The following is a 72,089-nucleotide window of genomic DNA, read 5'->3' as shown; positions in this document are numbered from 1 at the left end:
ATTCCTGACTAAGCTGACTTCAAACAAGAGGACAATAAACTCTTTTGACAATGAAGAAGCTATTAAATGTAATCAGTGCTCTACCAAAATTGTACTGGTTGAGAAGTCCTGACCAACACTGTCATCAAATGCATCCCAATCAGTAACTCAGTAACACTGCTGTACGTGCAGAATGAGAAGTACTGACCATCACAGTACAGGAGCTGTAAACATTAGGCACTCTATTCACAATACCATTATACAGCTGCTTACATAAATTGTATTTATTTTGATGATTTATAATATTCCAAACATCTGTTTTAAAAGTTGGATCTCGGAACATTCATAATAGCACTTTGAAGAATCTAAAGAAACCAGGGATAAAATTTAAGAAATAAGCTAGATAATGTTACAGTTGTATGTACAGGCTACAGCCACCCCCCCAAATAAGCTAGATAATGTTACAGTTGTATGTACGGGTTACAGCCACCCCCAAATAAGCTAGATAATGTTACAGTTGTATGTACGGGCTACAGCCACCCCCCAAATAAGCTAGATAATGTTACAGTTGCATGTACGGGCTACAGCCACCCCCCCAAATAAGCTAGATAATGTTACATTTGTATGTACGGGCTACAGCCACCCCCCCAAATAAGCTAGATAATGTTACAGTTGTATGCTGCTGTATTAAATTATCTACAAGCTAGAGCCAAGCCCTCCACAAAGAAAGAATTACATTTCACAAATTTAAAAAATGTGACACAGTCTTCTGAGCTTCTGACAAAAAAAAATCTTAATGGAGTAGGCAATAAGTATGTAAAACACTTTATAGGTTCATAGGTTCATAGGTAGGTACTAGGCTATCTGCCTGAGGCCATTTATAAACCTAGCCTGAGCGTGTCAGCTTTCGCCACCCCATTGATTAATTAACTGATCCTCTGTCAGGCAGAGCCAATGAAGTGATCCCAGGGGTGTATTTTCTGTTACCCATCTACTCGCCAAGGGTTCTCCTGAAGAGTGTTAGTTAGGGGCTCTGCCTGATGTAATTTGGAATTTTGTTCCAAAGCATGGGGAGTCTCTGTGACAGGAATCTATCCCTCCAGCATGTTCTATTTATTGTTGTGGTGAGGTTTAGCTCAGTAGAGCGTGTGGCTCACAGTGACTTGGATTTCTTTAGGTGGAGCATGTTCATCAATTCTGAGTTGGACATGGCTTTGTAAGTCAGTCAGAGATCATCTCTGAGTAAGCGATATGCCACTGAGTACAGCCGGAGTTTTTTCAGTCAGGCTGCATAGGACATATGTTTTAGACCAGTAATCCTCTTGATGAGGTACTTTTGTGGTCTTTCCAGCTGTTGGAAGTGTCTTGTGAGGTACATCCTAAATGGGGCATTGTACTCTATGATGGGTCTAATGAGTGATGAGTAGAGGGGCACTATAACCTCTTTATTTCTAGATGTGAACCCTTTAGTAATTTTATGGGCCACATAGAAGGATTTCCCAACTACTTTGGAAATATGATTGTCAAAGGAGAGATTACTATCTACCTGGGTCCCCAGATCTCTTATTACCTCATCCAAATGCGATGACTATGCATTTTTTAGCATTTAGCTTGAGGCCATGACTTTGACAACAGGTGTCCATCTCAGTAAGGCCCTTTTGGAGGATGTCCATGTCAGCCGGAGAGTCAATTATGGCTCCCAGTTTGCAGTCATCGGCAAACTTGGTTAGCCATAGTCCTCCTGTGTTTGCCTGTACTTCTGAGAAGTATATGCCAAACAGTAGGGGTCCCAGGACCGAGCCTTGTGTGACACCACTTGTGACTGGTTTAGAGTCAGACCTGGAGCCTGCTATTCTTACCGTGTGAGTTCTGTCTGTAAGCCAGATGGCAACCCATCTCGTGACGTAGGGGTTTATGTTTAGGCTGGTGAGTTTTTCTGTAATACTCGAGTGGGGAATGGTGTCGAAAGCCTTGGCAAGGTCAAGGTAGGCTGTGTGAACCACCTTTCCCTTATCTATGGTCTTAGTGACTGTCTCGATGAAGTCAACCAGGTTTAGTAGGCATGATCTGTCCTTAACAAAGCCAAACTGGGTCGGGTCAAGTGTTTGGAGGTTCCCAATGTCTTTGTTAATGAGTTCCATGATGATGCACTCCATAGCCTTGCAGACCAGGCTAGTCAGGTTTATGGGGTGATAGTTACCAGGGTCAGTTGTGGCTCCTCCTTTGTGGAGAGAAATAACTGTTGCTGTGCATCATTCTATGGGCATATAGCCTGTGGAGAGGCTGAGGTTGAACAGCGTGTTTAGGTGGGGTGTTAGTTCATTCTGTAGTTCGTGCAATATGCAGCCTGGGACACCATCTGGTCCCATTGATGCTGTGTTTTTGGCTTTTGAAAGGGCTGTTTTCACCTGTGCGTCTGTGATTTTTGGGACACTACACTTTTCCGGTATTGTTATGGGCCCTTTTGGAGGTGAGAGGGGGGTGAAGTTTGCACTGAATCTATCTGCCAGGATGTTGGCAATATCAGTAGTTTCAGTATATTTTGTGCTATTTTGCACTAGTTCAGTGCATATCTGCGAGTTGCCACCTAGATTCTTAACATAGCTAAAGAAGGCTTTGTGGTTATCTTTTGAATCCTTGGCTATTTTTCTTTCGCAGTTAGCCTTGGATGATTTCATGATAGACCTCAGTTTCTTACTGATACTGATCAGGGATGTCTTTCCTTCTTGGGATTTGCTTTATTTCTGAACTAGTTTCCTCCTTCTATTGTATAGCCTGTTTATTGCAGGGGTCCACCAAACTGGTTTCCTTCTCTTAGAGGACTGAGCTTTGGTTTTGCTAGGGATGGCACAAACCATGCATCCTTGTAGGTACTCATAGAGTGCATTTGTAAAGGTTTCTGCATCTTGGGCAGCGTTATCCTTTAGCTTGGGGGCTGTGAAACTTACCACCTCTGTCTTAAGTAAGATGAAGTTTGCTTTAGAAAAGCCTTTTACTGTGGTTTCCTTAGTTGGGGGTGGTGGTGGGGTGTGGACATCCACAGGGATTAGTTTATCATCTGATCTAACCAGTGACGGGTTGACTTCCGGTGTGGAACACCTGTCGCCCATGTTGGTGATGACCAGGTCCAATATGTTTTCGCCTCTGGTAGGGGAGTTTACCAGCTGATCCAGGGCATTTGAGTTGATGAATTCCAGGAAGCTCTGGGCCTGGGAATTTTTACTCGAGTAGTTTTCCCAGTGAATGGTAGGGTAATTGAAATCACCCAATATCAGGGTGTTTGGTAGGACCTTCATGTTTTCCAGTGTCTCCAGAAGGGTGGCATGGTGGTCATGGGTCATGGAGGGTGATCTGCAGCAGGCCACAATTTGCATTGCAGATTTGTCCGATGTTAGTTGCACATGGATGATCTCAGAGGTATCATGCTGTGCCACTAACCTGGAGGTGTAGGTATCCTTGATGAATATGGATACATCCCCTCCTTTTGTATTTCAGTCCGTGTTCTGTGGCCGAAACGTGTGGTATGAGTTGTAGCCTGGTAGTGCTGGGGTGCTCTCTGTTGCCTTGAACCAGGTTTCAGTTACTGCACAGATGTTGATGTTCTCCATACTGAGGAGTGCTTCGAGCACGTGCATTTTGAGATTTATATTCAACTTTCTGCCCTACCACACTTCTATCATGTCCAAACTGACATACTGTTAGCTGATAGGCACAACTAATTTCTCACATACTTTTATTCTCCCTATTAATACATGTATCTCTTTACCACTCTACTAAATTACTAATGACAAAATCTCATCTCCTTCCCTCGCTTTACCATTTCAGAATGAATTACAAATATTTCAACCATGGGCATTAATGCCCTTCTAGCCTGCCAATATACTAAAACAGTTGTTTCCATAATAACTGTTCAGGCTGTTCTTAAAAATATCCTCATTAATGCTTGCTTTAACGTAAATTGGTGGTCTATTCCGTGTATCAGCTACTATCTCAGACAGCTAATTAGTAAACTTTTGATAACCCCAAACATTTCCAGAGGTGGTTACCTCTCAATGCCCTAAATACCTGAATAAGGTCATCTTAAATCTCTATATGAGACACTGTACAAGTTCAAATATTTTAGTCTTTCATAAGTGAGAGTGTGAGAATGAAAACAGTTGGAAGCTGTTGTCTAAACAATGACTTAGGGTTACCCTGTCAGCGCTGTAGACTACCACTTTAATCAGCTCTATGAGATATTGACTAGCATCTATTTAGCTGTCTATTACTCTGGTTCCTCATGGAAATAGCTTTTCAGACAGACTATTTTCATTAGAGAATAAACGCTTTCACAAAAATCATGCTGAGCCCAGCTCAGAAGTAAAAGCAGTTGTACATGCTTCAGAGTTCATTTACTTAAAATGTATTGTTATTTCTGTTCTGTGAACCAAAACTAAAACCCGGCCAGCCTCATCTGACTCTCCTCATCTCTTCCCAAACATGGTAAGCTATATCCATACAACTGTGCATTACACAAGGATGGATCAAGGGACTCTGCACTATAAAACGGTGTTTGGTCCAGATAAGAAGCGGTACAGAGTGCCATACGCCTACAAAGCAGAGGTGCCATGAATGTCATCTCTGCTAGTGTTAGTTGGAAAGTTGCATGCAGTGTTGTCAACATGCACCGAAAAGCATCCTACTCAGCATGAATGGCACTTTCAGGTTCTGTCTTCCCCTTACTCATCAGTGTTGACATTACCACCTTTAACATGACCCCTGCTCAGTGACAGTAACAAACTCACTCTACCTTAAGTGCAACACAATGGCCCTAAATCACACATAGTACTAGTATCTGGTTGACCCTGCCAGGAAAAAATTAAAGTACCTGGGTGGCCCTGCCAATCAACAGCCCCAAAAAACATACCACAGGAATAATCTGGTTCTGTTGAGCCTGCCAGTGTATTAAAAAAAGGAAATCAACATTCCCCCAAACACATTGCCTCCCTAGTATCTGGTTCATAGGATATACATAATAACATATAAAAAAAAAGTAAACACCACGGCCCTTAAAAGTTTCACACATAGAGTAGGTTGATCCTGCCAGGTGAAAAATAAAGTGTCTGGTTGGCCCTGCCTATCAACAGCCCCAAAAAACACACAGACAGACCACATGAATCATCTGGACAGTGGTTCCATTGACGGTTTGTTGACCCTGCCCTGCTGCCAGTCAGTGTATTAAAAAAAAAGAAAATCAACAGTCCCCACACACACACACACACACACACACACACACACACACACACATATACACACACACACTGCCTCCCTAGTATCTGGTTAAACCCTGCCAGCTTAAAACAAAAAAGTCAACGCTATGGCCCTTAAGTTTCACAGAGTAGTATTATGCCAGGAATTGGAAAAAATAAAGCATCTGGTTGGCGTGGCCCTCTCAACAGCCCCAAAAAAACAGACAAACCTGATATCACACACTATAGCCTGTCTCTCCTTTCACTCTCTTCTCGCAACTAAAGTGTGGAAAGAGACTGCAAGAGTAACAGGGCTAATCAGTAGCCCATGTCATGATTACACAGTCCCGTCAAGCACTGCAGTCCACAATCATATGATACACGGTGAACGAGTCCACTTGCATGCAGAATTTAAACTTCCAACATGTGTAAATGTAATACACACATCAGAAGTTTAAATTCCGCGAGTAAGTAGACTCGCTCTATCCGGTACTTTTGCAGCAGAGGTCCCGGTATGTCATACCGGCATGTACCGTCTCAAAAAAAGCCCTGGTCTTGGTTGCAAAGTGTTCATAGGTTCATAGGTGTTTACTAGGCGAACGACCACAAGGTCCTTTTTAAGCCTAGCCATGCATCCAAAATCTTTGACAAGTTCTGTTACCCTTGATAAGTGTAAGCATGGGCCTGGGAGATGAACTATTTACAGGTTACCTGTGTCCATTAGAGACATAGGTGTCAAACCAGGGATTAATTTGCTGTTTCCCATTAAATTGTCTAAGTTGTACTTGAATTGGGTTAGGGAGGAACTCTGCTTCACATGGATGGGGAACCTGTTCCATAGATGGGGTAGTCTCTGGGATAGATACCTCTCTATCCAGAAGGTCCTGTTTATATTACAGGCAAGGTTTAAGCCTTTAGGATGGGTAATTCTGGTCCTCTTTGTTTTGTGGATATGCAGGAGGTCAATTAGAGTGGGGTCTGATAATGCCCTATATGCCAGGCATAGATATTCCCTCAAAAGCCTGTAGGAGACGGAATACAGGGATAGGGCCTTTTGGTGGTCTGCATAGGACATTTTACTTATGCCCTGTATTCTTTAGTGAGGAACCTCTGTGGATGTTCTAATTGTTGGATTTGCCTGGTTAGGTACATACCAAAGGGGGAACTGTACTCAATGATAGGTCTGATGAATGCTGAATACAGTGGAACAATGATTTCCTTGGACTTAGATACCATACCTTTGTTTATAAGTTGTGCAACATAGAATAATTTGCTCACCACTGTAGACACATGATGGTCAAAGGCTAGATTACTATCTATATGTGTCTCTAAGTCCCTGACTACTGGGTCAACTTTAAGGGGTGTGTTGTCAATATGATAGCTACCAGGGATGGATGACTTCCTAAATGATACTACTATGCATTTTTTGGCATTTAGTCAATGGCTCTGACACCAGTTGTTTGTCTGTGTTAGCCCCTCCTGGAGAACATTTGTGCCACTGTGAGATTCAATAACCACTCCTAATTTGCAATCATCTGCAAATTTAGTCAGCCAGAGACCATTGACATTGGCCTTGACTTCTGAGAAGTAAATGCCAAAAAGGAGTGGTCCAAGGACTGATCCCTGAGGGGCTCCACTTGTGACTGACCTCTTTGTAGAGATAGACTCCCCAATTCTAACTTCTTAGGTCTTGTTTGAGAGCTGGTTGGCTATCCACTGGGTAACATATGGGTTTGTACCTAACCTCTTGAGTTTGTCAACAGTACCCGAGAGGGGTGTTGTGTCAAATGCCTTGGCCAGGTCAAGGTATACAGTGTGCATGATTTTGCCCTCATCCATTGCTTTGGTGACCTCAAAGAAGTTCACCAGGTTAAGTAGGCATGATCTGCCCTTGATGAAACCAAATTGGGTTGGTTCCAATATCTGGAGGTTTACTATAGCTCTATTGATCATTTCCATGGATAATTCTTTCCATGGCTTTACATATATGACTACTGAGACTTATGGGTCTGTAGTTTTGAGGTCATTCTGACTTATTCAAATTTCCTTTGGTTTGGGGGTTCCTGTTTCTTTTTGGAACCTTGCTGCCACTGTTTTTAAATGTCTTCTTACCAGCATTTTGCTAGGAATGTTTATTTTGTTTTTTTGCTGAAGTTAAACAAGAGAGCAAAAAATCCCTTGCAAAATCTATAGAGAAACAGGACTCTAAAAAAATAAGAAAGATTTCTTGAATCATTTTTCCTCTCTCATCGTACTTTTTGAATACTTCTGCAGTAGAAGGTAAAAAAAATAGATCTCTATCCAAGGGAGAATTCAAAATTTGATTCTTTACATCCTCTGGGAGGTTCTGAAAAGGTAGCAAGGAAAACCTCTTCAAAACAGTTCCAGTGGCAGCAGCCCTGGAAGTAAAATGCACAGTGTCGTAGGAGCATTACAAGCAATGAACAGTGAGTTGGGAAACAGAAGAAACCAAATTACACAAAGCAGGTTTCTCCTCACATAAAGAAATTGATGCCAAAATATTCTTCATACTCTCACAATTAGCCAGGATAAATTTCACCATATTAGCCTGACAACTGAGAATTCTATAAACTAAAGTTGAAGAAGCATGCACTTTTCCCCAACTTGTCAAAAGCCTAGACCTGAGCTAAGCCTAATAAATTACTCCTATTCAGAGTAAATGAAACCAGTGAATACATACATTTAATTTTCTGTTTTGTTTTGACAAGAATTTCTAAAGAAACAGACCTAGATTTGCCAGTAACAACCTACGTAGGGATGGGAACAGCATTATTGCTAAGCAGAAGTACTTTCCCTGCCCCTTCTCCCACGACCAAAATGAGTGGCTCTCCTCTGCCTGCTAAGGGCTCTCCAACAACCACAAAGGATATGTCTAAGCCAAAGTTCATGGTGGTTATAGGCAGTACACCAGATGGCTCCAAAGAAAAATATGAATGGTCCAAGGAATCAACTTTGGCCACAGCAGTCTCACTCACCTGTGGCTGAGGCAAACTACTAGCATGCTGTGGTGGCAAAGGCTGTTTAACAATCTTTTTCTTTTTGTGGCTGGAAGAAGATACATCTGAGGACAGGTACTTTGTTCCATGGTCAAGCTACAAATGGTGCTTGATTCCCAAGGAAACTCAGCAGCAATAATTGGTAAAATGGGTAAGCTTTAAAAATGCAACTTTTCCCCAAAAAACAGTAAAATGCATTTTAAAACACTTACTCCAGCCCCCAAAAGTAAAATAAACAAAAGTTATGCTCTTACCATAATGACACTCCATGTTGCCTTCTTCTGACCTCTTCAACTGATGATTCTTTGGCTCCAGTCAGATCCCACAGAACTCACTCAGGCTCCTCCACTTACCCATAACCACCCCTTCCATCTACTGAATTAACTCAGACTGAGTTTGCCTGCTTACTACAATAAAGGTATTTATACAAAGAGGAAACTCATCATCAGCAAGATCAGTGTGGTCAAACCAAAGCCAAAGGAAATAAAACAAATTTGGCAGGGGGGGTGGAGGGAGGGAAAACTGAGGAGGACGATGACAACACTGACTTTTGTTATGGTAAATACATAACTTTCATATCTGATGTTCTGACTTCTATCCATCCTCAACTGATAAGACAGTCCTCAGCTAATAAGAACTTTGGGTGGTTTCATGGAAAGATATTTTGGACAATGGCTGACTCAAAGGATGCTCTACACCTATAATACAAGTCCAACCAGTAGTGAAATTTCAAAGTATGGACATTGGACCAACTAACTGCTGCACAAATGTCATCAATAGGTACCTTTGAAAAATATGCTGAAGTAGTAGTAATTGCCCTTGAAGAATGAGCCTTGGTATTTGCCAAGCAATGTCAAACTCATCTCCCTATATACATGAGAAATGCAATTAGATAACTATCTCAAGAGAGTCACTTTCAAATACACATTTTCCTTGTCTGACTGAAGAAAAGGATAGAAACAGTTGGTCAGTCGTTCTAATAGATTTAGTGCAGTGCAAGTAGAATTTGAGTTGTCGATGTACGTCCAGTAGGTGCAACATGTATTCCTCCTTTTTTGGAAAAATGTGGGAAAAACAGGAAGATATATGGTCTGATTCAACGCAAGTTCTGAAGCCACTTTGTGTAAAAAAGAGGAGTTAATTCTAAGTGAGACCCAGTCTTTATGGCAGGCTAGAGCTTGACGTTGTGATATCCTTAGAGCTGAGGTAACTGCCATCAAAGAGAGTCCTCCAAGCAAGATATTTTAATTTAACAGTACCTGCAGGGTCTAAAGGGGGTCTTTGTCAATTCCCGGAGGAGAATGATAATGCCGTATGGTGGAACAGGATCTATTAATGAGGATGAAGAAGAAATGTGCCCTTTAAGAAGGCTTTAGATAACATCACAGAAGGAACGGGAGTCTATTTTTCCCCCATGCCGAAATTTGAAATGTTAGCCATATGAACTTTGATGTTGGAATAACTAGCTTCACCACGGAAAAGACAAGCCAGAAATTCTAAAATGGCAGGGAGAGGAGTAGAAATGGGATCTGCTAGTTGCCTCTCTGCCTCTCTTCTAAGTACTTCTTCACAGAAACCTTCTACTAGAAAAAGTATATAAACGTTAGGACATGAACAACTTGCAACAAAAGGCTGGACTGTCTAGTCATCACATGAACTGGAGAAACCATGCAGTCAACGTGAGGGCTGTTATGTCCAGATTGTACATTCCAAATGGGTTAAAGAGAAGGTCTGGAATAGTGTCCAGCACCCATGGTAAGAGTATCAGATGTGGCCAAAGATAGGAAAACCAAACCTGTACATTGCTTTCTGCAGGACACTGTGGACAACAACATCTCTCAGGAACTCCTCCTCCTCCTGGGGGATCAGAGCAAAGGATCTGCTGCACTTTGTATTGGAGGGCATGTCAAATAGCTTGCATCAATGTTGGCCCCACAAACTGAAAATTTGATCTGCCACCGTTTGACTGAGGGACCACTCATGAGGACGAAGGGCCTGTTCAGTTTTTTTGTCCGCACACTGGATTTCTGCAGGATGTGCAGGGAGGTTGGGGGTGTGGCTATGGGGTGGTGTGTTTGTTTGCCTTTACACAAGGTGCAGGGTTTGAGTCTCACAAGGGATAATTGGCTAGGCTTAAAATGGCTTGCAAGGGCAGTTAGCTTAGTACTAATCTATGAACCTATGTGCATTACTATCAGAAAGGAGTGGGAAGAAACTGCACACTGCCAAACCCTCATCACCTCTCAACACAATGCATAAGTGTGTTCCCCACTGCTTGTTAATGAATCAAACCACTGACATATTTTCCATTTGGATGGAGATCACACCCTTGGGAGGGAGTCCTGAAAATCTTACAGTACCAGGATAACTGCCCTCATTTATGGGATGTTAGTGTGTACACTGGCATCTCTGGGGGACCATGTGCTTTGGATCATATTTCCCATGAAATCTTCCCTTTCCACTTTGGAAGGATCTATGGTCACTGTGGGCTTGAGATTGTATAACAAACTGGTGGGAATCTAACCACCACTGAATATGACTTCTGCAAATGTTTTGTGAGGGAAATGGAAAAGTGTATTGACTGAGATCGTATCTACTACTAAACTGTCAAGGTCTACTGTAAAACTCTCATGTAAAATCCGGCCTGAGGAACTACAGATTCATTGCTAAGTACTAGGCTAGTTGCCTTTGTGGACCATTTTAAGCCTAGGCAATTTCCCTTGGTGAGAATCAAACTATGTACCTCTCTGTCTGTGATGCAAGTACTTTTAGCCATTATACCAGCCCCCAACTAGAATGATAGAGGCTGCCATTGACCCTAGTAGATGCAATATGCTCCTGATCATGGGTTTCTGATAGAAGAGAACTGTGAAAGCCTGCTGTTGAAGGGAGAGAATCCTTGATTCTGGCATTCTGGCTATTTGCAATGTGTTATCCAGATGGGCCCCAATGAAATCTACTGTTTGGACAGTCTGTAATTTTGACTTCACCATGTCAATTGTGATCCCTTGATGGAAGCAAGTCTGGAGCAAGGAGTTCCTGGCTTGAAATAGAAGATTCCTGACAACAGCAGTTATGAGCCACTCAACCATATATGGGAAGACCTAGAATCCTTGTAGTCTGAGGTGAGCTGCAACCAGTACCAAACATTTGATGAAAACCCAGGGAACTGTGGAGAAATTAAATGGCAAAGTCCTGAAATGGCCTCCAGCCAAAAGTGGAGGGACCTTCTGGAGTGCCTGTCTATCTTGATGTGCTAGTATGCATTCTAAAGGTGTAATGAGCACATCCAATTATCCTTCATTAACAGCAGTAAGATAGACTGAACCATGACCATCAGGAACTTTGTTTTACATACTATTTTAGGTGACTGCAGTCCAAGATGGGCCAGAGGTCCTCATCCTTTCTGGCACCAAAAAGAATCTTGAATAGACTGCAGAACCTTGCTTCTCTGTTAGGGCTTCCTTGATGATTTGTTTATCTAGCAGCTTTTTTATTTCTTGTGTTGCATCCTTCCTTTGTGGAGGGTGAGACATCAGGAAGTTTTTCCTGAATGGGGGGTGAAAAGGAAATGAGATTGTATAGCTTCTGGTTATGATTGTCTGCACCAACGAATCTCAGGTGATGGCTGTCCAGGATAAGGAGGGCAGTAACATGCTCCAGCTCCCTACCCTACTGCCTCCAGAGTGGAGCAGTAAAGGAAACCCTTCAGGAATTTTGAAAGGGTCTGTTGGAGAAAAGACCCCAAAACCCTTGATCTTGCAGGCCTTCTCTGCAATGGGCTAACATCCATTATGATTATCCCCCCTGTATTTGGGGGTCCTACATCTAAAAGCATAAGGAGGAAAGCCTTAAGAGTTGTGGAACCACAATTTCTTGTCCCCTTTTGGTTCCTGGAGAAGGTCCATTGAGGGTTTGAAAAGCATACTCCAATTGCAGACAAGGTCTTGCCATCCTGTTTGCTTCTATGCAACATCCCTTTCCCCTTTGGTCCAAACAGAGTCTATTTGTCAGAGGGTCTACTCACAAAGGACATTTTAAAGTGCACTACAAAGTCACAGAAACACATCCAGGTATGCTGCCACACAGCTATGCCAGTGCCTGCCACTCTCAATGGACTATCAGCTACACTGGAAATAAGGCACATGGGCATGTTTGATAGGGATTGGAAGGTAGCCACCTGCATATCCACTGATTTTAGGCTTCCAGAGCTATGGACCCTGACAGGGAATTTGATAATTCCTCCAAATCCCCCTGAAGGCAAGTAACATGGACCAAGAAATTCAGCACCCTTAATGCTTTCCAAATTTGTCCAACCCCTGGGCAACTTATCAGGGGATGGTCATTACAGCTCTCCTCAGCAAACTATATCTTGGTGGCTACTGTTCCCACCATGGAATCCACTGCAGGACCCTTGCTCCAGAAGGGCCCATCCTTTGGAGAAACGAATAATTTATCTGGCCTATGGGGATGGGCTCAATCACTTCTGGTCCTTTCCATGCCTGCCTAGAAACCAAGTCTACCACTTTGTCAGCAGGAGGGATCACCCAATTAGTACATGGGTCAACCCCCAAAAGCCTCAAGGAATGCCAATTCTTCCTGGGAGGTGACCATCCCCCCTTCAGTCTTAACTCCAGTACTAACCAAAGGAGATGTTCTCAAGGGGGGATCTGGTGGATCCCTCCTCCTTATTAAAATCAGTATCTTCAGTAAGGAACTCTCGGAGTGGGGGGGTTACAGGCCTCCTTTTTCATGTATCCCTATGGTGTACTTCCCCAGAGGGGTGCTCCAGAAATACTCTGAAGTGGATGGGGAGTCCACAACCTGGACTGTCTTGAGACTTCAAAGGGCTGGCTGTCCTGACATAGCAGGAAAACAGGACAGAGGACCTCAAGAAACTAATGGAGGCAGAGATGGTTCAGAATGAGGAAAAGGTGTCTGTTCCCAAGACTGAGAGAACCATTTAGAAGGCCTCAAATACTGATGCTGAAACAGGTCCAGAAGCAGTCACCACAGATGCAGAGGAACATGACAAAGGCAAGCTCTGAGAACCCATCTGGCTCAGATCTGAAGTTGATGCTGGAGGCAAGTTGCTGAGGACCAAAGCACTGAGAGGAAAGGAAAAATGTGAAAGCTTTGGAGTCAGTGCTGACTCCCTCAGCTCTAAGATCTGTCAAAATTTGAGACAGTAGGAGACAATAGAGTCAGATACAGTTGGAGTCAAAAAAACCCAGTATTTTGGACCCAACACAGGCAAACCATGGTGCCCACTTGGATGAATGGTCACTGAATCCAAAGGTCAGATCAGAGAAGCATTATCCTGTCCATGTCTGCTTCAGATAGGACACTGGAGAAGACTTAGAAACTCTTTGAGAGAGAATCTATCCTATAAAAGACTTAATCTCAATGGGCTCTGACATACAGGACTGATCCAATGGCTTGAACACTAAGAGCCGGGCTGAAGTACCTGATGGATCTGGAGACTGCTTCATGGCCCTGTTTCTCCTTATGCTTATCATGTTGTTTGTCTTTTTCCTTAGTCTTCTACCCTTTTCTCTTTTCTGAAGACTTCTTAGTGGGTGGGGAATTAGAAGAGGATTGAGAGGGGTTACCTTCTCCAGCTAAGGCAGGGAGAAGCCCCTTCAAGGTGTGTTTCAATTACCTATAGGTTCATAGGTTCATAGCCCTAGGGCCTAACCCAAGAAAATTATTTTCCTGTGCCACTGTCGAGCAGAGCCACAAAAGTGATCCCCGGGGTGAATTTCCTATCTTCAAAGGAAACTCTGTCAAGCTACTATTTGCAGAACATTCATCAGCATATAAAACAATGAATATTCATTGTTTTAAATAGAGGTTGAATTAAAATCACATGATTCAGCCAGCCTACCAATTGCAATAACATACAATTCCTATTTATATTTAAAATCTAAACATCAAATAACTTAAAAACATGAATTATGAAGCATAATTTATGTATAATATATAAATAGTTCAAAAGGAACATCAAATGAATTATAAACTTACTTCAAATATTGTCTCTCTGTCTTTTTACCAGTATTGGCTTTAAGCTAACAGTACTATTCAAGCCTGGTGGTGAATCTGCTTGCAGCCTAACAATCCATTCATATTCTCTCAATTCAAGCTCATTATTTATGTCACCTCCTCTGAATTTGAAAGTATACTAAAATCCATAATGTGCTTGAATAGACCATTATTTGGTACCTTCCTTTTATTTCTGACTTGTGCTCACGATCCTTTAATCTCCTCATTGTTTTACCTATGTAAAATGCATGTTGCTAAATATACTAATTTTGTTGTATTACAATTCACTGAACAATTAAAAACAAATTTTTCTTTTGTTACTGGATGTTGAAAATCTTCATTTTTATCAAAAATATCTATGCAGCAAGTACAATTAAAGCATTTGCAAGTACATTTTCTACAGTGGGATGTTACTTCCTTATTCTTAAAGTCTTTGTAACATAAAATTTGTTTTAATGTCTCCTCATTCCTAAAGGCAAACTTTGGTTTTATACCTATCAAATCTTTTATTTCTGGCATTGCTAATAAAATTATCCAATTTTTCTGTATAATATTGCATGCTTCTTTTGTATTACCATTAAATGTGGTTACGTACCTTACTATATTACTATTATTATTCTCATATGTATTCTGTGCTACTATTGATGTACTTCTACCAAAAATAGGTTTATACTTGTCTTTCCTACCTGAGACTACCTCCTTAAATATGGTATTTATACTATGTATAGGATAACCATTCTCAATAAATTCATCCTTCATCAAGTTAGCTTGATTTATAAAGTTATTTTCCTCAGTATTTAGTTTACTAACTCTTATTAGTTGTGATTCATAGCATGCATGCTATTTCTTTTCAAATACCTATTTGCATGCACTTCCTTCCTATAAATCATGGTTTCTATTTTATCCTGTTTCTTATATACAATCACATCTAAAAACACTATGTCCACAGGTGAAAAAAACATTTTAAACTTCAGAAAATTTGTAGTTGTGTTTTAGTATGCAACATAATTTGTCAAATCTATAGCAGTGCCATCCCAGACAAAAAAACAATCATCTACAAATCTGCAGTATGACTTTACATTGCTACTAAGTGCATTGCAATCACTCAATATGTATTCCTTTTCCCACTGATAGAGCACTAAATAGTAATTTGCCAATATGGAATATTGTCAAAGATAAACACATTTTTTGTCAAAACCACTTCTAGAAGCATGCAAATATTCTCAATTTCTCTAGATTGTAAATCAGTTTCTGTACAGAGAAAACTTCTTATCGCTTCCACACCATAATCTATAGGAATAACCGTAAATAATGACGTTATATCCAGTGTTACGAGCAAACAATCACTGTTATTTTCTTGCTCGTACCATTTAGAAAGCTTTTCCAGAAAATGTGCAGCATCTTTTATAATACTAGTGCATTTTGTCAAATATTTAGATAATTTTTTCTGCAAATACTTGGATATTGTATGTTATTGCTTTAATTGTTAGGCATGAATAAGCAATTGGTAGGCTGGCTGAATCATGTGATTTTAATTCAGCCTCTATTTAAAACAAAGAATATTTATTGTTTTATATGCTGATGAAGGGTGGATAACCCGAAAGCTTCTTATTAAATTTGAGCGTTTTAGTGATCCGTGTGTTGTTCTGTGAATTTCCTATCTCCCATCCAATCATCAAGATTTTTCTTGAACAGTGCTAATGAAGAGCTTTGTTTGATATAGATAGGTAGTTTGTTCCAGAGTATGGGAAGTCTCTGGGACAGGAATCTATCCCTCCAGCATGTTCTGTTTATTGTGATGACGAGGTTTAGGTCCCTAGAGCGTGTAGTTCATATGGATTGGGATTTCTTTAAGTGGAGCATGTCTAAAAGCTCTGGGTTTGACATAGATAATGCTCTGGCCCCAAAGGTGGAGCAGGCTGAGCAGTCCTCCTCAAGATGTACATCTCCTAGGAAATGCACAAACTTAGCGTGTTCATCCTTGGGAGAGGTCTTATTGCCCACAGGAGAGACACTTTTTAAAGCCAGTCACCATGACTGACATCCTCGAAAAAAGCCAAATGGTCAGCAAAAATTACCAAAAACATAATGACCTAACACCTAAACAGCAAACAGGAACAAAGCACAGAAACAGCATAAATGTTAATTCAACAGTACTATAACAACAACTAATAAAGCTAACAAAGCTCTCTTTTCTGTAGAAAGGCAATTGGGTTCAGCTTGTGCATTGACTGCCATAAGAAGTCAATTACACATTAAGCCAAAGACCTTTTTTTGAGCGTCTGGTAAGAGCTGCAGGAAGTGGGCATGGATTTGATGATACGTAATTGGCTGGTTTAACTGTAAGAAGTTAATCAGCTTCTTACAGTAATCCAAATACCTTTTTTTTTATTCTTCTGATAGCTGGGGTCATGGGTTTTGGTAGTGCATGATTGGCTGGTCTTATAGTAATCCAAAGATGTTTTATTTTTTTATTTATTGCTGTTCTGATAAGAGTTGGGGGTGAATTTAGTCATGTGTGGTTGGTTGGTTTTACTGTCGGAAGTCAGTTTTCTGCAGTAATCTTCAGACTTTTGTTTGCTCTTCACATGAAGAACTGACTAAGTGGGGTACACATTGATTAGACCAGCACAGGGTGCTAGTTGAGTTAGCTATGCCATTGCCTCTGCATGTAGGTTCCAATAATTCAAGAACATAAATTTTAGCCACTGTCATAATAAACTGATTCCACCTCCCTAGCTGCATTTCATACAGTGTGGTTGTGGTGATGTAATGATCTTTATTAAATCAAACATAAAAGACCACTCAGTAGGTATGCCATGGTATATATGTTCATCATGTATACCAATTATAGCATATATAGCTGGTTATGTATACTAAATAAGTTAGCCCAAAACATGTTTCTTCTCTGAACATAGTGCACACTTAATTCAAACTTGGAATAAAACAAAATGCTCTCAATGTAGACAGATAGGGAATGTGAAAGATTCTGTAAAAAATGTAAAAGTATCGAACATTTTTGGTTTGATTTCCCCATTATAAAAGAAATCGAGCAAAAAGAATTGGGAATTTTTTATGGTAGACTTTTAAAGCTTTACTTTGGAAAAAGTGAATGAGTTGGACAGTGAAGAGGGAAGACTTTACTGTTTGTTCAGTGGAAGAAGATGGGAAGGAAGGATGGATGACTGAAAGTTTAGAAGCAGATATTAGTGATGGTTATGAAGAAAAACATAGCACTACAGGTAAGCAGGTTAGGAAAAGGAAAATGAAAGAAAAAAGTCTGTGATTCATTAAAGTACAGTGATGTGTACACAGCCGTACCTTTTCCCCATTCATCTACCTCCCTAACACAGTGCTACATGGTTCTCTACCACAAAGATGTGCAGCCATGCTGAATGTTAATGAGGCATTCTGGGGAAGAGACATATGGTAATTAACCATGTGCTTTCTCAACCAGAACAGCCTCCAGGTGGGAATCTACACAGTAATCTGTTCAAGAAATCACTCAGATGTGTATATGAGCACAGCCATCCCCACCACTTTATGGTACTGAACACACCCAAAAAGCTGTGTTTAGCTACATACCATGACTGCTGTATGGGGATTGGAGTTGGGGAAGATGCATTAAACCACTAGGGAGTACTCTTAAAGTGTTGTAATGGTACCAAAAGCAGTACATGGATTAGGATGGGGATACACAAGGCCACCAGGGGTGCCATATACTGAAGTGCTGTAATAACACTGAAATTACAGTGAGGATCAAGGGTAGGGGAACCACTAGACACCAGGAAAAAATCATGGATTAAAGTCCTGTAACAGCACCAGCAGCAATATGAGTATTATAGGGTGGGTGGATACAGTAGACCACCAAGGCATAATAGGTTTATGCCATAATGGCACTGCAACTGTTATAGGATGGGGGGACCACAGATGGGCAGATAGGTTAGGGACCAGTACCAGGATGGTGGTGTATGTGTGTGTGTGTGTGTGTGTGTGTGTGTGTGTGTGTGTGTGTGTGTGTGTGTGTGTGTGTGTGTGTGTGTGTGTGTTAGTGTTTTATGTACTTGTGTGTGAGAGAATGACTGGGAGAATGCCACTGCCTGCATGAGCAGCAGTTTACTACCACAGCATGCAGCACAGCAATGATCTGCACATCGTGGTAGTAAAAGCAATTCAGAGAGAGTTTCTCCACGGACTCAGCTACTAACTGTGTAGATTCCAGACTGTCAGCATGGTGAAGATACAAATTAGGTAAAAACTCATTGGAATGGCTGAATCCCAAAAAAGAGTAACCCTGTAGGGATGCTCACTCTGTGTAGGCACTTCCATGGTATTTTTGTTTACAATGGATGTCAACAATGAGTGATGACATCAGGGAGAGTGTGTCAGGTTACACTTTCAAAGTTGTAAAGGTCGGTCTGTGGAGGGTGAAAGCACATGTAAGCTATGCCCAAATCATAGCTTGTGTGCCATCCTTGGAATTTTGTTGTAAATTGTGTATTCTCTGTCCATTTCAAATCATTTTTGCACATTTTTTAATATCCTTGTTTACGTGATGGTGCACATAGTGCACCCATGGGAAATGGAGGCATGAATGGCAGCTTTTGGTGTGCTTGTCATGTAGCTAGTCCTGTGGCACCATGTGTATGTGTAGGGCTAGAGGGTGAGTGAGCTTTCCTTTTCATACTGTTTGCATGATATCATGGGGACGAAGGAAAGTAATTACAATTTTGCCATGATTACATTATTTATGAATAGTTATTTATTTATTGATATTTGTTTACCGGGATGGTCCACTGGGCTAAACTGAGCCCATTTTCAGTGGAGGCCCAGGGAGAAAAACTCCAATGCACAAATATAACAAGGTAATTACAGTACAGAAATGGTTACAACAAGGTAGTTACACTATTTACAAGAGTCACTGCTGTATAGACATTGGCAATAAAAAAAGATGCAACTTGCTACACAAGGTAGTTACACTATTTTCAAGAGTCACTACGATATAGACTTTGGCAATAAAAAGATATAATTTGCTGCACAACAAGATTTAGGAATAAAATGAAACAAAAGACAATGGGTAAGTGAGTTTAAATGAAAAATCTGAGAGTTCAAACAATAATAAAATATCAGGAATGTAAAGGTAGGTCTGACAGTTGCACAAGGGTGCGTGGGGGGGCACAGAGGTGTGCCTAGTGCATTGATGAGCAAGCAGCAGGTGTGTGTAATAGATTCCAATTACAGTATAAACAGGTGAATTACATTTTCATGAACCAATTCAACATGATGCAGCTATTCAACATGCTATAAATAATCCATGTAACTTCCATTCTTGTTTTTCCTAAATACAATACCATTGGAGAAAAGACAAAGAAAGTTTAACTGACACAATGCTAGAGGCTGCAGCAGCTATTCTACATCTGTATGTGTTAGAGGTTGAAGCCAATGCTGCTGGGGCTGCTGACAATAGGCCTAGGCCAAGAAGGAGAATAGTGTTCAGGCCCAGAGTAACTTATCAGATGCTGCATGACCTGGAGGTTGTAGAGCACTGCAGGCTGGAGAGGGACACCTTACAAAAACTCTGTGAGCTCTGCTGCCACCAACTCAGAGCCAGAGCCAACAGGGGGGAATCCATCCCAGTGGAAACTAAGGTATGTGTAACTCTTAGAATATTACCTACAGATACTTTTCAAAGACCAACTGGGGGCATGATGGGTGTGCCATAGGCATCAGCATCCAGGATCCTCCACCAGCTTCTGGATGCTATGCTCATGCATCCCAGTGAACACATATATTTTCTCCAAAGTTCTGAGGAGAGGGCTAGCAATATGCAACATTTCTACTTTGTAGTGCATTACCCTGAAGTACAAGGTGCCATAGATTACAATCATGTACACATCAAGGCACCACCTGTTGAGCAGGGTGGAATCTACATGAACCACAGGGATACCACTCCATCAACTGCCAAGTTGTGTGCAATATCCAGGGAATAGTCTTGAATGTGTGTGCTGGTAAACCTGGCAGTAATCATGACTCCCATATCTGGCACACATCACAGCTGTATCAGATATTTGCTTGGGGGGACATCCCACAGGGCCATTTACTGGGGGGATACTGGCTATGCACTGGAACCGTGGATGATGACACCCATCAGAAGTGCATGCACTCACTGAAGAACACCATAATGAGGCACATGCTCAAACCAGAAACATCACAGAGCATGTGTTTGAGCTGTTGAAATCCTGCTTCTGGTGCTTAGATACATCTGGTGGAGCTCAGCTGTATAATCCAGAGATATATGCGCACATCTTCACAGTATGTGCTATGCTACACAATCTGATCTTGCTGAAACAGCTGCAGCAGGATCAGTTAGGGGAAGGGACACACATTCCCCCAGTGCCCCCCACCAATGCCTAGGTCACCACGGCCACAGTCAGAGGAGAGCTCAGAGGGGGAACCACCAGCTGCTGTGACTGCAAGCAGATGTAGGAGTGCTCAGTATGCCCTTGCTTTGGCTAAAAGACAATGCATAGCACATTCACTGACCACCTAGGTACCTAATATCTATTTCCTACTTGTACGCATAATACAATTGATGTCAGGCAAGTCAGACAACCTGTATCTCCCCAAGTACTGGCTGTGTACTACTTGCTTCAGACAGTGTCAGCCCTGAACTCAAAATATGTCAACTACTGTATTTGCAAGGTAAGCCCTGAACCTAGACTGTAGTTTTTGAATGATATTATGGCATTTCCCTGTATTTAGTAGGATGGAACAGTAATTAAGTAAATAGTGCCATGGATTTGTGCAAAAAATACTTTAACATGTGACAGTGGAGAGACCTCTAGTTTACTCATATGTGTCCATTAGTAAGTACTGGGCCTCAGGTTTCAAAGATTCACACAGTCCTACCTCTGATGTATACTGATGCTCACTGCATGACCTTATTTTTGCACTATACCTTTGTATTGGAAAATCCGTAAAGAGAAAAGTTAGACAGTATTGATACACATTGCAGTTTTTGACTTCACAAGGTCAAACAACAGGCAGAAAGCAGAACAAGGAGAGTAACAAGAGCATCATATCCTTGTTTGTGCCATAGCAGTAACAACTTTGCTTACCCATAAAAGAACAGGCTATGCTTGTTTGTGACATAACAGTACATGTGCTCCCCCCCAAGAGCAGTTTAGCCTTGCTTGTGCCATAAAAGTAACTCAGCAATGGTCCCCCCAGAAGAACAGTATATGGCTGTTTGTGCCATCCAACCTGGCCTTCACTTGCTGGCAAATGCATATCATATATCTCCCAGTTAATATTCATACACATTTTAAGGCCGAAGATATTGACTGCCTTACACACTTGAATGTCTCACAGTACTGCTCAGATAACTGATGAAGTACCAAGAAACACAGACATGTAAGACAAAGATGGATATTTGCAAGCAGAATCCTAGCAGGTTGTGTGATCAGTAAGTGCACTACATCCAAATGTAATAAAGAGGGTCAAAAGTACAAGTCACAGCTGAAAATCTCATAGCAGTGTACATTCTGATGCATTTGTTTGTGTGAACAATTACTTCAGTTCTTTGCTACAAAGCTGTTTGTGTGGCAAACATCCTGTTTTCTGAATCTGCAGAGGTGTGAGAGATCACATCCTGAACTATGTAGAAGTATCTGATGTGTAGTATCATTTTGTAGTGTGTATGTCATACCTTGCTTTTGCTCAGTTCACATATGTCTCCCTTTTCATTTTTCCTACTTTACTTTTTTTTTATTCCACTGTTTTTGCGATGTGCTACATCACACAGACAAATTACATCAGGTTTAGCTGTGCTTATGTGGCTTGTGCAAAGTGCGGCATTGCTGAAACTGGACCACCTAAGAAGCAGACAGACATAGAAATGGATGCATTTAATAAATGCTTTTGACCATCGTGAAAATCCAGCATAAAGTAACTGTTACACATTAGCAATGCGGCTTGCATTGGCACACTGCTTACCTACATGCAAACAGCTGTATCGCGCATGTGCATATACTTAGTTAACTATAGCGCAAAGCTGCTGCCCAATGCACACCTTTCAACTGTTTAGATATTTGTAGAATGTCCTGATTTTTGCATCACATTTTTGTCCTGCTCCTCTTAAAAAGTTGGTTTTCTGGCAAATAATTTGAAAATACTTGACTACTGAAGCCAGAAAACAATGACAGACATTTGAATTTCAAAACTCCTACCCTTCAGACAATTCATATTAATGCAAAACATGTTATTCTATCAACTGTATAAGTTTCTAAGAGCAGTATGTAAAACATGTCCTTATCTTTGGTCCTTTTTCAACCCAATATGTATGGCTTTGTCCAGATTATTTGCTATAAAAGATTGAGAGGTATGGCCCAATGTGCCACAGAACTGCATATATGATGCTGTCTGATTTCAATCCATGTGTTGGCCACACACCCACAAGCATTACAGTCTTGGAGTCTCAATTTATTTTTTCCACACATATATCAATCACACGACAAAGTGTAATTTATAATGTTATGTGCTCCATCATGGACAGTGCCAGTTGGTGGTGCTCACAACCTTGCTCTGCTAAACTTAAACATCCAAATATGCTCAATAAATGTACTTGTGTTGTTATACAGCTAGGCTTCTAAACAGCCTAGTACTATCAGGCTATTAGCCTCATATGACGCTATGACTCTGTGCCTATGCAGGCCTCCCAAGCTGTTAATCCTCACATGGCCTGCTTTTGTCATCTACTATAAGTTCAGACTTGTTCTGTAGCATGGGTGTTAAGTACTGTGTTCTGCAGTCTGTGCACTTATGTACGAGTTATCTACTTACATTAGTTGACTGTGTGTGTTTTTCTAGTCAGCAGAATAGAAGTGCTATCCTGCATACTTCTTCAATGGCATAGCTGTTAATTTTGTTGATAGCTGCTCATCCCTGTACATTCATTCTGTACCAGACTCACAAGCTGTTGTCTCTCACAGGGCCTGCTGATGTCATCTACTACAAGTCCACCTGCACTCCTCTGTAAGTCAGACGTGCTGCGGAGCTTGCATTAAGTACTGTATCTTGTAGTCTCTGCACTTAGATAGGTAGGGGTTCTCTTCTCACTTCAGTTGACTGTGTGTGTGTGTGTGTGTGTGTGTGTGTGTGTGTGTGTGTGTGTGTGTGTGTGTGTGTGTGTGTCTCTAGTCAGCAGAATAGAAATGCTTCCCTACAGTTAATTCTCCAATAGTATTGCTGACCATTTTTTTGAAAGCTGCTCACCCCTATAAATTCATTCCATACCAGCCTCACAAGCTGTTGCCTCTCACAGAGCCTGCTGATGTCATCTACTATAAGTTCACCTGCACACCTGTACAACTCACATTTGTGCCATGGTGCATGCGTTAAGCACTGTGTTCTGTAGTCTGTGCACTTAGATAGACAGAGGTTCTATTCTCACTGCAGTCAAATGCCTATGAGTCAACTATAATGTGGCATTACAGACACCATTTTACACCAACAGGTGGGACACTGTTATTCCCATATGCTCATCAGACAATGCTGATGTCATCAGCTATATCAGAGTATTGTATTTGAATGTATCTCACCAGGGTATTTTCAGATAGTGGCCTAGATGTCAGGCAGACATCACATCATGCGATACAAGACAGATTAAAGTGACATGCGTTTTAATCTGTATACATACATCATGGCATGGTTAGTAGGCTCTGTGTTAGCTTGATGAGAAAGCCTTGTAGGGTGTTCTGCAGGTGCATATTTCTCGTGAGCTACATGCAACAGAGAGCATGATACTGTACTGTTCTGATGAGATTGTACTACAGTGCTGTCATGCAATCCAGAGATCTGAATGTGATGGCTTGACTTATGATGTGCACCATATGTTTGTACTGGATAATCATTAAAGAGAACAGTTAGAAAATAATGAGACACATTGCAGTTGTTGACATCACAACCCTTACAAGAGAATACACTATAAAGTAATGAAATTATGATGTCATCCACTGTACAACCTGGCAAGGCAAATATAATTCAGAGATACAATTAGCATTATAAACAATACAAATGCAGATATACTAAGCAATAATGTAGCTAAGCACCCTGTGCATCAGACACAAAGCTTTACTTTCCTTAAATCCAAAAGAGAGAACTCGGGGATATGGCACAACTATCATCACTTGCACAGAATGTTTGGGAGGGGCAGGAGGCCTAGGCTGGTAACAAAGGTTGCTGAATTTATGTGATTCAGAATGGGGAAGCAGGCAGGCTGAACTATGTAACTGCTGTGTGTGTGTGTGTGTGTGTGTGTGTGTGTGTGTGTGTGTGTGTGTGTGTGTGTGTGTGTGTAGGGGTTCTCCATGTGAAAGTGGTGTGTGACTGTGCATGATCACAGCCAAGCTCAGTGCTAACTCTACATCTTGGTCTGTTCAGGAGATGTACTTGCACCTCCACACCCAAGTTCAGATGCAGTGCTACTACCTGAATGTGACTGTTGCCTGCTGGACATGCTTCCTTCATGGGAATGCCCAAGACAACAATCCTGTGGCCTGCCACATCTGAGTGTGGACAACACACCTCCTGATGGTACAGGAGAAGTACTACCATTATGGGAGCATCTTTGGGCATGGTCACATTGGCTAACAGCAGATGGTGTGGCTGCCCTATGCCCACATGGACAACATCCCCTTCCTAGCAAATGTGTCACCACAGACAATGCATGGTCCATGATATATACCATTCATTCCATCACAGACACTCCATGTTCCAACATGTCATTCAACTGATCCATTAAATTGGCTACATGGTGCAGGGAGTCACAGATGTCAGACTGTGCTACATCTAGAACATGCCTGTGCCTCCATGATGGTCCTAAACATCCACTGAGTCACACAGGAAGAGACACCTGCACTAGGTGGAGGAGACACAGCAGGCCTCCTCTGAGCACCCCTATCAACCCTCCTACATAACACTTAGGTTCATAGGTGTGTACTAGACTAATGGCCCTGGAGCCTTTACAAGCCTAGCTCATAGAAGTGCCCTGGCATCTTGCTGCCCGACGTTAGTTCCCAGTGCCTTTATCGAGTAGAACCACTGGAGTGATCCCGGGGTGAACTTTCTATTTCCCATCCACTCATTAAGATTTCTCTTGAAGAGGGCCACTGAGTTGCTCTGATTGACATGTATGGGAAGTCTGTTCCAGAGCATGGGCAGTCTCTGAGATATAAGCCTGTCCCTCCAGCATGTTCTGTTGATTATGGTAATGAGGTTGAGGTCTCAGGAGCGTGTGGTATGGAGGGATTCAGATTTCTTTAGGTGTAGCTTTTCTAGCAGAGCTGGGTCAGACATGACTTTGTAAGTCAAGCAGAGATTGCCTCTTAGTAGATGGTATGAGACTGAAAAAAGCTGGAGTTTTTTGAGTCTGTCCATGTAGAACATGTGTTTGAGGCCTAGGGTCCTCTTTGTGAGGTACTTTTGTGGCCTCTCCAGCTGTTGCAGGTATCTAGTGAGGTACAGACCAAATGGGGCATTATACTCAATGATTGGTCTAATGAGGGAAGAATAGACAGAGATGATAACCTCTTTCTTCCTGGATGCAAAACCCTTGGTAATGAGATGTACCACATAGAAGGACTTTCTGACCACAGTGGCAATGTTGCAGTCGAAGGAGAGGTTAATGTCAACCTGTGTCCCCAGATCTCTTATAACACCTTCAGTGTTCAGTGGACTACCACCATCAATGTAGTAACTTGTGGGAACTGAGTTTTTCCCAAAGGGAATGACAATGCATTTTTTGGCATTAAGCCGTTTGTCTCAGTGAGGCCTTTCTGTAGAAGGCCTGTATCACTTGGGGAGTTTAAAATGGTCCTAGCTTGCAATCATCAGTGAACTTAGTCAGCCAGATCCCCCCCCCCAACCACCCCCAACCCCGTGTTGGACTGGCCTTCTGAGAAATAGATGCCAAACAGGAGAGAACCCAGGACTGATCCTTGTGGGACTCCACTCATGACTGGTCGGAAGTCTGACTTGGAGTCTGCTACTTTCACATTGTGGGATCAGTCTGTGAGCCAATTTGCAACCCATCTAGTGATAAAGGGGTTGATGCCTAGTTTGGTGAGTCTATCTATAATTCCTGAGTGGGGAATGGTATCAAAAGCCTTACCCAGATTGAGGTAGACTGTATGAGCTACCATTTCTTCATCCACAGCTCTGGTGACTGACTCAAAGAAGTCCAGCAGGTTGAGCAAGCATGATCTACCTTTCACGAAATCAAACTGCATTGGGTCCAGAGTTTGGAGATTTCCTATATCCTTGTTAATTAGGTCCACGAGGATGTGCTCCATAGCCTTACATATCAGACTTGTCAGGCTAATGGGGGCAATTGTTTCCAGGGTCTGTAGTCGCTCCCCCTTTATGGAGAGAGATGACTGTAGCAGTGCACTATTCTGAGGGGACAAAGCCTGAGGTGAGGCTGTGATTGAACAGGGCACACAGGTGAGGTGCCAGTTCACTCTGTAGTTCATGTAGAACACAGCCAGGGATATTGCTGGGTCCCTTGGAAGCTGCATTCTTGGCCTTGGACAGTGCAGCTTTAACCTGTGCAGCAGTAATACTGGGGGCCTGGCATTCTTCCGGTATTGTGAATGGTCCCTTGGGGGGGGAGTTGGCACTGAATCTGTCGGCCAGTATGTTGGCAATATCTGTTGGCTCTGTATAGGAGATACCATTATGCAGTAACTCAGAGCAAATCTGAGTATTGATGTGGAGATTCTTGACATAGCTGTAGAAGGCCTTGTGGCTGTTTTTAGTATCTGCTACAATTTTGCCTTCATAGCTAGCTTTAGAGGATTTTATGCAGGATCTTAACTTTTTATTGAGGCTAATAAGGAAGTTTTTCCAGTCTTGAGATTTCACCGTTCTCTGCAACAGTTTCTTCCTTCTGTTGTAGAGTCTGTTAATAGTAAATAGTAATAATCCAGAAGGCAGAATTCGGGGGAAACACACTTTTTAAAACACACCTTTTAAAACTTTATTCCATAATAACTTTCAGCTAGAAAATACCAGCCTTCTTCAGACATTTAAAAAAATCATATGACAAACTCTTTTATAGCCCAACCCAACCACTTGAGTCTTAAAGACATAGCATTTTAAAGCAACAACATATTTAAATAAAATACTTTTAACAATGCATTTTTAAAAACATTTGTATAATTATTTATATATAACTATCTATCAAAGGTTTTTAATTTTAACTCACAAGAAATATACACTGCATCATTTAACCCTGGATAAGTAGATGCATTCAAGTGTAAAATACACCACAACTCTCTATGTTCTAAAAAAAAGTACCCCATGGTCCCCCCTGTTTTTTTTTTTTGTTTTGCAACTGTTCCAGTATGACAAATTTAAAACTATGACTTGGGAATTCCTTTAAATGTTTTACTAAAGCACTGGTCTCTTTAAGTGTATTCATGTCATAAATGTGTTCATACACCCGTTGTTTAAATTTTCTTTCCCACATAATATGCAGGGCAAGAGCTTCAATTTGCAGCATAAACCATTCCTGTTGTTTGGCAAGAAAAGTGACCAGAAACTATAATACACTTGGAACCGAAGTGCACCTGGCTACATCCCAAAATAAACTTACACTGTGAACCCATTCCACACTGTCATTTTCTGCACTGGTTGCATATATAAAAGGGATATACTGTCACCCCAGTCTTTAAGGTAACTATCCTGCCGAAATACAGAATCAGGACCATTAGCTGTTTATCTGTTCTAATAAATGCCAATTTTTATTAATAATATCCATTATACTTTTACTATGGGTATTAAATGTAGAAATAAATGCATTTTTTGTATTTTTTTTGCTTGTTGCAAACCATTTTCTCATTGTGAAAAAGGTGTCACCCTATTGCCTGATGCCATTATTCTTATAGTTTCATTATGGATACCATTTGTAGAAGAAGAAACTTCTCCATAAGCTTCACCAAATGCTCTGGCATGATGGTTTTGTAATAAAGCAACATGCTGGCCTGATAGTCTCTTCTTAATGATCTCAATTTTTATATTGTTTACCATCTGCACTGGGTAACCCCTGTTCACAAACATGTTACCTATAAAATGTACTTCATTTAAGAAGTTATGCATATCAGTTACCATCTGTCCCTTTATAACAGCTTTTTTGACATGATATGGGTGGTTACTTGTAAAATGCAAGTATTTATTTGAATGTTTTTTTCCTAAAAACACAAGCTTTTAAACCAGCCTCCATTCTAGTTAATTCTACATCCAAGTATGATGCAGAGTTCACTCCTGACTGGTATGTAAACTTCAAAAACTCAGTTGTAGTATTCAAAGATTGTACAAAATCTGGTATTAAATCAACAGGACCACCCAAAGCAATAAACAAATCATCTAAAAAATGAACATACATCCTAACATACTTGAAAAAGTCACTATTAAATAAATAATGTAATTCCCATACTAAGATAACCACATTTGCATATAATGGCCCACAAGGTGAGCCCATGGCCACACCTGTTACTTGTTTAAAATACTGGCCATCATAATACAAAAAGTTGTTGTGTAAAACCATTTCAGGTAAATGAGAAATAGTATTTATCTTATCCTGTTCAACATGTACATAGTGAAATATTCAGTAAACCATTCTATCCCAGTAATATGGGGGATGCAGGTAAACAAGTCTTTTACATCAATTGTTAGAAAAAAATTCCTCTCTGAATTGTTGTAAGTCATTACATTTCACCAAAAAATCTCAAGAATCCTGAAAGAGATCTTTAATAGGAACCTGCTATATAATACATCTTTGAGGAAGTACCAAATCTGCGGTTCCTGTTAAACATCTCTGTCTGAAGTTAATGGTTTCTTATTAATGTTAATTGTTTTTCATACATAATTGGTAGAGATGTGAGAGAATATTTAAATAGCTTATTTTCATTTTGGATTGTATTCTGATGAAGTTTCTTTTTTATTGAGACGAAAGCACTCAATAACTTTGTGCATTTTTATTAAAAACAATAATTTAGTGGCTGTGGTTGTGGTTTCTCTGACATTTTTATTTTTATTTTTTTTCTGGATCATTGGCTTATGGAATAAAGTTTTAAAAGGTGTGTTTTAAAAAGTGCATTTCCCGTGAATTCTGCCTTCTGGATTATTACTATTTTCTCAGTTTTTGGTTTTTGTTTGTAGAGTCTGTCCACTGTCAGGGGTCCACCAGATTAGCTTCCTTTTTTTGGAGGACAACGTCTTACTTCTGTTGGGTATGGCTAGTTCCATGCATTTATGTACGTGTTTGCACAGTGCATTGGTGTATGATTCGGTAATCAAGCAACTATTCTCCATTTGCATGGATGCCATGAATTTAGCCATCGCTGTTTTTAGAATCCCAAAGTTAGCTTTGGAGAAGTTTTTCATTGTGGTTACTTTTGCGAGGGGGTGTGGGTAGGATGTGGATTTCCAAGATGATTAGTTTGTGGTCGGATCTAACCAGGGAGGAATCGACTATTGGTGTAGTGCAATGATCCCCTATGTTGGTAATAACCAGGTCAAGGATGTTGCACCCTCTAGTGGGGTTAAGAATGAGCTGGTCCAGTGCATTGGAATTAATGAATTCCAGGAAGCATTGGGCCAGTGTATTGGTGCATGAATAGTTTCCCCAGTTAATGGAGGGATAGTTAAAGTCACCCAGTATGAGGGTGTTGGGCTGGATCCTAATATTTTCCAGGGTGCTTAGAAATGTGGAGTGAGAGTCCTGGGACATGGTTGGGGACCTATAGCAGGCTACAACCTGAATTGCCTTCTTGCCCAATGTTAGTTGTACCTGAAGTATCTCCGATGCATTATGTTGTCCTACTAGTCTGGAGGTGTGGATATCCTTAATGAATATGGAGACATCACCACCTTTGGAGCTTCAGTCCAAGTTCTGGGGCCAGAAAGTGTGAAATGAGTTATAACCTGGTAGTGCAGGGGTGCTTTCTGCTGCTTTAAACCAGGTCTGCATTACAGCACAAATGTCGACGTTCTCCATTTTAAGGAGGGCTTCAAGCGAGTGCATCTTGAGATTTAGACTCCTAGACTTGAGCAGCATGACCTTCAGACTGCATTTATAGCTGTTATGATAGTAATTTGGTCTTTGGAATACCAGCTAAAAAGGCACTATAGTGGTCGCAAGAGCCTTAGACAGTATCTGTAAACCCAGGGGTGACAGATGCAGCCATCTCTGGCAAAGCATCGAGGTCTATCAATCATGTCTTCCCAAGCAGTGAGATACTGGATCCCCTTAGAATGACACTAGAAACCTAGCCAATTGTTGAAGTTCCCAAACACTTTGGCTACGGACAGATTCGACAGGCACCAAAGCCACAGTACCCACATTCCCCTGATCAATGTCCTCATCCTCAACCTGTCCATATCTCTGGCCTCAATGGACTGGGTAGGCAAAGGCCTACTAGCTGTGTCCAGGAAAAATGTAGGGGTTGCTGGATGTCTACCTCTGTGCCAGATTCAATCTGTGCAACCCCACCTGTGCCTCAGTTTGGCTACTATTATCATCAGTGTCTGTTGAGATACTGACATCAGGTGTCAGAGTGTCCACACTCCCACTGTCATGCACACCTGTGATAAAAAGGAAGAAACACAGGAATACATTAATACCTGCACTACTATGCTGCAATATATGCTAAAAAGGTACACTGCTGTCACTATTACGGACAGTACAGCAATACATACAACAGGCCTGAGAGGACACATTATGAGACATCTTGAAATTTATGTACAGTACTGACATAAATGTATTATGCTTGCCATCTGTAGGATGCTTGCACCTCTGTATTCCTGATGGTCCTGAAATAAGTAAAGCAAGAGGTAATGGCAACATCATCACATTTATCAGTAAAACAAGAGGTAATACATTTACACCTCTATATCTGCAGTACCTCAAATGTCAACAAGAATGTGGCTGGCAACCTCAAATTAAGCTTATAACTGTAGCAATCCTAAATCCACCCACCCAACAAACAACTGACACAGGTATATACATTACTGAAGTTAGTGCACTATGCCACAGTATTCTAATTAACATCTAATAAAACATATCTGAAAGCTTCTCTTGGGATACAGGAGTTGTACCCACACCAGAACATACTCTGCCATGGATTGCTGGGAGCTGTCCTGGGTGGCAATGTTCACCAGGAATTCCTCAGTGGCAGTGACAGGGGGTTCTGCAGCAGGGCCTCCACCTATGACTTGACTATCATGTGCCACTGCAGCTGCACACCTACGTGCAGCAGTTACCATGTCTGTTGCTCTGTGACACACCTGCTCATATGGTTAGCTGTGTCACCCAATGGTGTTAATGGCCACTAATTCAACCCACAGGGCTGTATGCTCACCCATACTGGCCCACCTTCTGGACAGCAGCACAGCAGCATGTTTTGTTAAGGCATCAGTTATCAGATTATTCTCTGCATCTGTAAATGGGGGCCTACAATGAGCAGACATATTGTGTCCAACAAGACAAAAGAATGATAATACACGAGGATCACATAACTACAAATTAACTGTTTATAGATAAAGCAGTAAAGGAAGGCTGTAAGCATTCCCCCTGGATAAACATGAAAGAGTCTGATATTTAAAAAAAAACAAGATGGAGGAAACAGAACAAGGAGACTAACAAGAGAAACATCTTTGTTTGTGCCATAACAGTAAGTAAAATATGCTCACCCTCCCACAATAACAGTCTAGTCTAGTTAGTGCCCTAGCACTAACACATCTTTGTCCCCCCTCCCAACAAAATGCCAAGCTAAGGACCCATTGTGCTAACAAAAATCTTTGAAATGTTAAAAGTGCTATCAAAGGACCTGTCCATGTAACGTGTACATATTTATAACACAGCATTCCCTTTTCAGGTATTCTCAATGCTGTGTACATGTAAAATGGCTTGACAGCCAAGGCCATGCCATCATTACACATCTAAGTAATGCATGCAGATTAAAGTGTGAAAGCCATTACTTCACATTTAGCCTTAACTACATTAGAGCATATGCATTATGTAGATAACAAAGTGGGAACATGCCAGCTAGAGTGCAATACTCCTGTGTAGAGAAATAAAGTGAAGAAATATGGTTGTCTTAGTGAGCTGAACAATGCACTAAGTCTCCTCAACATCAGTTTAGCTAGCCACACATTTACATTTTTATAATGGAATACATTATTAATGGATTGCATCTGTCTTAGTCTGTGCTCCAGAGAGGCTAATTACTGCATAAGCAGGTGAATTGAATGCTAATCAACCAATCTTGTGAAGTTATTCATCAAGATGTAAAGCATCCATGCAGACTCCATGCTGTTTTTTCCTAGGGATGTCACAAAGTGTGGAGTACAGACACAGCATTTACAAGGTAAGTCCTGAACATATACTGTAATGCATAATACTATTATGGCATGTATTTGTATTTCATCAGGTGGTACAGTAAGCAGACAAAAGGTGGGAGATGTGTGCAGAAAGTCAAGTAACGTGTGGCAGCAGAGAGTTATTTCACTCGTATGTGTCCATTAGAAAGTAGTAGTCTTCAGCCATGCAAGATTCACACATTCATAACTCTCTAAAGTACTGGCAATCAATGCATGGCCTCAGTTGAGCATCATATGCTTGTAATGGAATATCTTTACATGGAGAAGTTGTGCCAAAACATGACCTCAGCTTGGCCAACCCCCTTGAAAGAACAGTTTACCCTTGCATGTGCCTTAACAGGAACTCACCTTTGCTTCCACCACCAAGAGAGCAGTGCATGGATTTTTGTGTCATCCAACCTGGTCTTCATTTGCTGACAACTGCATATCATACTATTCCCAATTAATATTCATGCTGGTCAGATAACTGCTGAATGGCCAAGCAACACAGATTGGTATAATTTCAAGCAGTAGTCCGAACAGGTTGTGTGATCACTAAGTAAAGTACATCCAAATCCATTTCATATAATACATGAATAAATAACAGCTAATGGCTTGATATCAGTTAAAATACATTGTGGAAGATTGTTGTGTGATGGATAACTTAAAGTTGTTTGCTGCCAAGCTGTTTGTGTGGCAAACAGGGATAAGGCATCCATCCTGTTTTCTGAAGGTGCATTCGAGTGAGATTGGAAATCCAGACCTCTGCAGGCATGCCTCCTGTGTAGTAACAAACTGTATTTCCCCCTTTTTTCTTCTCCTTCTGTCTTACTTTAGTGGATGATGGAGGGGGGTGCATTGTTAGCTCGACGCACTGCTTAGCACAAACAGGTTTGGCTATGCTAATCTATTTTGCATGTAGAGCAGTATTGGGTAAAATGGATGGCTGGATCACCCAGGTAGCAGACAGGACTCAGGCAGCCAAAAATAGAATCCGGATGCTTTCTATTAAAGTAATTGTGCATCCTGCAAACCCAAAGCCCCATTGCACTGTGGTTAACAGTGAGAACTTAACAATGAATACTAACTTAAGGGATGTTACGTAACCTACTCTGTGGCAGTAGGTGTTAAGTCTGGATCTAAAGTCTAGATGGTCCTGGGTTTGATTACAAGGTGTACAGTCTTTGTTTTACTGTTGTAATATTGCAGTATTTAACAATGAAGTGACACATAGACAAAATATTTTCCAATTTTCCTGTGGCAATAGCTGTCAGTACAGGACTAACATCCATATGTTCCAGGGTTCAAATACAGCATATGTCATTAAATTTTAATGTTGTTCCAATTCACATTATAGTCACACTCATAGCAGGTGACCTAGTGTAGCTTACATAATATTTATATGACTTAGGACTGACACAGTAATATTGTGTCAGTTATGTAATTATTTATTAATCTATGCAAAAGTATGACTGTGGGTATAATGTGTACTATGTTCAGGCAAGTGTATTCCTGCTATGTGGCTTGGCATTCCCTTCCCATTGGACCAACACAGTTATAGAATTGCCTGTATCCCAAATAATGTAGAAATTGCATTAGTTATCAACTTCTGCATCACTTACCATCGCACAAACACATTGCACCCTTTGCACCCTGTTTGCACAATGGTAAGCTATGCGCAACGTTTTCAAATGTTGCCAAATCAAAAAGTGAGTAAATGTGATATGCGCAATTGGTGGGAAAATATCATTCTACGTTGTGGACTTGCTCTGTGACAGACATGGAATGAGTTTATGGAAAGGGTTTGAGATTTAGGGCTACAAGGTTCAGTGTCCAGGAGTCCAGAGTGTTTGTTGGACTCCTAGTAAATGGCCATGTGCCCCAGCTCCTGCAGAGGCACTATCATGGCTCACAATCAAAGACAGAGGCATAGAATAGTCTGGCCCGTGCTCTGACCAGTGCTACAGGCATTCCCTGCAGTGATGAACAGTGTAGAAACCACTGTCAAGACCTCAAGATTAGGAGGAGGGATACTTTTAACTATTGGATTGAGAAATGTTGGATGTGTCTATATTATAACATCGATGGCTTAGGTTGTTGAATCCAAAATCATTGAGACCTAAGCATCAAACGCTAAAAACAGCGAATGGCCACATCATCAAATTCTTTCCTAGGGAAACAATTCACTTGGCCATCCGCAAACAAAATAAACACACCCAAACATAGTGGTGGACTTTGCCCCCACCCCCTAACTAAATATACCAACCCTGAGACTACTCTACATTGGGGAAAGGGTAAATCCCCGAGAACAGCCACGCAAATTCTTTCCCAAGGAAAGAATTTGATGATGTGGCTGTTTGCTATTTTAAGTGTTTGATGCTTAGGTATTGATGAATACGCATTTGATAACCTAAGCTGTCAACAAATCAATAGGGAACCTGCTGGACCGGTAGCACTCTACACATAAGTATGACTTTCAGACATTACTTGTAATAGTTTAAAGCTGCATATAGTCAGGCTTGATATTTATAATGATATTCTGTTCTATTTTTTTCAGAGCTGATCTGAATGTTAGAGCCCATGAAAGTCGATTGGCACCGAGCAGCATATGGTATGTATGTATCACAAAAGTACTGTTATTATAGCATTAAAAGTTAAAGACTGCTTTGTAATACCTCTCAACTGTATGGGTTTTGCAGAATGTTCAGATTTTTGCCTCATAATTTTGGTTTGCTTCTCATAAATTGTGTTTGTCTGGCAAATCTTAGCCAAAGCATTGAGGACTGCAGTCAGAAAATGACATTTGTGTCTCATACTTCATACCTTTCAGAACATCTGTGCTAATGCAAAGCTTGTTATTGTATCACTTTTCTAGTTTTGTAGAAGAATATGTAAAATGTGTTGTTATTTGTGCATCTTTGTACCCCAGTATTTATTGCTTGGTCCACATTCTTGGCTGTAAGAGGTTGTGAGGTATGGGCTTAATTGGTATGTAATGCAGTAATGTCTGTCAACTGCATATATTTCCACAGAATGTCCAGTCTTTGTATAGTTATAGATATAACTGTGGCTTTCAGTCAAATAATTGCATGATGGTTGAGGAATGACATCACTAAATAATGTCAGACATGTGAGATTCAGACCCCAGATGCTTCAGAAAGGTCATGCAAGTGCAAAACATGTTACTGCATCACCTTAATAAGTTTATAAGAATAAGTATGAAAGAGTCATCCCTATTTTTTTACTTTAGCCCCCTATTACATATGACTTTGTCCACATTTATTGGTGTAAGAGTTTGAGGCCTGTGAATACAGTACTATAAAATAGAGCATACATCTTGCAACTGTAAAAGAAAAGTATGCATGCAGTACCCTGTGGGAACAGAGAACAATACAGTAGTAGAGAAAAGTAAGCAGTTGTGGGTTCAAATACTACAATTACCAAATGAACAAATACTGTTATGTTTTTATCATTATTGCACTGTAACTGCAGACCTCTCTAGAAGTGGCAGAAATAGCCTGCTGGAAAATATAATTATTAGAATTGGAGCCTGCATATGGGCAATATATGTGCACATCAAAGATTGCTGGCTGAAATCTGTACTATAGTGTGCATCTGTTACCAACTGGGTATTCAGAAACTTTATAAAAAAGTTTGTTTACAGTTTGTACTGTTTATAGTAAAGGTAACATAATATAGTGAAATAACTGTATCATTGCTTTGTATGTCACTTATGATGTTGCTAATGTTCTCCCTTTTTTCTCTCTCCCTGCCTCTTATGTTCTTTTTTCCCCTTTTTTCCTCAGCACAGCAAAGTAGGCCTGTCCCATGGGAGCTACCTGCCCCAATCCACCAGCTACAGCACCACATCGCAGCACATCAGGGACACACCCTGACAGCACCAACTCTGCTGCCCTGCACCACCTGGGCCCTAAAGTAGTTCTGCTCCGCAGGATAGGACAGTGGTTCCCTCTGGAAGCAGTGGCAGAATTGATGAGTTTATCACTCACAATTAACTGCCAGGGTTGGTGCATAGGATTGTGTGCCACACAATTGGTGCACGCCTATGTTGGGTGGAGACACTGTTCTCTATCATTGTTCTGAATAATGCAAGGAGACACAGACTTCAGACACTGCAGCCATCTGTGCAGTGAGATGACAGTGATGACAGTCCACTGGGTGAGGACTCAATTCTCACTATTTCCAAACCTGACATCTATGGACTCTTGATGTCCCTCCCTCCCCATCCATAGTGTTCACATCCTCTTGCATCCTTCACCATCCTTGTCTCTCATCTTGTATGTCTTGTCTGTCTGCCATTGCTTCCTCACCTACCCACCTTACCTTATCCACATACCTAGGTCCCTACCCCAACATTCCTCTCTCTCTGCCAAAAAGAAAAAAATCCACCTGTCCCAAAAAAAAAATATCGTCCCATACATAGCTCTCCATTTCGCACAAGTGTCTTCATGATACCCTTGATTTGGTCCAATTGGCTATACAACATGATTGTGTTATGATCACCTCTCTCTCTCTGGAGGTGACAATCCAAATTCAGCTAATATTCTTCATATATTGTCATGTTTTGCTGTTGCAGAAATGGATAGCTATGGTTCTTTCCTACACCCTTCCTGCACATTCCTGCTTTCCTTTCACATTGTTTTCCCCTGCTTGCTCCCCAGTTCACACTTCCCTGTCTTCCCCATTTCTTTTCTTTAGCAAATTTGTACATGATGGTTTACATCGAGCAATGGCACGGAACTATGGCAAAAGCAGTTAGAGCTATTATAAAAACCTATATTTGAAACCACTACCATGTTCCACAAAAATGATGACACAGATTAATAAGCATTCCAATTTATAATTTTTATTTACACTTAAAGGTATGTGAAACTGTTACATACACCTGTATTTGAACCCAGTATTATCTGAACCAAAACAAGGTTAGATCAATGCATTAACAGATGGTGCTACAGAGTCAGTTGAGTAGCAGGTGTATTTTACACACTGAATAGAAAAATTGCAGACTTCTCTGCTGTTGCATATGCCTGCTACTTAATTGATTCTTTGGCTGCAGGTAGTAATTGACTTCAACCAATGATAAGTTCATTTTTGGCCACATAGAACTGCTTCCAAATAAAGCTGTAGCTAATACTATTCCCTACTATTCTCCTTTCTGTTATCTGTTAACATTTTTATCTGCCTTACTTAGTGAGGTTGGGTGATGTGCAGTATGGTGCACACATGCTATATAAAAATAAATGGGGATTGCGCACTAATGCTATATAGAACATTACATGTATGAGCAATGATGCTTCATACACAATTAATGTTAAAAAATATGACATTGGTGATATAAGGAGCAAGCACTGGAGAGTACAAAGGGAAAATATAAAGATAAAATATGACAGTTAATATTGATTGTATAAAATACACTTGCTAAAGAACCAACTCTGTGCCCGGATGGGTTAAGGCATTGTTGGATCATAGGATCATAAGAAGTTACTAGGCTAATGGCCCTAAGGCCCTTATAAGCCTAGCCAAGTTCTACCCTTGTTTCCATGATCAGCACCTATTATCCCTGTCCAATAGGGACACAGATAGAACCACTGGGGTGAATTTATGGTTACCCATCCAATCGTCCAGATTGCGCTTGAAGAGGGCCAAAGAGGTGTTCTGCTTGACATGAATTGGGAGGCTATTCCACAAGTGCAGTAACCTCTGGGAGACAAATCTGTCCATCCAGCAGGTTCTATTAATGTCACATACTAGGTTAAGGTCTTTAGAGTGAGTAACCTGTGAGTCATTGGACTTATGGATATGCAGCATTTTCAATAAAGCAGAGTCGGGAATTGCCTTATATGCAAATCAGAGATTGCCTCTGAGTAGTCTGCATGAAACAGAGTAAAGTGACAGTGATTTCAGCCATTCCACATAGGACAGATGCTGAATACCTTGAATTCTCATTTTGAAGAACTTTTGTGGCCTCTGCATTTGCTGCAGGTACTTGGAAAGGTACATACCAAAAGGGGTGTTGTACTGAATTATTGGCCTGATGAGGGAAGAGTACAGGGATATTATAACTTTTTTTTTCTTGAGGCAATGCCCTTACTTATGAGATGAACAATATAGAATGAGGAGGTGATGGTACTGGGTTTGAAATGGGGTGTAGGCATGAATTTTGCAAGTGTGTATGATAATTTTACATACAATTACTGATACTACTGTCTTTACTGTTGCTTAGTGATGGTGCGAATCATGCCCCATTGGGCAATGATTCTTTAAAGAAAAGAAATGAGGAAGATAAGACAGTGGTGAAATGGGGAGCAAGCAGAGGGAAAAACAAAGTGAAACGGGGGCAGAAATGTGAAGGAAGGGTGTAGGAAAGAACCATAGCTATCAGTTTCTTTAACAGTAAAAACTGAACAAATGTATACAATATTACCTGAATTTGGACTGTCACCTCCAAAGACAGAGTTGACAACATAATCAGATTGTATAGCCAATTGGACTGAATCAATTGTGTCAGGTAGACACATGTGCGAAATGGAGAGCTATGTATGGGATGATTTTTTGTGGGGGGGACAAGTGCCCTTTTTTTGGTGAGAGAGGAATGTTGGGGAAGGGACATAGGCATGTTTGAGGCAGACAAGTTGGCAAGGTGAGGAAGAAATTGCTGACAGACAGGACATACAAGACAAGATACAGGGATGGTGAAAGACACAAGAGGAGGTGAACACCATGGTTGGGGTGAGGGTGGAGAAATCAAGGTCTCATGATGTCAGGACAGGTGACAGTGGGAATCAAGTCCTCACCCAGTGGACTGTCACCACTGTCCCTCATTGCGACAGGGGCTGCAGTGCCTGACATGTGCATCTTTGATGGGTACTCTATACCAGGTGGATACCAGGCACTCCATCTGGTGTAGGCATGTGTCCACTGAGTAGTGAACAATCCTATGCACCATACCTGACAACTCATTCCGGGTGATAAATAAACCACCTCCACCACTGTCTCAGAGAGGACTGCAGGCCTGTCTTCTGAGGCAGAACTACCTGAGGGGCTAGGAAGTGCAGGGAGAGCAGAGGCAATGCTGTCAGGCTGCAGCCCAGATGTGCTGGGCCTTGGTGCTGTAGCCAGTGAAGTGTAGGAGGATCATGTGGGACCTGCCTAACCTGCTGTGCTATAGTAATAAAAAAAACATTAACAATTATAAAATAAGAAAATGAAAATAAAAAAAAAATAGACACACAAAAAATAAATAGATGAACAAAGAAAAAACAAAACTTAAATATAACAATAACAAAAATAACAAAATAAACAAATACAAACAAAATTAGAAATAATAAATTAAAACAAAGAAATACAAAGCTTTACATAATAACAACAAAATGAAAAATTAAACAATTAAAAGAAAAGAAGAGAAGGGGAGAGGTGAGAGAAAAAAAAGGAAAACATTACGAACTTCGTAGTTAATATACAAAAGCTTTCTGCAATTATTTCACTCTGTTCTGTTATGTTTTACATTTAACACTACCATCCCCTAGGAAATGGCTTTATTACTTTGAAGACTACCCAGTTACTAATAAATGGACACTGTAGTACTGATCAGATTGTAGCCAGCAATCTTTCATGTGTGCATATATGGCACATATGCATGATTGCACTTGACAGCAGGCCATTCATGCAAGAGGTATTGAGGTCTAAAAGTAACTTGCTATAATGATGATTAGTTAACAGGATTATATATATAATGATGAAACCATAGTAGTATTATGCACACCATTGTATATTTTAGAAGTGTGGTCCTTGAACCTGGAACTTTTGATTACTGTAATACTGTACTTTTCTTTTGGACTACAGACTAATGCATGCATATTTTTCTTTTACACTTTATACATGCCTGCTTACTGTTATTTGAGAATGTAAAATGGTTGCTTTATGCTACAGAGTAAGGCATGCATACTTTCTTTTACAGTTGAGATATGCATGCTCAATTATATAGATCTGTCTGAAATAAGTAATCCATCTTTAACAGTTAATAACAGTACTTTTATATGCATATATATCACATGCTTCTCTTATCCTTGTCAGACATGTTCCATGACACCTCACTTTTGATGCTCTTTCTTCAGCAGCTGTGAAAAATGAAAAACAAAACAGAATGCCATTATGAATACCAGTCTTGACTATATTCATCTATAACTTTTACAATTGCCCAGTGCAGTTTATACTTACACATTTGTGGAGTGTTCCCTGCTCGACAGGGGTCCAGGAAAGTAAATAATGTGGGAAGAAATAGCCAGGAAATTGTTATGGCTAGGCTTGTATAGGCCCTAGGGCTGATAGCCTAGTACCAACCTATGAACCTATGAACCTATGAACCTCTACATTCCCTGATCCACTGAACAAGGGTATCCTTCTTCCTGTTATGGAGGTTGTTATAATGATGATGACACTGTTCACCAGTGCATGGGATACCTGTCACACTGGTCAAAGCCCTAGCCAAACTATTTCCAGGCTTCAGACATATACTGAAAACCCGAGTAGTACCTCTGCAAAAAGCATGGGCCATGCTCCTTAACTAGGAGCCCAACAAAGACTTTGGACTCCTGAACACCCCAACATTGTGTTCAAAAGTGCAACACCTTCTTCAACACCAGCCATGTCTCCTAAAGAGCAAGCTCAATGTATAATGAGCATTTCCCACCAATTCCACTTTAAATATTTGTTTTTCCACCAATTTCACGTATTGCACTTACTGAGAATGTGCACTGTCTGTTTTTTGCTACATTTGTAAAAGCTGTACTCCGCTTACTATTGTGCAAACACTGTAAGCCATGATGCATCTGCACGATTGTAAACGATGAGCAACAATAAAAAAAACATAAAAAGCAATGCAATTCCAAGGATATTTGATATATAGCCACTTGTGTAGCTCTGTTATTCAAATGGGATTGCAGAAATATACTTGCATGAACATAGTACACATTATACCCACAATTGTGCTTCTCATAATATATGCACAGCACCCATATAATTGAATAGATATATAACTGACATAATATTAGTATTTCAGCCCTCATACATGTAAATATTAATATCAGCTACACTATGTCAGGTGTTATGCATGAGATTAAATATGATGTGATATGGAACAACATTAAAAGTGTATGGAATATGCATTGTTGAACCCAGGACCATATGTAGAGTAGTCCTAAACTTACACCTCTTGCCGCAAGAAGGTTGAGAAAACACTTGTCTGTGTTGCACTTCATTTGTATAATCTGCAATGTCAACACAGTAAAAGAAAAGTTTGCTCACGGTGTACTAGAACCCAGAACCATTTGCATTCCAGACTTAGATTTACCAACTATTGCCACAGGATTAGTTACATGACATATCCTATATTAGTATTCATTGTTAACTTGATGGTGTTAGCTCAGCGCAACCTCGCTTACCAGGTTTGCACAATGCCCAGTGGTATTAATTGAATGTATCCAATTTCTATTTTTGGCTGTCTGGGTCATGTCTGATACATGGGTGGCCAAGTCATGCAAACAAGCTAAGCATCGTGCCAACATGTGAAAAACATTGCAAAAACATGTAAAAAAAAGAGAGAGATGAAAAACAATAAAATATATGACAAATGCAGAATGACATATCTGTGGCAGGATCCCTTGTACGATCTTTCTCAATTTAAATGTGTTTGGGACCCTGCCAACTTTTGAACAAGGGAAAACAATTGCCATCATAACTCTCAACTGTACAGATTTTCACATAATGTCCAGATTTGTGCTTCATATTTTTGGTCTGTTTCTCATAAAATTGTGGGGTTTTGGCAAATCACTGGCAAATCATTGAGGACTGAATTCAGAAAATAATGACAGACATTTGAGATTCAGATTTCATACCCTTCAGAAAAGTCATGCTAATGCAAAACCTGTTATTCTAGCCATGTTTTAAGTTTGCAAGAGCAGTATTTAACAATTTCCCCTATTTTTGGGCCTTTGTCCCCCCATTATTTATAGCTTTGTTCAGATGTATTGCTGTAAGAGGTTTAGAGGTATGATTGCCATACTGCAGACAGCAACCTTACATGGAAATGCTATCTGCATTCCCAAAGAGGTTTTGTGGCCATAAAAACACTGCTGCATGCCACAAAGCCTTGTTTAAGTGTGCTACTCTTCATTAATATGCATTCTGTGACACCAGCACATGCACAACTTCATGTACATGAAAACACTCCATGTAGGTTCTACACAGACCCTACACAGAGTTTCTTGAATCCTGCAGAGTATGTGTAGATTTGTGCAGATGCATGTTCAAAAATAGATATTTTATTACAAAAGTAGTTAAAAGCATTGTTGTTGCTGTTGTGTCTTTTGGCTTTTCCCAGTTAGGGGTCGCCACAGCGTAACTCTGATCTGCTAATGATTGGCAGTAGATTTTTATGTGCCGAGTTGCCGGCCCTGACACACAACCTTCAATGAAGGTACGCCCATCCACGCATGTCTCCACACAGAAGACGCTCTAGCTGAGAATCGAACAGGACAATGTCTTACTGTGAGGTGACAATGCTACCGCAGCACCACCACTGCAGTCAGTTAAAAGCATTGTATGTAGTAATATGAATTCCAGGTAGATAACTGATATATAATATTAGAACAGGAGTGGGTATCTTGAGTCTGATAGCAATATATACTTTCACAAATAATAAAGAAGGGGAAAAGTAATTCACAACGATAAAAATGGTTGCTGTAAGTATGAAAATAATAATGTTGGGGGATTGGAATTGTCATCTAAGAAAACTTAAAGGTAGAATTCCATTGAAAAAAGAAGCAATAAAGTACAGACAGTTACATCTAGGAAAAAGTATGGGACAAACATATAACAAGGAAAATAGATAATTTTGCCTATTCATATATTGTGTGGTAGTTACTTCTAGAATTTCAGTTACTGACCATAAGACAATATTAGCACATTTATAAAAAAATGAGAAGGGTGTCAATAGCGGTTGATACAAATTAATGGAAGTGCAAGTCAGAGAATCTGTGAACATCACATGTATCTAATACCATTTAGTATTTCATAGACTCACTGGTGGGAGATATCTAAAATTAAGCGTAAAATGTTTTTAAAGGTATAAAATCAAATTTGTAACAGGAGAAACAATATACACACACACACACACACGCTTGCACTCGTGTGTGTGTGTGTGTGTGTGTGTGTGTGTGTGTGTGTGTGTGTGTGTGTGTGTGTCTGTGTGTACACAGAAAAATATATGAATGCTTTGTCAAACATTGATTCACAGAAGTATTTAGGGAAAAAAGAGAGACAATTATCAATATTAACTCAAGAAAAAGTAACTGTTTTTGGAAAAGCAGAAATTCATGGTTCAGGGTGCAAAGCAAAGAGTTTCACAATTGTTAAGTAAACAAGTAAAGCAAGAGCAGTGTCATGCATTAGACATTAAAAGTTACAGATGGTAGAATAGCAACTTTTTAATTATAGATAAAGCAGGAAAATGAAAATATGTTAAAAAGTTGTATGATAATGCATTGCCAATGTAAAAGGAACATTGTTTCCAGGCCAAGATGGAATCACATATACTTTTATTAAAAACATGACATTACAAAAATAAATATATTTCTGAATGTGTTAAATGAATGTTTAGAACAATGAATTGCTGATGAATATGTTTGTGAAGAAATGATTATTTGTATTTTATTTTTAAGAAGAAAACAGTGTAAGAAACTTCTCTGTGTGGAAGACTTTCAGTCCATATATCTTTAGTTAATTACTGTATATTAATCAGATCAGACAATAGTAGTAAAGGTAGTGAACTTAAACTTGTCTTATGTAAAAAAAAAAAAAAATATATATATATATATATATATATATAGATATATAAAATTGTACAGAATTACTAAAGTATTTGAAAGTAATCCAAGCAAGGCAAGCAGTTTGTTTCCAGCTGAAAATCCTTTATTAAGTACACAGACAAGCAATCCAAGTAAAACAAAAATAGAGTAATAGTTTCCTCATAAGCTTTCTAAATATATATATATATATATATATATATATATATATATATATATATACTTTTTATCAGGCAAGGGAGTGGTTTATTGTGCTGTAAAACAAAGTATTATTGGTACATATGTTAAATTCATATCCCTTCCCCCATCAGTGTGACATTCGAGCTGGTCCTGCCCTACTTAGTAGCTGTCATAATAATATAACCCTTATGTACTTTAAATAAAATTTATAATGATGTGGTACCGCTTATTATAATAATAATAGTAATAACAATACTAACTAATTGTACAATAATATTTTTATAGAGTGTTTTTAGGGTTCTTGTGCACAGACCTGAAGAAGTCTAGAAGGACGAAAGCGATCTTTGTTAACAATAGGTTATGAAAATAGAATATGATTTTTACAATTGATTTTTTACATGCAAAGTGTATATGTATATATTTATAAATATTTTTTGATTGCCAAATGGACTAAGGTTGATATATTTCTAGCCATGTAATGTATTGTCTTGGATAAAATCATAGACTTAATAATCTACTTAATAATCTGGTTAAATAAGAGGTATGATGTAGTCAATATAGTCAAGCTATGTTAATTTCGATAAAAGAAGTTATAGCAATGATTAAAAAATGATAAAGGACTGTCATTCTCATATGATAAGATGCTCATAGGGCTTTTGATACAGTTAGGTATTAGGGCCTATGGAACATTATGAAATATTATGGCATTAGCTAAATTAAGACACATAAATAAGAACATATATCATTGGGTTCTGCCTTTAGTGGATGGTTGGAGGATAAAAGTATGAAGGTGAGTAAAACAAGGATGCTCATTAAGTATTTTTTGTTTGGTATTGTAAGGAATGCTATTCTTTAAGAATGTGAACCAATCTGTGAAGAAGCAAGATGGACTGTTCTACCAAAAATTCAGATTCCATCATATTTAGCATATGCAGATGATTTATCTGTTACTGTAAAATTAGAGACTTGGATAAACGTTTTCATTCAAGAATTAGAGCAGAGATTATTTTCTGTAGGCCTGCAGCTTAATAACTTAAATGTATAGGATTTGGTACTGTGGATAATTTTGACAAAATATGCTTTGTTAGAGATAGTATTTAAGTATTAGTATAACTTTTGGGGATGAACAAATAGTATTGCAGCAAGGGGATGCAGCATTAGATATGCAACAAATAATAAAGAAAAGGAATTGTTTTAAGATGCCTTTATGTAAGAAAGTTTATATACTATATACAATGATATCAAGAAAGTTTGGTTATATTATGAGTGTCTTCCATTCTCAGTGGTTAAAGAAAGATATTTGTTGCAGATTTTTGAGTTTTTTGGGGGTTATAGATTAAACCAAGTAAGAGGGGAATACTTAATTTAATAAAAAAGATGATGGAGGTTTAGGTATGGATAATCCAGTAATATATTTAAATTCTTTGCATTTGTTTTTTTTTTTTGGGGGGGGGCTATGCAAATTACATGAAAAGCACTTAGATACTGAAAGACCATTACTTTGGGAACCATGTATGGACATTTGGGAAACAATGCCCTCAAGGAAAAAAAGAGACTTACCTTGTATAATAGGAATATGTACATACAACGATTTAATGAAAGATAGACTTATCATTCACAACTAAAAAAAGACCACTATGGTATAAATATATTATGAATGCTTATTACTGTGACAAAGCTTGGAATATGTTAAATGATGTGATACAAAAGTGTAAAATTCAGAAGAAAAAGATTTAAGGGAGTAGTTGAGATACACACTCTTTGTGGAGCTTAATGATTAATAAAATGCCAGGGAAAGGACAAATGAAATATAAAATAAAGGAATAAAGATTGTGTAATATATGCTAATGTGAGGAAACTACAGTTCCTTCATTTATAGAAAGCAAAAGAAGTCAATTGTTTTGGAAAACCATCCTTGATATATATAGTATGAATCACTTATATCCAATAACAAAGCCCATGATTTTAATGGTTGTTATGATCAATGTGATGTAAAAATGTGGATGTTGAGAATAAGTTGGTAGTGAGTGTATCATGGATTTCTTGGATTGCTCATTGCAAAGAACTGCTTTGTAATAAGATTTGGGATGGTTCTTTGATAATAAGAAATTGAGAAAATGGTTATAGCAGAAGGGTTGGGGAAATTTCTTTCCTGTAAAAATAATTTTACTGTAAGTGTATTTATTTAACATTTGTTAACCAGGAAAGTCCGACTTGGAACAAAGCCAATTTTCAGCAGAGGCCTTGGGGGGGGGGGGATGCTCCAGATGCATGTCTTTGTGATATGGGTGTAACCGGAGCACCTGGAGGAAACCCACATGAATGCAGGGAGGACATGCAGACTCTGCACAGAAGACACCCCAGTGAACCAGAGAACCTCTTGCTGTGAGGCAACAATGCTACTGCTATCACATGTAGTCTTTGGATTTTTTGAATATATATATATATATATATATATATATATATATATAAGTCCCCTACACCTTACAATAGGTGCTGTGGGTCTTTTTGTGCACAAATCGTCTTAGGTTCATAGGTTCATAGGACCCCCGGAGGCCATTATAAGCCTAGCCAAGAATTCCACCCAAGTTCCCACAAAGTCAGCACCTGTTTTCCCTGTCCAGCAGGGACACAGGTGGGATCCCAGGTGTATATTTTCTGTTTCCCATCCAGTCATCCAGGTTCTTCTTAAAGAGGGCTAGTGAGGTACTCTTCTTGACATGGAGAGGAAGTCTATTCCACAGATGGGGGAGTCACTGGGACACAAATCTTTCCCACCAACAAGTTCTATTAATGTCACAGACCAGGTTGAGACCTTGCATGTGGGTTGCACAAGTGGAGTTTTACTTACGGATATGCAGAAACTCCATCAAGGCTGAGTATGAGATAGTCTTGTATGCCAGACACAGGTCACCTCTGAGCAGTCTGTACGAGACTGAGCAGAGGGACAGGGATTTTAGCCTATTTGTATAAGATAGGTGTTTGAAACCCTGGATTTTCCTGGTCAGGAACCTCTGTGGTCTTTCCAACTGCTGCATATGATTGGCAAGGTGGCATAGTACTCAATAATGGGTCTGATAAGGGAGGTGTACAGGGATCTTATGACCTCCTTGTTCCTGGATGAAATACCCTTACTTATCAGGTGTGCCATGTAGAAATCCTTCTGTACAACAAAGGCAACATGGTGGTCAAAAGTCAGGTTGCTATCAGCCTGGGTGCCCAAGTCTGTCATGACTGCTTTTGTGCTTAGTATGTTGTTATTAATGTGATAATTAGTGGGCACACCATTTTCCACAAAGCGGATAATGATGCATTTCTTGGCATCCAGTTTGAGGCCATGCTTCTAGCACCAGTTATTAGTTTGGTTAAGGCTCTCTTTGAGGATGTTCACATTACTAGAGGAATTTATAACAGTGCCCAGCTTGCAGTCATCTACAAACTTGGTCAGCCACAGACCACTGTTTTTGACTTGCACCTCAAAAAAGTATATCCCAAACAGTAGAGGCCTCAAGACCAATCCTTGGGGTACTCTGCTTGTTACAGGTCTACTACTAGAGGTGGCTTTTCCTATTTTGACTGAGTGGGTTCTATCATTGAGCCAGTTAGCTACCCATCTGGTAACATATGGGTTGATGCCTAGCTGGGAAAGTTTATCTATTATGCTGGAGTGGGGAATAGCTTTGGCTAGGTCAAAGTAGGTGGTGTGCACTGTCTTGCCCTCATCCATGGCTTTGGTGACTGTTTTGAAGAAGGTGACCAAGTTTAACAGGCATGATCTCCCTTCAACAAAACCAAGCTGTGTGGGATCAAGCTTTTGGAGCTTGCTAATGTCCTTGTGGAAAAGTTTTTGAATAACATGTACTCTTTGGATTTTTTTGAGGTATATGTAAATAAAAGTCCCATACTCATTACAATAGGTGCTGAGAGATCTTTTACAACAACCTGAGCTACCACTCAAGAGTGCCACGCCCCTAATATTGCATTGCATGGTTAGGAATCAAATTACATGGAGTGAGAATAGATCCCACAACCTTCTGGTCTTCCAGCACCAAAAATGAGCATGCTGTCTGTTGTTACACTGACACTGCTGATTTGTTTTGGAAATAGACAAACTGACACATCTAATGCTGCCTCAAAGAGCTGTACCTGGCTTAAATAAAACAGCACATATTCAGTCAAGCCTACACCTATCTGTAACTCTATTGCTTTGTCAACTATGTGCAGCTAGATTAGCCTTGGTTTTAGTAGGGCTATTAGACTGCTGACAAAGTCTAATCTGTTGTTTAATAATGCATTAGATTTCACTTCAAAATGTCACTTGAAAACACACGATGAATATCTCTGAGTCCAACCACACTGATATTATGGGCCATATTGACTAAGAGGAAAAGCACCCCATTGACACAAATCTCCTTTTCTCCTATTTAATAACTTGGCTACATGCTCTAAAATGCCTCAGTGTTTAAGTCATGTGAAATGTAACAAGGGGAGAACACTAGAACATTTAGCTCCTCAGAATCAAGTGTACAAAGTCATCATCCTTCAATGTAGGCACTATCCAGCTTGACAGCTGTTGTATAGCTCTATGGATGGTGAAATGATACTGACCTAGTGACTTATATGATCTATGTTCAGATAACAAAGTCTTTGTGCCGGTCAGTCCCATTAAAATTTTTAACTGGGAATGCATACTTATTTATTAGGTCTAGATAAATAGAGATGCCATAATTTGGTTTAGACAGTTAGGAAAGTTCCTCATCATTTATGTCATATTTAGGGAGATTTGAGTACCAATCAGGGGCATCTTTACCAATTTCAGAATGTTGGGAAGGCACATTAGTATTAGAGGACTGTGTGTACATCCAACGTATTGCATGAAGGCTGGTGAATTATTGGGAGCACAGGAACATAGGAAAAGAGAAACAATATTAGGCAAGCAATCACAGGTTATATTCACCTTTAAGTAGTAGGTACACTTAAAAGTCCATGCCAAGCTTTATGAGTACTTACTAGTGCCCAGTTCTCAAATCAAGCAGGGCCATGCATGATAATCTGGTGTAAATGTATATTTAACCATCCAATCATCAAAACTAGCCTTAAAGACAGACAAAATAGTAGTTTGCTTGACCTGGAGTGGTAACTTCCATAGGCTGGGAATACGATGAATTAGGAACTTAGTCGTCTAGTGAGTCTTGTTGATTCATTGGTGTAAAATTAGGTCCTTAGTGTGGGTGTTTACAGAGCCACTGGTTTTATGAATAAATAACAGGATAAATAGGACTGGGTCTTCCTTGGCTAGTCTGGTGCTGTCCATAAACATCCTGCATGGTCTGACTGCTCAGCGTTGAGATCAGAAAGGTTACATTCTTCCAAATCACAGTCTAGATATTCAAAAGGATAAGGGGGAGGGGCGAAATGTACGAACAGTCACAGAGCCTCTGAGCACATTCATCTTGCGTGATGTAGGGTGCAGGGTGTATTTTGCATGCAAATTAAGCTCTTTTATGTTTATCTCTACGAATCAGAGCAATACACGGATGTACAAGGTGACTAATCCTCATAGTATCTCTCCCTCTAACACTTATACCTTAAGTATGTTACACGTTTGGCACAAGGAGGTGCGTTTACCTAAAAGCCTTCATGTTTCTGTAGTCAGCGTTTTTCATATATGTTGATTACATTTATTTAATTGTGTAGTTGGGGGGGGGGTGCAGCCCCCCACTTACTTTGGTTTTGCTAAACAATATTAAACCAAAAGCAGAGAATATAACATGAAAGCTGTGCCCCACACATCCCCCCTAACTATATATACTAACTCCTGGGTCGCACTTCAGTTGGAAAAAGGACATATTCCTTTTACTTGCCTTATAGTGCTCTAGACACTGCCAGTACTAATTGTCAGTCAAATTAACTGTCTTTCAAATAAAGTGTCAGTGAAATTAAGTTTCAGTCATTTGGTCTCAGTCAGATGAGTGTCAGTCAAATGAGCTTTAGATGAAATGAAGGTAACCCATGTATGCATGTATATATATCTATATATATATATATATATATATATATATATATATATATATATATATATATATATATATATATATATATCTATATAAATATATATATATATATATATATATATATATATATATATATATGGGTTACCTTCATTTCACACATATATATGTACACACACACACACACACACACACACACACACACACACACAAATATATATATATATATATATATATATATATACATACATACATATAAGCACGCTAGTGTGTGTGTGTGTGTGTGTGTGTGTGTGTGTGTGTCTGTATGTGTATGATGGTATAGTGGAGTTAGAAGACCTGACAGTCAATAAAATGGTCTGTAGGTGGAGCCAGAAAAGGTAGGAGGATCTGTTATGGAAGAGATTGGCTTGTAGATGGAAACAAAGGGTGGCATTCATAGTGACTGCCAGAATGCAGTAGGGTTATATGAGATGTTTGCGAATGAGTCTAGATAGCTAGTGATTCATAGAGGCCATTTGCGATAATGCCAGTGAGTGAGTGAAAGTATAATGAAATGTAAATTAGAAATTGTGTAAAATGCTGTATGCTCTTGTGATTCGTAGTCCAATAGGCACTCGGAATGCACATCTGTTTTGAAAAGCATTGCTGTGTTTTTTTATTTACTTTGCAATCCATGAACCGTGTATGCACAAACACATAACCCAGACTGAATTATTTCCTCCAGCAATCCATTCAGTACTTTCTCTATGTATGCACAAGCACATCAGTGACACTAAAATTAATTATTTCCCCCAATAAGCCAGTCAGTAGTTTGTCCAAGTATGCACAAGTTCCAAAATGAATCTATCCCCTGGCTATCCCTTCAGTAGTTTGTTCAAGTATGCACATGCACCAAAATGAAGCATTTCTCCAGTTTGTCCAAGTATGCGCAAGCACTTCAAGTGACACCAGAATTAAACATTTCCCCCAGTCACCCCTTCAGCAATTTGACCAAGTATTCACAAGCACTTCAGTGACACCACACCATCCAGTGACTATTTCAGTGGTTTCACCATGTATGCATCATCACTTCAGTGTCACCAAACCAAACATTTCACACTCAATCCCTTCAGTAATTAGATCAAGTGTGCACAGACACATCAATGACATCAAATAAAACATTTCCCCAGCGACCCTTCAGGAAGTAGACCAAGTATGCACAAGCACTTGACACCAAATGAAACATTCCCCCAACAAACTATGCAGTAGCTTGGCCATGTACTCACAACAACCACTCAAATAACAATAAAATTCAAGTATTTTCACCTCATTTTAGCTCTGAATAAATCCAGTTATCAATGGTTCTGTAACACATTACTCATGTAAGTTCAAGCTCCTTTATGTATGTGGCATGCAAATGAAGCTCTTTTATGTTTATCTCTATGAATCAGAGCAATACACCAATGTACAAGGTGAATAATCCTCATAGTATTTCTCCCTCTAACACTTATACCTTAAGTATGTTACACTTTTGGCACAAGGAGGTGTGCTTACCTAAAAGTCTTCATGTTTCTGTAGTCAGCGTTTTTCATATATGTTAATTACATTTACTTATTTGTGTAGCACAGCTTTCACAGAACGCCACTATGCACCAGTAAAGGGAAGAAATATGAATATACCCCCAGTACCCTAGTTCTCCTATGAAAAAGAAGGGAAACTACCAACAAGAGTGACATTTGTCTCTCACGGAAGAGGGATTACAGATGGACACAGGTCAGGGCCTGGTGGGAGAACAATACCCAGGCAAAGGTCTGTCCAAGACCAGAAAGGTCAAGGGTCTGAAAGAAGACATAGTGCTCTACATCCATACCAGGCCTACCAGTCATTCTTCTACCCCCCCCCCCCAGACAATTCCAGTATTTTCTGATACAAGTTATGGATCTGAAGGGCATCCTGGGGGCTTGGCTATCTGTGCTTCCATATGTTTTTTTTTATATACCCTACCCACTTTTCCCTTTTCCTCATCCCCATACTCGTCAACCATGTCCAAGAGCACTTCCCTTTTGATACAACAGCTCCGCTTAGGGATTGCTGTCAGTGAGTACCACACATCCTTCACCACCACTCCTTCAGTCACGATAATCAACCCAGGCTGGGCTGGACCAGAGTCAGAGCTTTATCCCTCTACTCCATTGGAGTAGTTCTGCACTAAACTTGTTTAACAAAATGTGTTTAATGTTGAGGGCAATAGTTATTGCATACACCTGAGTTTATGTTAACTTTTGACTTTGCCCTACCAAATATTAACAAGTTTCTTGCAGCAGACAGCATAATGATAGAACTATGAATATCAGCTATTGGCACTCACTGTCTAGAAGGGCAGGAAGAAAGATTTCCAGGCAGGTAAAGGGGCCAGCATTTTTTTTTCTGTATGGATAGACTATCTTTAAGTGTAATAACAAATTACAGGGCATGAACTAGGTAAGGTTTTGCACATTAAGTTGATAGATAAAGCATATGGTCTAACTATAAGTTTGGACATATACTAACTACAGTTGAAATGACACATTTTTACTTTATATTTCTGACTGTGCTCATGCCTGCAAGAATTCATATATGAATATGTTACTTATCTGCACTATATTTGAAAGCTGAGTTTTGTTAAGGTTTAATGACTGGGTTTGGGGAGACAGACATTCAAATCAGGATGATTTACATCTTGGGGAGTCTCTTTTTTTCTCCACAACACAACTGTTGGAGGTGCTTAAAGACATTTATAGCATCTTTTACAGGCAACTTGCCTCCTACTTGGGAACAAAATATGCATAGTTAACAAACTGTTTTTATAAATGTTTTCATCAGACAGTTTATTGCTCATTTAATTTTTTGAGTGTTTGGTTGCTTTAAGGTTTAATTTTGTTGAAGGAATGTTTGGCGTGAGGTTTAAGCATCTATTAACGTCATCGAAATCTTACTACATTGAATCACTAAAGGTCGACCTCTAGTGATCGATGTAATAAAACATCGAACAACATTTAAAAAAATAAATAAATAAATAAAAACTAACTAGTGTAGGCAGGGGGGCAAGCACACATGCACCCTCCCGCCCCCCCTACTTAAATATTCCAACTCTGAGACTGCACTACATTGAGGTAAACAGAAATCTCCCCTACGGTGATTTCTGTTTACCTGCACGATGTTCTGCGCTTTCGATGTTGTGGTGCCAACAATATCAACTTCGATATTGTCGGCTTTTGACATTGTTAAGTAGACCCAGGTTTAAAGATCTCTTTGTTTTTGTTTTATTATTATTATTTTTTTCCAATAAAAGACTCAATGCAACCTTTCAAATTGGAATACCAAATAGTATACAGAGTTAAAATATTAAGCAAGAAAGGGCTACTATATCAAATGCCACAGAGTAAAACGTTACCAGGAAAATGTACAATGCATAAGTATAGTATAGTATATATATATTATTTAATATCTTGGAATGTAAGTGGAGCTTCTAACCAAGTCAAAATGACCAAGGTTTTTGCATGTGTTAAAAAAGTGTAAGCACCATTTTGTCTTGCTGCAAGTATCACATCTTTCAGACCATGAACATTCAAAGTTACAGTGTGTCTTCTTTGGATGGATGTACAATATTTACTTTGGTAAGGTGAAGTACTCTTTTTGAGTTGATAGAAGAAAGAGCTGATAGAGTGAGAAATATGTAACAGTAAAAGGATGTTTGGAAAGTAAAGAATGTTTATATAAAGCCTTGCACAACAACTGTTCATAGGACGATGAGGTCCAGAGCTCATTATCAATCAACAAAGTAAAACCTTGCTGCTCTGGTCACAGCTAATTACTAATCACACTTACATCCAGAGCAGGACCCGCAGTGAGACAGAGAAATGTGAAGTTGCATCTATGGAGTCTGATGAAATAAAGTGTCGAGGTTTGAGGGTGTACACTCCTCAGTGTGTATACCTGCACTAAGAAACAAGAAGAAAGAATATAAGAAACATGGCATGTTTCTTTGAAAGGGCCACTGCACTGCTTAAATCTGTTTTTTGAATATATTAAGGGGTGGAAATAGAAGTATAGGATGGTAAAGGAAAGGGGGGCAACAAACAGAGGAAATTACAGAAAGAAAACAGGGAAAGAATTAATGGGAGAGGGTGAAGGAGGAAAAATAACTTTTTTTTTTGTTTTTGTGGAACGTGTCTGTTTTTTTTTCCTCAAGAGGAAAACCTGGGGAAAAACAGAAAGGATGGTAAAAGTATGGAAAGAGATTGAGGGCAGGTACTAGGGGCAAATGTACAAATACATAACACAGAGTAAAAACTGACATGGGAGGTGCTGACATTCTGAAGGAGGGGGACAGTAGAGTCAGAGACATAATACAAACAAAGGGAGGACACTGGTGATAGAGAGAATTGGACAGCAAATATGGGAGGGCATTGAGACAAAAGGGAGGGTTACACCAGGCTAGGACATAAAATGGGTGCCATTTTCTATGCAGCACTTCCCATGCAATCCTTAGGGAAGTCTGACATCACCCTGTCCCCCCTCCCCCTGGTTACTGCCTGAGGTGTTGCTGGTAGAAATAGACATGTTGTGACTCAGCTAGTCACAAAAGGAGCCTTTCCATGTGTCTGATGCTAGTAAACAGCCACTGGTTCACCCCTCCCCCACTCCTTCTTTCACATCCCTGCAAAGCACACACTCCCCATCTCTGTCAGAGGCTCAGAGCCACCAGCAGGAGGAATAGGTGTGATCTCACTGTCCCTTGTGATGTTGCTTGAGAAAATGTTGGGGCTGTCTGGGATTACTGGGTAACTGGGGATGAAGGCCTCACCACTGGCACTGCCATGACAGCTGCTGTACAAAATTGCAAAATGAAGGAAGTAAAATAACATAATGAACATAATAGAGTAAGTTAAAAAGAGAAAGTAGCGACAAAAGGAAGGGAGTGGAGAGAGGGAAGGAAACAAAGTGGCATAAAATTAATATACTAACTTTGAAAGATATGCATGTGACTAATAGTATTATACCGATTATAAATACAGCTGCAAAAAGATGGTTAACATGGGTATATGTTATGTACAGGGTGCTGTGATGTTCTATCCTGGCAAAGAGATCACAGGTAAGCATTCTGACAGTGTACTACTTCTGCCTATTGTACTCAGGTGTAGGGGTGCTACTCTACATAGAAATTGCTGGAATATCACTGTGAGCCACTGACCAGCTGCTCTTCTATACCTTCCATGGGCTGTAACACTTACAACTTTATAGGCCTATGTCTGGAACTGTCACACACACTGCCTGAATATCTGTTCAGTCATACCTACACCAACAGCATCCAAATCTTATTTCCAGTGCCTCTACATCTAGACATAGACCCACATTTATCACACGAGGGTAACTGATGTGCATGCTGCTGCCACATAATTAATGTAACAATAACATTTTCTAAGGCAAGTATACCTAGATAAAGTAAAGAAATAAACATCATTTTATCTGGAATACCTTTCCATCCTATCTTGTACAGGAGAATATTCTCATGTATGGCCTTCTGAGCTGTAGCATAAAATATTACCATTTAGTTGCACTCCTACTATGTATTAGGAATGAAAATGATTAACTCTGCAGACTGAACAGATACTAACAATGCATCTCAGGTGCCCTTACTCTTACCTCTTCTCCCATTGGTTCAATAGGTCAGGAGGGCACCTCCACAGGTCACCTTAGTGGTTCCTGCACACTGCTCACTACAGCAAAGTGTGCCAGTAGTGTCTGAGGCAGCCCTGGCAAGAAAATGCCAGACATCTACCTTATACTGCGGACCTTCATAGCTATCCCCAAACATATGCTACTGGTGGTCCCTATGCAGCAAATATAAGGAGAATTTTGATTCCTTACTATACCTCTGGGGTACCTACTGTGCACGGTGCCATTAGAAGTCATGGCTATAGTCTAATAATGGCAGACATTTTGCAGTAATAGCTATTGTGTATTTCTGTACATGCTATACAACAGAGGACATTTTAGTAGTGCAGCCTTTGATGGGGGGTGTCTAAAATGTTGATATGTCAGGGTGACATAAAGGTGTAAGAATGGCATAAAATGTACACATTATAATAATACCCACTTGCTAACCAAAGTAGGCCTACTGAACACACAATCCCTTTTCAGGAGCAATGACTGGTTAAGTGATTTGCTCAAAGTCACACAGTAGGTAAATGAGGGCTAAAGGAATCAAACCTGTACCATACGAACTGCAGCATGCTGTTACTCTTCTAACCCTCTACACCAACTGCCAGATGCCGCCTGTATGAGGTTTAGCTTTGACAGCAAATGTGGTGTTTAGTGCCAACATCAGATGCAGATTGAAAGTATATTACATAACATCCCTGTTGAAGTAAATGACCTGTCAATGCATGCACACTGCACATTACAGCTGCACATGTAAATTCACAAGAGTGAGGGAGCCTCTTACTGTGACTATGGCTACATGCACAATGAGTAGAAAGAGTGAATCAGAAACATTCATAAGTCTGGCCCATCATTATCATAAATAATGCACTCAGAGCCTTTAATTTAAGGGATATAAACCCTGGGGGCCACCAAGAGATTCATCAGGCTACAGAAGATTAATAGCAGCACCTCAGTTCTGTTACAGTTGCCAACATTTTTGGAAAGCAAGATAAATATCTGCTTTGTGAGGTAAGCCTTAACCTTTTTGACTTTTCTCTTATGCGCTTTGCCTTCAGCAGGTACTCGTTTGTACAACTATGTATGCAATGTTATGTTTTAATGTAGTGGGACCACATATAAGCCATGGCTGATGTGAAAAGTGCAATCAAAGTCAGGTGTGCATATCAAAGGAGGAGGTTGCCTAGGGTCAAGTGAGGTGTGCTAATCAAAGGGGAGGCTACATAGGTTCAAGTCAGGTGTACTAATTGTCACTCATCTCGTATATCTTAATAAGATGATGAGTCTTGGATGTTTGTTTAAGTTGTTTATTACACACAAACACATCAGGATGAATGGCAGGAACATTAAACTTAAATGAACTAACTGACTGACTATTAGATACATATATTCTTTCACTCTGGCTGCTCACTGAAAATGGCACTCTTGCTTGCATGTGCCAGTACTTATATGCACGTGCCCACTGACTAGAATGCTTCATAAAGGTATATTACTCACTCAGATCTAGACTAATCAATGGGGTAGCTACCTGGGTTCAAGTCAGCTGTACTGATCAAAAGGGTAGGTTACTGAGGGTCAAGTCAGGTTTACTAATCAAAAGGGGACATTACCTAGGGTAACGTCAGGTGTACTAATTAAAGGGGGAGCCTACCTAGGGTCAAGTAAAGTGTACTAATCAAAGGGAAAGACTACCTTGGGTCAAAAGGGGGGATAAATAGGGTCAATCTACTTGAAATGAAGGTGTACTTCAGCATTAAAAATACAGAGTATAGTTTCTGGAAGTCATATGTACTGCCATTTTGAAACTTAGTACAAGATAATGCAGTGTCAGGTGTGTGCCTACAGTTTCTGTATGAGGGTGTGCTCAGATTTTTTTGTCAGTGCTCACAGTAGTGGTACTACATGCTATTGTATGTACAGATATGCACTTATTTCCATATGCATGCTGTACTGACATTGTGAGAGGAGATGCTTCTTTGTGGGTAGCGAATTTGATAGAGCATTAGTAATTATCAGAGTTAAATATAAAACTTCAGAATGATCATTATTAAGGTATTTTGTACTTGTACTCTGGCTGCTTGTCCCAAGTTGTAGAACAATTTGGTACATAATACCCAGAGAAACTGCATAATATTACTGATTTGGGCAGTGACACCCCTATAGGACAGATTCTATAGCATCTCTTCATGTGCATTTATGGTGGTATGTGTAGCTGAAACAATCTGTATTCCACCCCTGACTGAGGAACCCATGACCCTGCCTGCAGGTTGTCTTCCCCTTTACAGGTTTTGTCTTTCATTATGTGTGGTCTGTATCTGTAAAACATGCATGCAGTAGGTACTCATACATGCATATACCAAAAAACAACCAAAAAACAGCACCTGTGCAAATAAAACTGTGAACCAAAAAAGCCTGCGTAGTCTGATACTTTCTAGAAGCCAAGCAACAAACGAGACACATAAATTATCACATAATTTATTGTGAAGAAAACAAAAGGAGTTAAGTGTGTTCGTCCATAGGACTTCTTCAGAACTAAAAAGATAATATAAGAAGCCATATTTATGTACATCCTCCCTTAATTATTCACCGTTTTTAAACTGCCAGAACTAAAATACAACAGTCAAATATTCATTCTTTAACAACTCATCAAAATATTTAAAAAAATTTTTTTAAAGCAACTTGTCTGTTAAAAAGTACTATTTGTTGTTTATATACACACACACACACACACACACACACACACACACACACACACACACACACACACACACACATATATATTTATACACAAATGTCCTAATTGTAAATTTAAATATAAATGCAGATATGTCTGAAATACTATTTATGAAAACAAACTGGTAAGCAATGTGTAAAAATGTATATATAAATATATGTAAAATGTATCTAAAATGTATGTGCATAGATATATATATATATATATATATATATATATATATATATATATATATATATATATATAAAACTGTTTTTATTAATGAATGAGATTTGGCTAACAAAATTTTTGAAAGAAGGAAAACTTGCTTTATACCTTTATTAGGTGTGGAGTTGCAGAATAGGGATGACAACAATTACACACCCTTGATTGAAAAAATAGAGAAGATAAGCTGGAATATAAATTTTGTAGCATGTTAGTTTTGCAATACAGCTTGGGTAGTAACCACATTTGAACATAAACAAGCATGGTTTTGTGGATGGCATCAGTGTTGCCAGCCAGGAAACAATGTAAAGCAACATGGATAGCAAACCATGTTAACTCAGAGCAAAGTAGTTGAGCAGGATTGCATAGAATGCCACAGTGATTACCAGGGCTTAACATATAAGTTATGTATATGTTTCAAACACAGTACAGCTCAGTGTATACAGTGCAGAGTATTGTGAAATCCCATTCCATGCATTCTGTGCGGAAGGTGTAAATAATCTGTAAGGATACATGGACTGCCATTTAAAATAAACAGTCAGAGGAAGTGTGTGTATTGAATAGAGACACACAAATGTGTGGTATGAATGAACACAGGAAAAGAAGACAGGTGAAACAACCTAATGTACAGCAGATGAGGGCATGTCAATAGAAAACAGTTGTAGCAGGAACACCAATCAGAAAAGCATTCTTACATGAACAATGCAGAGGACATCTATCAGGGATGTTATATATAACTGGGGTTAGTTGACTGGTGTGCATGGCATACACACACACACACACACACACATATGTGTGTGTGTGTGTGTGTGTGTGTGTGTATGTGTGTGTGTGTATGTGTGTGTGTGTGTGTGTGTGTGTGTGTGTGTGTGTGTGTGTGTGTGTGTGTGTGTGTGTGTCACAATCCACAGTGTCACGAATGAAACCCATGCCATCAATGTTGTCAAACAGCTATGTATGTACTGTATGTGTCACTAGAACAGATATCACCCACGCAACTGGTGTTACACCTTGATGGGGGATCCAGCACTGTTTTGCAACAAAAAGAATGCGTAGGTATGGCCAATAAGATGTGTGATAGCTCACTGTGGAAAAGGTGGTGTAGTGAGGTACATGAAGAAGGATACATTGTGAAAGAATATTAGTACTCTGTTTTATTTAGTATACACTGTCTTTGTAAAACTGTTGCTAGCATGATTATTAGCTTGAATAAAAAAACCTGCAAAAATGATATGAAATACAAAGGGTTAATTTAGGAATAGTATAAAATGCAGAAAAATAGTAAGTGTGCTGGTAAGCATATATAACTTAATTAGATACTGGCATCCATGTAAAGGAGTATGTTACTGAAAAACAAAGTCTGTAAAAATAACTGTGCAGATAGCAGCTGGCAGGACATAAACGAAGAAAAGAGATGTAACATCAAGCAAGATAAAGTTGAAACATCAAGTTTCAGATAGTGCTGGAACACCATGTTTCAGATAACTGAGTTTCCTTGGATCACCAAACTTGAAAGAATCAAGGACAAATCATAAATCATAAGAACAAAGAAAAGTGTTATACAGAGGAAGATTGTAACACATCAGACTGAGAAAAAACATCAGACTTTTTGGTATAAATATGAGTGTGTATAAACAAGCTTTGGGAATTTGCCATAGAGAGCTGACAGCACCTGTGTTGCATGCTTGTAGATCAGAAAGAAAAATGTAATATTAAATGCATGTTAACTGAAGCAGTTTGTCTCAGTTTATTTATTGTACTTAGTACAATACAGTAATAAGACTAGTTGGTCACAATAAATAATTAATACACTGTGGTATGCATGCATGTAAATCCAAGTAACAGCAAGAAACCAACAGAAGGCAGTATATCATTTTTCAATGGCGAGCCACAATTGACAGACCAAATGGTTTCTTGTTGTGACAACTACAGCCTCTTTTTCATTTTATTCAGTTAGTACGTCCAGTTACAGTGCAAATGTTTGCCTTCTTCTTCTGCACAGTATCCAGTAGCAGAACAGTGCATCTCTGCAGATTCCACAGGTCCTGTACATTCACACAACTGAATATGCCAGCTGTGTTTGACCACCTTTTGGGATAATCAATGAGGGACTTTCCACGCTTTCTCGACGGAAGACTTGATCACCTTCCACACAGAAACTGGTATTTTTCTTTTTGTTTCTCATTCTACAGCATGGATGCCATAAGACAGAAAAGTATTAAATGTAAAACTACCTTTCAGGTAAACAGTAATGACAGTCCAGCACATGTATGGTCAGGATTTAAAGACTGGTATAAACAGAACTGTAGCACATGCAGTACTTTATTAGGTAACGTTGATGTTAATGCTTTGTGTAAATGGATTTTTACCTATGACTGGTACATGTCTAATGTCAAAACTTGTAAGTACAGACCAGGATGTGTGTTTTGTGACAGTGATGATAAATCTATTTGTCTAGTGTGCCACAGAAAGCTTGTTACACAGGTTACATCCAGGGATAAGTCCCCTGACATTCAGCCCTTATTTTCTCCTCTGTAATTTGATCCAAATACACTTCTGGGTTCTCCTGTATGTACTGTTGACACCCTTTTAAAAGATATTACTGATTTCAAATATAAGCTCTTACAAGACCCAGACATTGATTTGGTAACACCTTTTGTTGTACTACTACTTGTACTCTGGCTGCTTGTCCCAAGTTGTAGAACAACTTGGTAGATAATACCCAGAGAAACTGCATAATAATACTGATTTGGGCAGTGACACCCCTATAGGACAGGTTCTATAGCATCTCTTCATGTGCATTTATGGTGGTATGTGTAGCTGAAACAATCTGTTTTCCACCCCTGACTGAGGAACCCATGACCCTGCCTGCAGGTTGTCTTTCCCTTTACAGGTTTTGTCTTTCATTGTGTGTGGTCTGTATCTGTAAAAATGCATGCAGTAGGCACTCATACCAAAAAACAGCACCTGTGCAAATAAAACTGTGAACCATAAAAACCTGCACAGTCTGGTACTTTCTTGAAGCCAACCAACAAACGAGACAGAAATTATCACATAATAATTTATTGTGAAGAAAACAAACGGAGTTAAGTGTGTTCGTCCTTTAAACAGTGGATAGGAATTCTTCAGAACTAAAATGATAATATAAGAAGCCATATTTATGTACATCCTCCCTTAATTAATTCACTATTTTTAAACTGCCAGAACTAAAATACAGCAGTCAAATATTCATTCTTTAACAACTCATCAAAATAATTTAAAAAACATTTTTTAAAGAAACTTGTCTGTTAAAAAGTACTACTTGTTTATACACACACATACACACACACACACACACACACACACACACACACACACACACACACACACACACACACATATATATTTATATATAAATGTCCTAATTGTAAATTTAAATATAAATGCAGATATGTCTGAAATACTATTTATGAAAACAAACTGATAAGCAAAGTATACAAATGTATATATAAATGAATGTAAAATGTATCTAAAAATGTATGTGCACATATATATATATATATATATATATATATATATATATATATATATATGTATATATTAAACTTTTTTTATTAATGAATGTCAGAAATTATTCAATATTTTTCTTGAGAGAGTCTGCCTCAGGAGTTTAATTTGAGATTTGGCTAACAAAATTTATGAAAGAAGGAAAACTTGCTTTATACCTTTATTAGTTGTGGGGTTGCAGAATAGGGGTGACAATTACACACCTTTGATTTAATAAAATAAAGAAAATAAGCTGGAATATAAATTTTGTAGCATGTTAGTAATGCAATACAATTTGGGTAGTAGCCACATTTGAACATAAACAAGCATGGTTTTGTGGATGGCATCAGTGCTGCCAGCCAGGAAACCATGTAAAGCAACATGGATAGCAAACCATGTTACCTCAGAGCAAAGTAGTTGAGCAGGATTGCATAGAATGCCACAGTGATTACCAGGGCTTAACATATAAGTTATGTATATGTTTCAAATACAGTACAGGGCAGTGTATACAGTGCAGAGTATTGTGAAATCCCATTCCAGGCATTCTGTATGGAAGTTATGTAAATGATCTGTAAGGGTACATGGACTGCCATGTAAAATAAACAGTCAGAGGAAGTGTGTGTATTTTTTTTTCCATAATAAAATTTTATTGATATATATTTTCCAAATGCAATAAAATCACACACATAATTCACTACTATTACTATCAAAACTATATACAATATCTACATGAAATGCTTCCATATAAAAATCATCATTATTCCAAAAAAAAAAACACCAGGGAAAAAAAAACAAAGCCAACACATTTGTAGAAGTATTTTGCGTCCATACATATCATACATGGTTCCAAAACATTATTTCCTCCACATATACATCCAAACTTTAATATATTCCTAATAACAGTATTATGCTAATATAATATTAAAAACCTTTTCCCATATTTTCGGGTTATTAATATTTTTGTTACTTTGCTTCAGGAGTAATTTATGTGCTAATATATGCTTTATAGCCACAAGCTTAAAATTATCCCATGATGTCTTATCTAGTTCTAACCAATTTGTAGCTATATACAACTTCATCAGCAAAAAAATATTCATACATATTATAGTTTGTGATCTAGAAAGCTCTCTTGGAGGAATATGTAGAATCATAAATTCCCATGATAACGTTGAACTTTGATAACCCATCTTTTGTAGTTGTGTTCTAAGAGAGTTCCAAAGTTTATATATACACTTGCAGCTCCAGAACATATGAAGAAGATCCGCCATTTGATTTGTGCAATATGGACAAGTTGGAGAATTCCTAGGATTGAATTTATGTAACCTAAGACGTGTATAATAAGCATTATTCCAAATCATCAACTGCGTATACATCAACTTTTGAAAAGAGACCGATTTTATTGTTAAATCAATTGCTTTTAATACCTGATTATCTGCTACTGTCATTTTGTTTACCCAATACCCTGACAACAGAATTTTATCCTGGAATTTTAAATCTTTAATTAATTCATTTGTTCTTGTTATAAATTTGACCTCCTGTTGGAGGGCCTGCCACAATTCCGAGCATTTATCCACAATTCCGGCTACAGGTTTAAAGTTTTCAAAATGACTCAGAGCAAGTTCTCTGATTTGTCTCATTATAACAATATAACTCTTAGGAAGATTCAATTCCTGTCTAACTTGCGAAGCCGATAAATTAAATTTATTAAAAACATCAATCAGAGTCAAATTAACTATTAATGGGAATTTACTAAGATCAATCAACTGATTATTTAGTTTAAAATTGGGATTCCTATGGAAAGGTTGAAAAACCATCATATATTGCAACAAGTCTACTGATTGGAATAAATTTTGCAAAGATAACACATATGTTTTTAAGTGGTCCATAATCCCATACTTTATCAAACTAGTTTTACCCAAAAAGGGTAAAGCTTTAGGATTTATATTCCGATCTAGAAGATGCTTGTAATTCAGGACCACCCAAGTTGGTATCCATTTTGTACTAGTTACATCGTAATTAGCAATTCTTAAACTCCTGTCGGCGTTCACAATTAAATAGTATACTTCAAAATTTGGTAACTCAAGTCCTCCTCTACTCTTCAGGGTCATTAATTTCTCATATGATATTCTAGTTTTCTTTGGCTCCCAAATACATTTAGCTAGATCTGTATGAATTTGTTTAAAAACTGTCTTTGAAATTGATACTTGAGCAGACCTAAAGATATACAACATTCGTGGTAATATATTAATTTTCACTATTGATACTTTTGCCAACACTGGTAGTCTTAAATTCCTTCATCTGCCACAATCAGCTACTATTTGTTCCCATACTCATTTAATATTATTACTATAAAAATCCTTATTATCCGTAGAGAAGCTAATACCCAAATATTTGATATTTTCTTTACATGATATCTTCCCCACCAGGGACATTAATGAAAAAAGGTTTAGGGGTTCTTAACGGGAAAATACTAGTTTTCTCCAAATTAATTTTGTAATTAGAGACTTCTGAAAATTTGTTTATAACATTTAATATCTTTTCACTATCAGAAATTGGGGTTGTACAATAAATAATAAGATCATCAGCAAATGCCGACATTAATAATTTATTCCTATAAAGTATTGGTGCATTATGATACAAATTTTGCTTAATATATAAAAATAGAGGTTCTAAATAAAGGTTAAACAATAAGGGGGACAAAGGGCAACCCTGCTGTGTACCATTTTTAATCTGTATTCTTTTAGAATAACTCCTATTAATATATAACGTAGTATATGGATTACTATATAATATTTGTAATATCTGAATAAATTCCTGGGGCATATTGAAATAAGGTAACACATCAAACAAAACGTTTATATCCACTCTATCAAATGCTTTCTGAGCATCTATTATAAGGGCATAAATATTAGAGTTGTTTTGTTTAGCATACATCATCATATTATGTAGTGTAAGTGTGTTATCACTAGTTTGTCTAGTTGCCATAAATCCAGCCTGTTCCTTCGAAATTAAATGTATCATAATCTTTTTTAACCTACATGCTATAATGGTAGTTAGAATTTTCATATCCACATTTATTAATGCTATTGGCCTGTAATTGTCCGGGCTTTGGGGGTCTGAATTAGCTTTATGTATAAAGATTGTTTTTGACGCATTAAGGCGAGGATCACTAATTCTATTTCTGATTATGTAGTTAAATACATGAGACAATATTTTACCAAAACTATCAGCAAACTCTTTACAAAATTCAACTGTCAAACCATCAGGACCTGGTGACTTATGTACTTTCATATGTTGAATTACATATACTATCTCTTCCGGAGATATAGGTTTAATTAGATCACCTTGCAGACTCTCTTCTAATTTTGGAAAGTTAATTTTTTGCAAGAATCTTTTATTCTGTTTATGTATAGACCTTTCAATTTGACCCTCATATACCTTAGTATAGATTTTTTTCAAAAATATCAATAATATCCTCAGTTTTAGAATACACTGTGTCATTACATTGTATTTCCAAAATATGTACAGTTGTTTTCGATTGATTTATAATCCTTGCCAATGCTTTTGACGGTATTTGAACATTATTGGCATATTTCACTAAACACCTATGCTCCTGAAGTGTTAATCTACTGTTATGCAGCAAGAAAAGATCCCTTTGACATTTCAACATTTCCTTCTCTGTTTGAGCATTCAAATTCTGAATCAGTTCTTTATCAAGTAGCTTCACTTTTGTTTCTAATTTTTGAATATCATTGTTTTGCATTTTCTTATAATATGAGGCTTTTTGCAAAATAAATCTTCTAATTTGAGATTTAGCTGCTGCCCATTCAATATCAGGAGTATGTTCCTGAAGCTTCATCCTATCTGTTAAGCCTTTCAAATATTTTACAATTCCATCTATTATATCCTTTTTATTTAACAGATTTGGATTGAGTGACCAATTGTAATCTCTATGCATTCTTGTATCTTTTAAATCTTTAGTAAAACTTAACGAAATTTTCGAGTGATCTGATAGATAACGAGTATGTATAACCACTACTGGTTCCAAATTCATTAATGCTTTGGATATCAAGAAAAAATCTATTCTAGACCACATTTTGTGGCATGGTGAATAAAAGGTATACTTACTTGCATTATTAATATTATGTGCATAACGAAAGGGGTCATATAATTGAAAATCTTCCTTAAAGTCATTTAATGCTATCCCGGCCTGCTTATTAAATGCTCTTTGTGGACAAGACCTACCCATCTTTGGATTTTGATAAGTATTCCAGTCCCCACACACAATAAAATAATAACCACCATACTGTGTTAAGATTGAATATAATGATGTTATGAAACTTTGTTGGTCATTACATGGTGCATATATATTTAAAAGTAAAAGAGGTTTATCAAGCGCATTATCCGATAAAATAACATAACACCATCGCCCATTTTGATCCACTTTAGAGTCTAAAATCTTGTCTTTGTATTGAGTTTTAATAATTATGGCTACTCCAGCACTGTTTGTCTTACCTTCTGATGCCACTACTGCTTTGATCCAGTTCTTTTTCCTAATATCATCCCACTGATCATTTAACAAGTGTGTTTCTTGTAAAAATACAAACAGTGCTTTGTCCTGTAGCAATATGTGTAGCAACAGCTTCCTCTTCTTCAGGTCTAATTATCCAATAATAGTATAAGAGGGAAATTGTCCAATGGATATGTACTAACTGCATACTAAACATAATCTGGAAGCATTTCCTACATCCCATCCCAAACCAGTGCTTACCCACTTTACCCCTGGACCAGGACTTATATAGGTCTTGTATGTGAGAAAACATGAACATGGTTAAAAACACAAACATATTTAAAAGCTTCATGTAATAAAACTTAAAACATTTCCTAAACTTACAACCTATATATTCTAACTTAGCTACTACAAAGTCTAAACTAAACATTCCCTAACAAACACTGCTATTGCTCTACAGCTTTTGTTCCAACTAATAATTAAGCAAATCTCCATTGTAAGATATTATTACCATTTAAAGAAAAATTTGAATATATTGACTAGCTACTTATTCCTACCCCCAAATACCTCTTTTGTTACAATCATTATTTATATACCACTTTTATTGAGAGAGAGAAAGAAAGAAAAAAAACAAAAAACAAACAACAACAAAAAAAGTAAATGCATCCCACATTATAAATCTGTACCATACACAGTGCCTGCAACTACCAATTATCAAAGTTTTGCAGTTGCATGCTTTAGTTCCCAACTATACTAACATTAGTTGTCTGATTAACACCACCCAATAGTCACTATTTACCTATTTATATTTATGTATACAGTGCTAAACCTTGTACCCACTGCATATAGTGTAAAAATATGGTTTAGTTCTAAACTATAAGCCTAAGGAAAAAAAAAACAGGAAAAACAGATGTTATTATGTGCTTCACGTACACCTTCTAGTGTTATTTACTTGTTAAAAAAACATTAACACATTATGTCAGTTCTTTTCAGCTTCTCAAGCCAGGAAACCGTCAGTAATACTCGCGACGGGGGACCGCTTTCACAGCCGGACCACAGGAAGTGTTACATCGAAATCCACACTCTCAGCTGCATTCAAGGGATTTCCTGTTTACCACTCGACGAAAATAGCTCGTAGAGGTCATAAAAGTTCGGAAACCGGCCAGCAGACCCTCGGATTATCGCAAACAAACAGTTTTATTGCTTTTACAGAGGCCTAAATGACTTAAGCAGGGAACAAAGGATTACCTAAGCCTCGAAGTATAGTACATACTGGATCTGACCTCAGGAGCATGCCAATCTCAACGGAAGTTTCTTTCAGCCCTCTGATGCAGGTAAAACTTTAAAAACCTTCAGAAACACTCTCTTTGCCTCGTTTTTAGTAGAAACAGAGTATTTAATTCCATCCACCATAAATGTAAGCACATTAGGGTATTTCATCTGGAATTTAATTTGCTTGTCAATCAGAAATTTACAATATGCAGATAAAGACTGTCTAGCTTGCCTTATTTGTAGTGGTAAATCCTGAGCCAGAGATACTTTATTATTTTTCCACATAACAAAGCCACCATTCTTTTTTGCAGTAAAAAGTATTTTGCTAACATCTTGAAAGTTCAATATCTTAGCATATACAGGTCTAGGCATATTAGAAGCTTGTACCTCTCTCAGTGCTCTGTGTGCCCTTTCAATCACAATTTGTTTCACTCCATCAGCATCATTTAACAAAATTTCAAGTATTTGTGTTATAGTTGGTATTAACTCTGCATACTGAATGTTTTCAGGGATTCCCTCTAATAATAATGTTGTTTCTCCTAGACCTCGCTTCTAAATCAGTAAGTGTGCTTTGCATGGCTTGTAAATCCACATCATATACCTTTGTTTTCTTCTCCAGCAAGTCTATTTTGTCCTCCATGTCAGAAATTCTAGCCTCTGTTTTGACCATTCTCTGAAGCAGCTGATTACATGAAACTCCAAAAGTTTGTATTTGAGTAGTCGAGTCCTTTAAAGCTTCTTGTATAGGTAACAAAGCATGTTTGATATCATCCATGTTCAGTGGCTGATCAGTTTTAGATCTAGTCTCTGGCTTCTGTTGTTCCTGTTGTCTAGTAATTCTTTGTTTTTTCGCACTCCCATCCTTTACTGGTGACTGTAATTCCGACAACTTTGTTTTGGTAGTAGTTGTTTCCATGCTTTTTCCTTCTTGTGACATTTTCCTTTCCCCAAGCAGACAGGTAAAATGAAGAATGCACACAGTTCTTTGTTTATTTCTCTCTTCAGAGCTAGCTAATCACTTGGAATCCTGATGGATAAATACTTTTTTTTTTCCACTTTTTCCCTAATTATAGATTAATTAAGTGTAGATGCATCTTTTTTGTCTTTAATTTGATATTCAAACTTCTTGGTATCGACTCAGGTTACAGATTTTTCTCAGGTTTATTGAAGAGCTGCAGATCAGCAGTGTTTACAGAATGGCAGCCATCTTTGAATCTGAAGTGTGTGTATTGAATAGAGACACACAGATATATGGTATGAATGAACACGGGGAAAGAAGGCAGGTGAAACAACCTAATGTACAGCAGATGAGGGCATGTCAATAGAAGGCAGTTGTAGCAGGAACACCAATCACATATCAATATGGCACAGTATGGACTGCACTGTGAAAATGTGTATTATGTGACTGTCTCACAAGGTAGCATAACAATGGGGAAGTGTCTTTGTGAGAAAAGCATTCTTACATGAACAATGCAGAGGACATCTATCAGGGATGTTATATATAATTGTGGTAGGGTGCGTATTGTGAAGCTGTACATACCGATTTGCCTGAATATGAGTGTAATGTCAGCAGAGGTCTCAAACAAGTGGGACACAGGTACAGCCTCATGGACAACAGTAGAAGAACCACACACATTTATGGACAATATCAGAATAATACCACTAGTAATCCCATGTCTCTGATATAACATGTGATTCTGAGTGATCACAGATGGTTCTGCGCAAACACACTTGTACAACTGTTATGACATGTCAGCAATCTATGAGGGTAATCACACACACCGTCCTGACACTGTAACATCTGCTGGAGGTGTTAGGAGGGACACTGCTATACCTGTATGTAACATTATGATCAATACAGGTTAGTTGACTGGTGTGCATGGCATATATATATATATATATATATATATATATATATATATATATATATATATATATATCTGTCACAATCCACAGTGTCACGATAGTAACCCATGCCATCAATGTTGTCAAACTGCTATGTATGTGCTGTATGTGTCACTGGAAAAGATATCACACATACAACTGGTGTAACACCTTGATGGTGGTTCTGCACTGTTTTTGCAACAAAAAGAATACGTAGGTATGGCCAATAAGATGTGTGATAGCTCACTGTGGAAAAGGTGGTGTAGTGAGGTACATGAAGAAGGATACATTGTACTCAATTATTGGTGGGATGAAGGCTGTGAACTATGGAGGTATTATGGCCTTTGATATGGATGTAATTCACATGCTCAGTAGTTGTATTACATACAAGGGAGTAGGCAGCACTGTGGCCACATGCTGGTGGATGTTCCACATACCATATACCCAAGGACACAGGTCACATGCTATTTGGTCTGCTTATAGGGTGTAATGTCTACATTATCCCTTGGTTTGTGTGTTTGCTTTCATGATGTAACAAATCCCCCATGTGTTTGTGTCATTGCAGATGCTGTCGTGGCTGTGGTAGCAATCTTTGGTATGTGTTGATACTGTCTGTAGTATACTAATATCACAGTTGGAGTCAATGGTTACTCACAGTCTGTTTGGACACAGGATGTGTATGTCATTGTCGGTGACTTAAATAATGGACAGGAAAGGGCCTAGCAGACAGCCCTAATGTACAGACCTGATCACTGGACCTGAGATATAGTTCACTTCACACATTTCAGCATGTTTAGATGCTGCATATGTGATCCACTGGTGAACTTAGTTGGTGATATAGGTGTTTATGGCCACATCTGACAGTGTTGATTGAATACCTCAGTATGGATTTTTGTCTCAGATGCCTTGGCCTTGTCAAGTTCAACAGGATAATAGTGCTGTCATCATGCATGCCCTCAATGACCTCTTTGAGGACATCTAACAGATGTAATGGATATGATGTAGCATTAACACCTCACACAGGTCTGTTTCACACAGCCAGACTATTACAAGCATCCATTTAGAAAAGGTCCATAATGACATGTTGGCCTAACTCGCAGATGAGTAGAGTCTGGATGTGTCTATACATGCGTGCATCAGGTACTGTCCCCTCCTCCCAACTCACATGGATGCATGTTGATGTACACCCTTCTACAGGAACATAGTCTGTGTGGAGGGTGTGTTGAAGTGTGCATTCAACCATGTTAGGAAGGTGTATGTGCTGAGCCGCACCATAGGTTTTCTCTAATATTGTCACAGCCCATTGATTCCATGGAATAGGACTGGAAGAAGGTAAGACAGTGCATACTGCCAATATTGAGCTGGCCTAGGGTTTTTACACAATCTCCCATGCAGGTACCATTGAGAAACTCTCCCAGCTGGGGATTAACCTTTACATCACTAGATGGGTAACCAAATGGCTCACCGACAGAAAACATACTGTGAAAGTTGGTGAATCAACCTGTACAAGTAGAGC

Source organism: Protopterus annectens, chromosome 6.part0 (assembly GCF_019279795.1).
Source record: "Protopterus annectens isolate FY-2018-M chromosome 6.part0, PAN1.0, whole genome shotgun sequence".
NCBI classification, from domain to species: Eukaryota; Metazoa; Chordata; order Ceratodontiformes; family Protopteridae; genus Protopterus; species Protopterus annectens.
Note: the sequence above shows the minus strand (reverse complement) of the source record.